Source organism: Labrus bergylta, chromosome 6 (assembly GCF_963930695.1).
Source record: "Labrus bergylta chromosome 6, fLabBer1.1, whole genome shotgun sequence".
NCBI lineage: Eukaryota > Metazoa > Chordata > Actinopteri > Labriformes > Labridae > Labrus > Labrus bergylta.
In genome coordinates this window covers 27,651,620-27,708,942 of record NC_089200.1, presented here as the reverse complement: position 1 = coordinate 27,708,942, position 57,323 = coordinate 27,651,620, and the positions used below count along the sequence as shown (strand labels likewise).

Below are 57,323 nucleotides of genomic sequence, written 5' to 3'. Positions count from 1 at the left end.
GCAGTGGTGGGAGGCAGGGGCAAAGCAAATAATTAAGTAAATAAAAATCAAACGGGCACCACCTGCCAGAAAGTCCTGAAGCATTTATGGTGAAATAGTTCTAAACCCTGGTGTGAAGATCACAATATTTATATCACAACAGTCAAGACTCAATTTGTAACAAAAAAAAACAAAAAGGCAAAAAAATATATAAAAGAGAGGAGTCCACTTGTTTGTGTTGCATAATCTCATGGTTTATTTCTTATATGACAATGTGTTTAGTGTACACAAACATTTGACGCTAAACTCCAACACTCAGAGACACCGACTGAACTACTGCCCATTTAAGACTTTGTAAATGGGTGCAACTTTATAATACACTGTTCACAGCAATCATGTTTATATACAATGCAAAATAATTTCAGCCAGAGAAAAAAAGTACCGGTGCAATTTGATAGTGCAACAACAAAAAAAAGATTACATGTGGAAGCACAGAAATGTAAATGATATTTCTTCAAAGGGATTAGAAAACGTATATGTTGTGAAGGCTCCAGCGCATGACTGTGAAGGTAGATACTGAAATGAAAGTGAAGTTTGTGAGAAATGTAACCGACAGCATCACTCTGTGCAAGATGCAATGCCTAGCAGGGCCCAAATGAACCATCCTCCCCCTACATGTCAGTGGACAGATTACTACAGATATATCTTATAAACTCCATTTGGTTCCCTGATAGTCACTAACCTACAATCATGAAGGAACCAGACTGTGAAACCAGAAGACAAGTCAACACAACCACTCCAGCAGGACAAGTATTTTCAAATATCAATGTTACATTCAGTGTACTTTTTTTGTGACTGTGCCAACAAAACTTTGGTTGGCTCAAATGTGATGCACATTTAAAGGCTCAAAGAAAACAAGAGGAATAATCTCAACATAGAGATCCAATATTACTTTTTACGACTGCATTATAAAGGAAATGAGACAGAAATGAGTGCTTAGACAGTGTCATGTACAGTACAACAGGGTATTCCTTCAATTATTATGCTATAGCTGGATAAAACACAACTGCAGCGCTGCCAGGAAAGCCAGTGACACACTTTGATCAATATATTGATCATTCAACCTGCTGGTCAACAAACTAAAGGACATTTGTTATGGGTAAATACTGGCAGTTGTACACAAATTGGCTGCATGTTTTGTTTTTACTTTCCAATTTCAGGATATATGCAGCATTAATAAATCTATAACATTAAGTTTACTCCTAAATTTGACTGTGCCATTACATAAAATGAATGCAATAAAACCTTTTTCTTTCTCGTGTTTCTATGACAGCGTAAGACTGTGGGATGTTGTTGTTGTACCTGTTTGAGAGAAAAACATCACTACTGTCTTTGAGCATGCTCTCTAGGCTGGTTGACCTGAGGCACACCCGTCATCAAACTCACAACTACAACACAACATCTCACAAGCTTTATAAGTACTGGCTCATTTTCAGACCCAGAGTCAAATTGAATGAAATGCTGCATAAATAAACAGCTTCCATTTTCATCATAGATCAATGAATTGATTTTTTTGTTAAAGAACAGGTGTATAGCCTTTCAACATGAACTTTGAAATGGCCACGGTTTACTCTTTTCAGTTTAAAGCATGACTCTACAGACATTAATCATTGCTTTCTGACAGTCCTGCACTATGTTAATGTACGGCTTCTTAATGTTTTTTGAGTATATGTGCTATGGGAGTACAATATGACAGCTGAGTGCCATATTACAAATAGAAATAAATTGAACCTTTTTGTCTGAGTATGTTGATGATGATGATAAAAAAGCAGGAAGTTGATGAGAAATGATCTGCAGACACTTCCAGAACAGTTTTATAGCAGCATGAAGGATGTTGTTTCAAAGCAACTGGTGCAGCGGCATACTGTACAGTATGACTGAAAAGAGAGGCACTACATTAATTAATGTACATATCATTCAGAAAAACTGTTTATTCTTCTGAAACAGTTGATACTTTTGATCCCTTAACAAGGTAACTTTGTGCAGACCACCTTAGTTTTCTCTACCTAATAATGTACGGGGGCAATGGTTAGGCATCACTATCCTAGTCTGAAGAGGATAGTTTTATTCAAGTAATCTTCAGCACAAAGAAAGTAGCCAATCATAAATCATTACATATTTTAGATAATTAGATTGACTACAAGGGGACTATAGGTTGTGTTATTCAGACATTTATGGAACTCATTAAAAAGTGCAGTGTGCAGAAATTGCACGGTACTACTTTTTTTTTTTTTTTAGAAATATAAACGTCTTTGTAAATAAATACATGCAGAAATAAATAATAAAAGCAGTTAAATATCTAAATATATCACATTTTAAAGGAAAAATCAGGTAGAGATTGAGATTAAATTGACAGGAATTAGGGTGATGATATTTGATTACTTATTGTGTGTGAAAGTAGATACCTTTGGTGCTCCTACAAGTAGCGTAAAACTATATGAAATGGTCAAAAATGCCACGAGAACATGAAGTCTATGATGAGAATGCCATTCCCTTTGCCAGGCTGTGTGTGCTAACGTTTCTAAGAGGCAGAAAACTCAAAGACAGGATTCATGGACCACAAAGAAAAGAGGATTATTCTTAAGAGTTACACTCAACTGTCATTTTTTTTCATCAACTTGCATGTATTTTTTAGCTGTATGCAAACCAGTTTCGACACAGTATATATAGCTGTAGAGTAGAGAAGAGAAGAATCAGCATGTTTGTCTATTTACTGATGTAAATGTAGCAGTTTGATCCTCACTGACATGGCAGCTTTAGGTAAAAAGAAATGACACTGCATTTTTTTTAAGGAATAAATGTATAAGGCTTGATGTGTCACTGACAACAACTACAGTACATTACCATACGCTTTGTAATCTGAGATTAGAAACTGTTGCTACTTTCTCCCTTTTCTTCGTTCACCCAGCTAAGATTAAACTCCGGTACAGTACAGTGACAGAAGAGGTTCGTCAGACTACGAGACTCACACCGCAGCAAAGGCCTGACACGAAATGGTCGCTTTAGGTGCTGAGGACACTAGTGATAAATTGAGGATGTACGGGAGGAACATGGTTGTTTGTGACTGTGTGTGTTTGAGGGGGGATAGGGCTCAGCACAAGGGGAGGGATCAGGACAAGGATCTATGTACATGTTAGTCTTTGTTTCACATCCTCATCTGTCCGGCTCGTCTTCTCGACAGCTTTGACCTGTGAGGGAGAAAATACAATGATTTTTACTGAAGTTGTATTTGCCAGTTGGTGTTAACTTCTAACATTTTAAGTATTTTTTGTTAACCTGATCGTTCCAGCAAGGAGAGGATTAAACGCGTACAGCCAGTCGTGCATCTCTTTGTCATTTGTGGCTTGAAGCAGGATTCCACGATGTTCTGTACACACGGCAAATGTGTTCGGGGTCTGATAAAAGAGCCAAAAAAACATCATTAAAACCATGCCTTTTTATAAGAAAGAGGGACATTTGGAGACAGGGCTGATCAATTACCTTCAGCATTGCCTGCTGGTCCTCACTGTACTCCACCTGGGCCGAGGAGAGATTGAGGATGGCACGCTCCACAGTGTCTCTCTCTGTGTTGTAGATGTAGACGTACGGCCGCCGCACAACTACGTAGCGCTTCACCCAACCGTTTGTGTGGGGCTCCAAGAAATGTATGTAACCCTTCTTTGATACAATGGGGCTGCAAAACAACAAGAGTCCACATATCATCACATGACCATGTTTAAACAGAAAAAGTAACAGATCTATTTTAGGCTGCTGTGGCCGGCTCACCTGACTCTGATCTCCTGAATATCTGGGAAAAATCTGCGGATGCGAGGCTTGGTGTCAGAGGCTCCATTAACGGACTTCTTGGCCTCTTGGTCCTGTTGTTTGTCAGGAGTGGGGCTGACTGCACGAGAGCGAGGCGCAGGTGGTCTGCAGGACAAAAACAAGAGGTCAAATTTAGAACCAACCTGCATCTCATGTAATGAAAGTTATTTGCAGAGATGCAGTTACATTACAATCTTTTCAAGGTAAAAAGGTTGGGAAGACAGCTCTAAAGAATATCCTTTCTCACTATGTAATTTATTCCTAACAAGACAAAAATGCAAAACATACTGTATGTATCATGAATGATATATTGAAGGAAACTTGGAACTAAAGATTGAGATTATAAACTCATAAACAACTCAGAAGTGGAGTTAATTTTGCAACCAGTAGAAAACACCTCCTGCTGTCCCTTAGAAAGAATGCAGGTTTAAGGTACTACAGCACCTTTGGCTGTGATTCAAAAACAAGAAACTCCATCAGTTTATCTTGTTTTTGATTCATATATAACAATAAATATACAGGTATATCTCAGGACCGACCTGAGTTCAGTATTGCTGGAGCAACCATCGACCAGTGAAGGGCATGTTGTGGAGGGTATGATCGTGTTCAGAGCAGAGATTGAAGTGGAGTCTTTTAGCGTTGTGACAGACATCTCTGAGATCTGTAAGACACACAATCAAACACATGTAGTGGGTCAACTGTGAGGAACACATCAACAGACTTGTATCTGAGGTTTTTCAAGTGTAGGCTTCGATTTGATTGTTTGAACCTTGCTTTCACTGGCGCTGACACAAACGTGGCTGTATTCTCGGTTGAAGGAGTGAGTGAGCAGCCGCAAACACTGTGGAAATAAAAAAGCACACATAAGGTCAAATCAGGGATATGATATTAAAATGTAAGGACTATAGTCCAACTTGACATGACAGGGCCACAGAACAGGAATAACTAGGAGACTGTACTCAAGACGGTCAAAGCTGGACTTCAGTATTCAGTAAGCAAAGATGTCTGACCTTGGCGGCGAGCTCTCTCTGCCTCTCAGTGGTGATTTCATTGCAGGAGCTGACCTCTGGGTCGACCTCAGAGGGCTGAGGAGACTCACTCGGCTCCTCAGGGACACAGGTCAGCAGGGCCTCCTGGCCCATGAGCAGTGTTGACTCCAATTTTTCCCTCAGCAGGAGATAATGTTTGGTCTTCTCCACCTGAGGACATTGGGAAACATATCAAAGCCATTGACAACAGGAAATATCCAAGAGGGAAAAAGTAGAGGAATACAGTCCTCCCAAATAAAGTCTGGTTCCCATCATAAATTATGAAGATCTATAGAAATGGCTCTCACCACATTTAACTCTTGAAATCATAATATTTTACAATATATTCTGAAGAAGTGGATTGGGATATCTGGTACTGTATAACTCTGAAATGTTATATGTATCTATTACTGAATAATTGTCTCATTGTGCGGATGAGTGGAGACTGTAAACATTAATGGACGAAGCCTGAGGGGCGTCCATTAATGTGGTTTCTAAAGTCCTTTTTGTCTCTGAGGTGTAACTCAGCTCAGGTGTAAAATCTGACTAATAACAACATTATATAGACCTTTCGATTTTCAGAAAGACATTTTGTGCAGTAAAAGAGAGTAACTCATGCCCCTCACATCTTGAAGAAGGCTGAGTTTCTCCAGCTCCCACTGGTGGTCCAGAATGAGGCTGTCGCTGCGGGGCCTCCACCCGGCCAGGTTCTCCTCCCCACGGACGTAGGCAACTGAGGTGTCCAGCACCCGCCTGCGTCTCCTCTGCATACCTGGGATGAGTAGATGAAGTATTAGAAATATGACAGAGGTGAACTTAATGCTGAATACAAACCTTGTCTTGATTCTCACCTGGGCTTCCTGCATCTGCCAGGTTACATAGGCTGACCTCATAAACTCCAGTTACACGGTTTCTAGAAAAAGAAACATACAAGAAAAAACTGAATAAACAGAGAGAACACGATCGCTACATGATGTCTTTTCATAATTCGGGGTCTGAACTCACCCATCTGCTGCTCTAAGGCTTCCAGTACCAAAGAGGTTTCTGATGGAGCGTGAGGCGGAGAGCTTTGTGTCTCGAGAATAAAACACCATGCAGATATCTTTGGTTATAACTGCAGGCTGGGTGCAGTTCTCCATCTGTGATTGATACAAAAAGAGGGAGTTGTGACAATGATCCCTTAGGCTAATGCACAGACATATCTGAGACAGTCAGCGTTAGTTTTATCTCTCATGAATGCAGGCACAGTACTGTACCTCCAAGTAGGCAGAGAGGGTCAAATAGATCTTCTCCCCATAAGGAGTGACTCGGTTTAGTAGCAGGGAGTTGTGCATGGAGCTATCCCAAGCAGCCTCGAAGCGATAGAAAGTCCTAAAGTTATCAGAGTGAGAGGATACCAAGAAAATGAATAAGCAGTCAAAATTGAAGTATTTTTACCTGAACAACAAATATAAGTAAGAGCTAAATAACATTGTTGACTGAAAGGGAATTCCAGTACCTTCAAACCTGGTCCCTATTTTACAGAGTTTGGGGTCTAGATGAGGGATAGGTACAAATAGTTGGAATTGCTCCAAATAATCAGCCCGCACGTGTTCAACAGCTTTTGGTGGCTGAGAGGAAATTTCTTGGGGTAAAGCACATCCAATAAACAAACATTCACTAAAAGTGTTTTTAGTGAAAGCGTTTTAGCCAACTGACTTAAAGCAATTGTGCTTTTTAATTTCTGACAACACAATGGAAAGGTTTCATAAAGATGGACAATTTTTAAAGTGTCTTTTTTATGACCAGCTCCAAAGCTACCAGACTCCATTCACAAAAATGTTGTGTGAGTTTGGTATTTTAGAGGATTTTTTTTACATGGATCCAAACCAGACATCATTAAATCAAATCTTCACCATTAAATTTGAAATAGTGATTTTACCCTAAAGGACTGGAGGTCTACCACTACATATGTTGTAGTTTTCATTAAAAAGAGATAAGTCTCACAATCACTCAAACTTAATGATTGAGTCTGCTATAGATTGTTCTCAGAGGTAAGATTAATGTCTTCATCAATGGAGTCTGCTGGCTTTAAGGAAAGTGATGTAGCTAACATCTGTTTCTGGTAAACAAAGAGTGAGCTTACAAAAATATTTTTTTTGTAATAATGTGCCTATCAGAGGCAGACACACGCACTTTCAGTGGATGTAACTTGTTTCATGTGTTTGCCCCTACTGTACTACTAAATTTTTGTCGTCACTGGCCATCTTGTAGCAGGTATCTTAAGTGATTACTTGGGCAATTCCAAAATATGATTTTACAAAATAGTAAGTCATTTAAATCCCAAAATATGTCAAATTAGGGTCTACGTTTGAAAATAAAAGAATCCCAGTTTTACATAAAAAATTCAAACAATACCACCTAAAGAAAAACTTCAGAATCCATCATAAACACTGAGAAAATAAAGCCATGATAAAAAGAAACAAAAATAATTAATTACTGAAATTGTACAAGGTTTAAATATTGCACTAAGTATCAAAATCTCAGTTCAACAAAAGTGCAAATGGAATCTTTTTGCATGCAACAGAATGACTGTTTTGATATGCTACTTTGTACACAACACTGCAGAAGAGCTGAGGTGACTTTAAATATAGAAAAATGAGGAGAGGGTGAGACTGATGAGAGAGCCCGATGAAGTGAGGGACAGGACAGTGAAATACCTATGGTCACGTCCCAGGGAAATGCTGTGAGGAAGAAGAAATCGGCAAAGGAATAGAAAGTGAGAGTCAGGAAGTATGTTGTGGTTTTGCTCTTTTGTTGCTGGGATGGGGTTTGTCTTTTTTCACACTGTTATCGCATTATGTAAATACTTTCACCGGTCGTAGAGCTCACCCTTCAGCAACTGAGTCTGTTGAATAACCAGGGTAGTGTTTCTTTCCACTTTATGCCCTCACTCTTCCTACCAATAAAAAAGGTCAAATGACTGCAAATGTACATTCCTTTCTGTTACGCCACTGATTCACTCCATACGTTAATGTACACGGTTTCCAAGAGGTGAAATAATGACACACTGAAATCTGTTATTTTTTCTGGCCACATACCAGTAAAGCCTTGAATGGATGAAAAAGATAATCCAAGCAAGAACCGTACAAGGTAATCGATGTTTCTGTAGCCATGAAAACAGGCTGGGCTCACTCGCCTTGGACTGAGGTGACCTTGTGGGAAAGTGAACAACGTGTTACCCCAAAGAAAGCAAACAATGAACTCTCTGTTAAAGAGAACTTGTTGCTGCTCTGTTTTCAGAAAGGGGATTCAGTCTAGAAATGGCCTGCTTTTAAAGTAATTAGCAAGTGAATTAGCACACTCTCTCACATGCACACACTCACACCTCTCTCCTTGTGGTAGAAAAAATGATTGCTTACACTACAAGGAAGCAATTTCCTCTGAGCACTGCACCGACATGTGCTTCTCTGTGTTTTATTACCTCCTAAAAGTGCCGCAGCCAGGATTGAAGTCATGCTGCTGGCCTGACATGTGAGGAGCCATTTGTTTCTGGTGTTTGGCAGAGTTTCCCCGGGGGTACAAGTGAGATTTAAAAAATATTCACAACATCGCAGCAATTTTGGGCAAAGTGCTACTGCTGAGGTAATGGTTCACTGGATTACATTTTAATAGCTGCATTTGAATCCCGTGCCAAAGCTGGTATTGTAAATGATGTGATCCATATTACAGCGCTTGAGCAATTATGTTCCTGTGAAGATTCTGTGGTGATGTGAAAAACTTTCTGTCTCTTGGGATTAGGGGTAACAAACAAGATCACATCCATGGATTTAAAATATAACTTGACTGTGACGTGACAAGAGAGTATAACTACAAGATCAGTTCTTAATTTACAAGTACAGATAAACTGTGTTTATTGGTGTTGGGATGGTTGATAGTGTGATACCTAGTGACGCTGAAATGGTTTGTCTTTTTGACTTTTTAGGGTTTTTTTGTTGCCTGTTTGTTGTTTTCCTGTTGTTGTATTTCAAAGTGTATTAAGGTTATGATTTTCTACATCTGATCCTTTAGGTGTAGCGTGTGCATTCTTGATGGTCTATGCCCGACAACTAGATAATTAATGATGTCACATTAAACGTTGTGCACATTGCTAAATAAACAATGGATAAAAAATGTAAAGTTTTGTTTTAGCATTTGATGAATACTTTTAGTAAAGACATGCTTATGTCTTTGTATCATTTACACCCTCTCCTTGCAGGTTATGTATTGTACTTCAACCACTTACAATGAATGAGACTTTCCTGCCTTAGAATTTGTATCTTCAAATAAAATAGCAACTTTAAAATGAAGCGAAAAACAAAGAGTATAAAGAGGCTCTCTATTATGTCAACAACATCATAAAATTCAATGTTTCTCCCAAAAGACTAATGTTTGAGAGACCAAATATTGCCTTTACACTTTTAAAAGCTCAAAACAGTTATTCCAGTGGCAACTCCTGCAGTGGAAAAAGAGTGTGATACTGGCCAAACGACACCTCCAGCAGAGACACAGTCAAGGTCAGTCCACGTGAAGCCAAGCGAGCCATGCAGAACCCTGTCCATCATAAACCACAGCCTGATAACAGCTCAAACAAAACCCAGCACAGCAAGAGAACCGCGACATGCAGGACCACATCCCTCACTTCACATGAGGGGGAGGAAAACAAAGAGGCACAGAAGAATGGCTGACAGTGATGGCAGAGTGGGAGAGAAGGGAAATCACTGCAGTCTGAGTGGAAATAAAGAATGGGTGTAGAGGACGTTAGGAGGGTGAAATATGTGTTTGTGTAACTTAAGAGCATGAGAAGAGAGGCAAAATAATATACCTAGGCATGTCCGAATCAAGAAACTGTCTGCAAAAGCAAAAGACAACATTCAGTTAGTGGACAGGGAGGAGAAAAATGTTAGCATCCATTTATATTTCATCATTAGTCACTGCAAGACCGACCAGAAACCACACTGGACCACAACCTGACCCGCTGCTGGGCCTGAAAACCCAATTTTTTGTCCACTTAGGCCTCAAAGGGACAAACATTAAGGGCTTTAAATTTGAGGGTTCAGCACTCTAAGAAAGGCTGGTCAAGCAGGGTGTCTGGACAGTGCTGCAGGGAGCGTTTAATTCCTTTAGGTTGAAACTCAGTAGACTCAGGTCCAGCTGAGGCTGTTGGAGGTTAGGTTGAGCTTTTTGTTGAGGGGTCGGGGAAGCAGAGGGATTAAAGCAATGAGCCAAACACAGGCAGAACCAAAAATCAGAAGTAAAATAGCAACTTATAAACTTTACTTAAATTCTACCTTAATAACATGACAGTTTTGTTCAAAGGACATTTGAATAAATAGTAGTTGTGCCACCATACAGAAGTGACATTTATTTCAAGAGATTTAAATGCATAATAAAATAATAGAGAGTTTATTATGTTTTTTTAAAAATGTAAATCCCTACAGTATTTCATGAACAAATATGTTAACCTCGTAACATAACAGAGGAAGTCACACCTCAAGTTCTCTCTATGAGGCCATGAGGTCTTTAAAGATCTCTACTGCTCTCTACTGGCCGGCTACAGGACTACATAAACATCACACACCAATGTTTTTGAAAGACTCATGAAAGAGCCATACTCATGTTTTTGGGTCAAGCTGTAAAACATATTCATTATTGCGCCACTGGGTGTCGCTGTCCTATTGCTTAAGGCACAGGTACATACTGTAGGTCACTTGTCAAGGTATGGGATGTGTTTGACCTCTGTAGGTGTGATCAGGCTGAACAGAAACACAATTTCAGGGCTTCAAATAAAACATTATTGACACATTTATCAGAAAATTTGCATTGTTACTGACATTATGTGATTCTTAAGTATCAACAATCATTCAAAGGATTGAAAATAGTGAAGATGAAATGTTTTTTTATTTGTCAAAATGTGACAGATATAAAGACTCCAAAAACATTTATATATGTTAAGATATATATGTTAGGGACTTTACTCTATGTGATGTCATACATGTGGCTGGAAAAGTTAAAAAGACATGCATTTAATTTCATACTGGGGTGCTTCAGTAAAGATTAATAGGGTTGTCCATGTGAGATACGCCATAATGAGGGAGCGTTGAGTCTCTAGAACAGGTCAGTGTCGGGGTTAGGAGATTCAATAATGGCAGAGAGGTGAAACAGGTTAGAGGTGAGGTGATAAACAAGGTGAGATGCAACATGTAGGTGTAATGGACAAACAAACTACAAGGCACAGATTATCAACGGGAGGGTCGCACAGCCAGCATGTACAAGTGAATTCATTCAGTAACTACTCGTGATGTAGACTGAGGCTGAAAAAACGTCTTCTACAGGTTCACGTCTCTCTGGATTGTTTATGTGTTGCTACTACTGTATACTCATGCACACACAGCAATAACAATAAAAACACCAAAAACAACAGGTGTAGTCATTCTGACCTTAAGGTTGTCCCTTTTAGGGCATGCTTTTATTTTGACATGTGCAGCTGGTTCACCACGCCATGCATTTTTTAATCTGCTGTGTTCTAGTGCTGGAGTTGTCATAGCAGGTTAGTGTTGTCATCAGAACCAATCAGAAGCATTTAGTGTATCCACAGGGCGACCATTTGTCTTTGATGTCATGCTCAGGGTGTGAAGCTCAAATACTGTTATAATGACGTAGTATTAAACCTTACTACTTCATGGTGTAATAAGACACAATTCATAAAATAACTAAAAAGGCAACAGGACATTGATTTAATGCTGTCATTACATATTGTGACTTAGCTGTCAGTATCTCTTAGGCCTTTGGTTCTTAACTGGTGGGTGGGGACCCGAAAGTGGCTCACAACGCCATTTTCAGTAGGTCTCTGATTTGAAAAGTTGTGACAAAAAGTCAAAGTTGTATGCCATATGGTAAAGTGCGGTCTTATAAAAATGTGTATGTAGGGCTGCACAAGAAATCATTGTTATTGCAATGGGAGCTTTCACAATAAACACATTGCAAAGTTCTGAATGTATCGCAATGAATACGATTTTTATTTCACTGCAAACTGCTTTCTCATTCAGCATGTGTAAATTATACATGCTGACTTCATTTACATGCAGTCAGATGAAACTTAAGCTAGCTATCAGCATTTTGCAAATTAAGTAAAAAATATCTGTTAGTACGAATTTTCATGAAATTCATTCATCTTAGTAACTTCGTGAAATGTATTATTCAAGTCTGCCTACCACGTGTTAACACTCCTACCTTTAGGTGTCTGAAGCTGTAACCGTATATGAGCGAAGCACCTAAGTAGTAGCAGATCTATATATGGAGAGGAGCCAACTATATGTTGTCAGCAACTGTTTGCTAGACAGAGAGTCTACATCTGATACGTATACAAATCAGTGTCATGTCATCTTCATTGTTTTATGGTGATGCACCCAAATAGAAAGGAATTTGTGGGTTGCACCTTTTTTTCAGAATATAAGCAGCACTGTGAACACTGTTACTTAGTCAGCACTTTGTCAGTCAAGTGATTTGGAAGCGTGCTTGTTTGATGAAGTTGTCTGACCTCGGCCGATTAAACGGTGTTATAATCTCCAGTCTGTTTCACGATTTCTTCATTAGATTTATACATTAGAAACAAACCCCACCTAACAATATCTTTATATTAGCAATATTTATTTAAGATTCATGAGAAACATGTTGCAACAGCTATAGCTTTATCTAATATGGATTTATTTGTAAAGAGGCGGTGTTGGTCCTGATGCTATACCTGTTGATAATCGCTGTCATTGGCTATCAAAATATATTGTTTTACTTGATATACTGTATGCTCTGATTTCTCACCATACAGTTACTTTTCAGTTAGTGATCCATCAATATCATTAAGTGATGATTGATAACAATCAGCTTATCTTTGTTATATGTGGAATACAGCAGTATGATATTGTGACAACATTTGAGTTTTCCACCTGAGTGTCACATCAGAGGAACATGGTGGCTGTGTGCACAGGGTTAATAAAATAGATTCAAAATCCAGCAAAGCCGCTACACAAAAAGTCATACCTCTGACCACGAGACCTTTCTAATCTTTAATTCCATATTACATCATATAAATATCATACTAATTCAAAATCCTATGTATTTTCATATCTGTCAATGTCAAAGTAGTGTGATTTCATCAAATGACTATAACAATACGTACCGGTCATCCTGCATGGGCCTGACATACCCAGCAGACAAGATGTTGAGAGAGAGGATATTTGGGTCAATAATCGTCTCATCTGCTTCGGGGGTGTTGCGGAGACGTCCTTTAAAGTCAGAAGTCAGTTAGAACAACTCTAAGGAGATGTAACTGTGAAATGTTTGCAGGTTTCCTGTAGAAGAAAAGCAGACTTACCCACAACAAGCTCACGGATGTCCCTCCACTCCATGTCACCTCCTGACTCATGTACGATGGTGACAGTGATTCTCCTCTGGAGGCCCTGTGGTTGTGAAGAAGAGAGAGGCACCGAAGAAAGAGAGAGGTGTGTTTATGTGAAGTTGTTATACAATATTTGCCAATCCAGTTAAATTCATCTAGTTCATTCAGTTACATTTTAATTCATTTAGAAAGCATAACAAACAACAACAGCTGACCAATGTTCTCCTTATAATTGTGACCTGCCGAGGGGCTACAGATGTAAACTAGCTCGAAGCTAACTCTGGTACAATGCATCAAATTGGCAACATTTCTATTTAATATTGTACATGGTCTCTTTCCAAATAAAAAAGTTAAATAAAATAAAATAGACGAGTCTAAGATAAAGAGTTTGGGGGCTGCAACTGAAAAGGCACAATCTGTTTTGTGCTTCAAAATTCTCCTATATTAAATCTTGGCAGCAGAAAAAAACAGCTCACGGGAACTGAATGACCACGACGAGGAATGTGATTTAAAAATGAAAGATAGATACATCGCAAATAGACCATTTCAGGATTTGTAAGAAAATGATTAAAATACATGCAAAAGCACCTAATGAAGTAGGGTTAGTGTGGGTGAAATGTGCTCCTGTTTTTGTTTCCCAGTCAAAGAACAAACCTCAAAATATTGATTAACTGCAAGCTTCAAGAATATATCTGGATAACACCAACATAAATATAGTTACATTGGTCAGTTTTAGACAAAAGAATGTATAACTCTTTTTAAAATTCAAAATATTTTCTTAACGAGTGATTGACACCGGCGGCCTAGTCGTAATAGTGCCCCTCCGGGAGGGTGGTCTGGGTTCAAACCAGAGCTGTGGCTCTTTTCCAGCATGTCATTCCCCACTCTCTCTTTCCCCGATTTCTGCCTCTGTCCTGTCTCTAAAAAAAGGTATAAAAAGCCTAAAAATAAACCTTTAGAAAGTGAGATTGACATAGTACCTGATGCAGTAGGAATGTGCCATGGCAAGGCATTCCTCCTCTGTGGTCCACCACTGCAGGGATGTAGCTGAAAAGACAGATAAAACAAGCTTAACTGATGTGCCACTGCTAGGTAGAGCTGGAGAGGAGGAATTGTTTTTTTTTAGATAAATCATATCCTAATATTATTTAACAGAGTTAGTCTGAATCATTCCAAACTCCAGCTGAGTGAAAATCAAGACCTAAATGTTTTGACTTGGTTTGACCCAGGATACTCACTCTCCGTTGGCCTCCAGCTCACAGATCTCAAAGAACACCATGAGATCATATTTACAGTGGCAGGGTCCTGCCTGCGGGCGGGTCATAGCTGTCAGCTTGGTTGCAGGTACTGTGTCGGAGTAGATAAAGAGCGTAAGACAGGCAGAGAAGTTAAAGAGGGTAGACTAGTTTCTACTGTAACAGCAGGGAGCAGCTCTAATCCTACAGAGGAAAGAGAGGGGGGTGAAGAATGGAAATCAGTGATGCAGGGGGAAGAAAGGAACCAATCAGGAGTGCCTTTCCTCCAGCAGGTTTATAATCAACTCAGGAGTGCTACCCATAGGAAGAATACCACTAAATTAACTTCTATTTCACCTTATTTTTCTCTGTGGTTTCTCTGTGAACCATCCTGTGAATTAGGAAAGTATATGCACAAACCGCCTGGACACTACTGCATTTTAAAGTTATTAAAGTTGTCTAACTATCTGGTCTGACTATGGATGAACTGATAAATATTTAATCATTTAATGTAGTTACTTCACTAGAATGAGTTCATAGAACAGATAAAGTGTGCATGAAGAATTTATCACACACTGGAGTTAAATCTTTACTTTTTTGAAACAGTAGCCATAGTGATGATGTCCTTAGTTTATAAAATATAAATATTATTTTGGCCATCCTCATCTTGACAAGTGATAATTGTTAGGCCAAGATGGTGGATGTTTATTGCTACACCTCTGACAGGTTACAAAGGTACCTGTTGGTCAGTTGTAGGTAGCTGCATCTTTATTGTTCCACTTTAACATGAGAATAAATCATTTTTAGATTATTGAAGTCTTATCTATCCTTTAGATAAATATATAGAATAATGTGCAGTAGAGTTAGCATTTCCATCCATTGCCATCGAATTTAAGAAAAGCTTGAAGAGGGAACTGTAAGGAGAATCCACCACGCAGGTCATAAGAAAACACACAGAACACAAGAGAGCCAATCCAACCGAATCCTGACACCAAAAAAAAATCCTTTTTATATCAATATGTTGTCTTCAAAACTTCTTCTTACAACTTCTAATATTCAGTCATTTCATGAGCTATGGTAGAAGAACTGCTCTCGTTTCAACCTACTAGCTTAGAGGAGTTCAGTGTTGCATTTTTTCACATAATTTTTTTTGTTGTGAGAGAAACATTAAAAACTAACATAAAAGTAGTTACAGTATTTTGTAAATATTTTGCCAAGGTAGATGCTTGATATAAAAAGGCTTTCAGTCACAGGATTCTCATGGATCTGACATCAATCACCAACCCGGCTTCTGAGCTTTAATAACTGAACAGATAGAGATGGGTGGAGCTGTCAGCTGAGCTCGCTCGTTTGCTTCCAGTAAGAAGGAAGCAGCCAAGCCAGCGGCAGACAGAGCGTGGCCTGACAGCGAGTCCACCAGCGCCCCATTGAACACATCTGGGACCAGGTATCGGATCATCTCCAGAGATTTCTCCCGCTCCGGCGAGGTGTCAGAGTCAGCTGCTCACACCCAACAACATGAAGCTGAGATGACGTGACTTGCAGACAACACAAGTCTAGACAAAGACAATCAGACAAATAGAAATTGTTGCAATTGAAGCAAGGCGTTTATTCACCTGGTTTGGACAGGGGCATCACTCGTGGGAACTGTCTTCTGCAGGGACGGAGTGGACTGGTTAAAGAAATAACAACAAAACGTGTTATTTTATGGAACATGTTGTAACTTACATCTTTGTCTGTGCAGAAAATCAGACCAATCAGAAGATTTTTTTGCCAGGTACCTGATGACATCTTTACAGAGAGGAAGAAACGGTTGTTTCTGGTAGTGGCCGAACACCTCAAACACGATGGGTTGAGTCTTGATGTAGTCAACAAAGGATTTAGTAACTTCCACAGCAATCTATCCAATAAAAACAGTGATAAAGAATTTAGTAACTTAATTTAAACAAGCAAAACTCATCAAAAAAGCATGTGCATCTGATACTTCTTACATTCTGCACATGATAGAAGCCCAGCGGAGGGCCTCTGCCGGTGTTTTTGAGTGGCTCAGTGGAGAAGGCTTCATCGTGGCGGTGGATGAAACTGAAATCAAACCACATTTTAAAACATGCAACTGTGAAAGGAACATGACTTCTATCAGAAGACGCAGGAGTTCAAATTAGCTCACTTGAACTGGCAGAAGATGTCGGCATATTCTGCAGAGATGCTGGAGGCCTGCAGGACGGTCACCCTGAAGGTGAAAACGTTACCAATCTTCAGATGCTCCAGAGCGGCTTCAGATGCCCCATCCAGAGCGGCCTTCAGCGGATTCTCAGGCTCGTCTGCACCGGCTGGGAAGAGCACAAAACAAGAATCATATGTAGTTAAAGTGTAGCTGATTTTAGCACACAACATGAACCACATGTTGATGAGGTTTGGCCGGGATTTGGGGGCAGTGACTTGGGCTCATAAGAGCTGAATATCAACTCTGATCATATTACTTGTTTACAAGTCTCTTAATGGTTTTGGGACTAGCCTTCATTCCTGATTCTCCCTGTTTTTCCTCACCTGTCATGTTCTCTTAGATCCTCTGCAGCCGGTTTTATAACTATATACTATCACATAAATAAAAAGCTCAGACGTTCAAACAATAAAACAATGGAACTCTAACTACATACAAGACAATTTGTGAATGACAGCTAAAATCATTCATTAGACATTACCTTGATTTTGCTAATCTTTCTTATCCCTGTCTTGATTTGCAATTCATTTTATTGCTTGGTATAATTATGCCACATCGGCATCTTTGCATGGAAAAGTGCAGTTTTAATAAAGCTTTGTTATAATTATAAACACAGTTTATGTAGAGCCTCAGCCCTGCAGACTTAGGCCTATTGAAACTACACACACACACACACACACACACACACACACACACACACACACACACACACACACACACACACACACCCAAGCACACTCCCAAACACGTAGTCATGCATCCATTCATACAAAAGATACAATTACCCGCACATGTGTTGTTGTTAACCTCATCAGCTGAGGGACCCATTTCTGAGTTCTGCCCCTCCCCTTCCACAATACGAAGCTCCTCCTGGGAGACCCCAGTACGCGACAGACCTACAGAGCAGGTCTCAGACTGGAACTACAAAAGCAAAGTGCAACACACAAAACAGTCAAAATGTTATTTCAAACAGGTGAATCCTTTATGTATAGGTTTTTTTTCATACCTTTTCATATTGATGATCCTCAAAAGAGATTTTGGCAGTACCGGACTGCCTCACTCCCGAGCCGTAGTCAGGAGCTTCCTCATCAGCTGGAGGGAAACACAGAGCACCTTCACTTCACTCCCTCAAGAAGTCTCACTCAGCCTGTACTCCTGCATGCTATATTCTAAACAAGACTGAGGATCTGAGCCTTACCTGATATGGCCTGCACCGCCACACGGAGGAAGCCCTTCACTTCTCCCTTCTCGCTGACGATGGCCACGCGGTGGACCAGAGGAACCGGGTACAGCAGGTTGCTCAGATACACAAAAGCCCTGAGCAGGAAGCAGAGAAAAGACAGAAAGGGATAAATTGAAGAAAATTATGAAAAACCCCTAGGGAGACACTTTGATAAAACTGGACTGGACGGTGACTGGACAACAGAACACAGAGCTGCAAAGCAACCAAACAGAAGCTGGGACTGCTCTTGCGATGGCCATGGCTGCCCTTTACTATCGCTTCCTGACCATCTACAAATCAAAAATGTCAAGACAGTTATGGGTCACATGCAGAATTCCTTAAACTTTGCATTGAGAGCTTGGTGAGGCTAAGGAGCATGAGTGTAAGGGTCAACTTAAATACTGGAAACCAGCCTCCTACTAAGCTGGGCAGCAGACTCTTCCTCATGAGCATTCATTAAATTCTTGAAATGCAGTTTTTTATGCAGTGTTTAAAGATTGTTATCTACTGCGCTATAGCTTCTTAAAAGTGCCTCAATATGAAAACGCCACACTACATATCAAATGTGAGGAGCCAGAATTAGAAGTCAAGGCACTTTGCATTAAATTTTAAAATACTTCAGAGGTAGTGCCAAAGATGAACTTTTAGAATAGTCGTGTGGGTTCAACTGCACTAGAAATGTTCTTCCTTCTTTTTTTTCTAGCTATAATATTGGATCTTGCAGGCAAGGGTCACGTTTCCCATGAGCCAATAGGGGTAGACATTTAAGGGTGGAGTATTAAAAAAAGATTGGTGAGGTGCAAATAAGGCATGCTCCAGACAAAAAGGTGAACTTAAAATGCTGTTAACATCTCGACTCAAAGGAATCCAAAGCAAATGAAACAGAAATCATCAAACGGAACAAGGCCCAGCTTGAATAGAAAACTGCCAACAGCTCCATAAAGTGTATGCTACACAAAAACAACAAATGACATCTGAAATCAAAAATCAAAGTTCACCTCCTGGGAGGAAGTAATCATTTGTGCAAAGGAGGGGGCACGAGTTCAGCATCAGACGTATTCCAGTAAAAAAAAAAAAAAAATTGACAAAAAAGGTCAAAATGAAAAGACTTGTGCTCTGGCATGCCTAAAAGAGACAGCTGCAGTAGAAACCAGCTCTTTCATCTTGAGATTTTGAGTCTTCCTTCAACACCACTTTGCTTTTCATCAGACTCTTCTGTGCTTTAAAGGTTTCACAGCGTGGTGATAACTTTCCGCTGTGGGTTCCTGTGTTATGCAAATCGGACCTGAATAAACTCCCTGAGACATGTCAGTGCCTTTGCTCGTGAATGATCGCCTTGAAAAGCTGCTAGTTTGCATTTAGCCACACAAAAAGTGAGACACACACCTCAAGCAGCCGTTGAGCATCAACTTTGCTTGGATTTCCATGGAAACAAGTGATATGAACTGAACCACCTTGGGCTGATAAGAAGCAACTTTAGATGTGAGATTTTAATAAGCAATAGAGGCATTTAGTCCGAGTTTGAGTGAAGCAAAAAAATTATAATAATAAAGTATACAACAGTCAGAGTTGTTGAGATAAATAAGGAAGCAAAAGATAAACCTTTGGGCTCAGAAATGTCTACTCCAGAGTCAACTCAAAATCATGTTTTTCAATAAATCTGTGAAGTGGGGCAATATAGTGACAGAAAAAAACAATCAAAACTACACTGTCCAGATAACTTGTACTGAGCATGCAGGAAATGTTTAAGGGGGGACGGTAATCTATTAAATGTCAGCGTTATTTAAACACATTTTGGGTAGGAAACAACTAACAAAAATCAGTTTCTTAAAGGCCCCAGTAGATTGCTTTCGCCTGCAGCCTTGACAGGAGCTGTAATGGCTGAAGAGCACTTTGATCGGAGTACATCTGAAGAAATAGCTTGTTTTGTTTTTTCACACTAAGGGGCTCAGGTTGCTAATGTTTATTTCTAAAAAATTACACAAATGGTCCTTCCGGAAATACATTTCTTTAAAGGGAAAATTCTTGTTCAGCATTTAACAGCAGTTAGCTTCACTGCTTTCTTCAAAGACACCAAACTCCATTAAAAAAAAGTTCATTTTAATACATAGAGCAGGACAGTTTCTGTGTGAAGCTGCTCCCATGTGTCTGTTTTTGTTTTTTTGTATTTATTGTGTTGGATCAGCGTTACGTTTTTCAGGTACCAAAGTCACACAATAACAGAAGTAACAATCAAATTGACAACATAAGCAATGTAATGTATCGTGTCTCACCTGTAGCCATTGCACTATGGACTAATATGTGATGTGTGTGTGTTATATGTGTGCGTGTGTTCTTTTGCTGTGCTCTCATGTATATGCTAACTGTTTACACACTGATGCTTTTTCACAAATTAAGTTCTTAACGATAAATACACTTATTTGAGTTATGTCATAACTGCCATGTTTTGCCAGGTTAAAAAAACATGTTTTGTTTTTTTATGGAGTCTGGTGGATTTGAACAGAGCACTTAGTCCCCTTTGTAGTTCAATAAACAGAAAAGGTCTATACTTAGTAGGAATCCCATCTGTAAAGTTTTTAGACACAATCTGTCTATGACTCAAACAAACCTACTTTGGGTACATGTGTCAGATAAAAGGATTACCTAACAGCCTCTTTGCAGCTGCCAGCTTAAATTAACTACTTCTATCCATCAGTCATTTAAAACCCTAAAGAATTAAAAATCAAGTCCCAATTGAAGCAATCAGAATTTTGCTTGAGAAGATAAAGACGATAAATAAATTAAATTCCCTCGATTCAAAAGTTACAGGTTAGTTTGGTGTCCAAATCTCCACTGAAGCTGTCCGACTGTACGGCCCCCACCACGTGTGGATAGTGCTGACTTCTGTTTAAAAGTACAAGGGGGAAAAAAACAGACTACTTTGGACAAAACATTGTGGTTGCCACAAATGAAACACAAGATATTCTTCAACCATCTTCAATCTAATATGCGTTTTCAATGTGGACATGCAAGCCCAGTCTTCAACAGCGGACTTTGTGAGAGTACCCTTGAAGTGTGTCATTAATGTGTTTTCAGAAATGAATTGGCCTTTGCTGATGTCTGTCGAGGGAAACAGACCCCCGCATCTCAGCGTGAAAGAGCTAGTTTCCTCCACCAGCATGCTCCCTGAAACCTCACCAACCTTCCCACTACACTGAATATAGGTGTGCGGTCGTAAAAGGGATCCTGGCCTTCGCTGGAGCCTCGGCAGAGCTCTCCCTCATCATCATCATCATCATCAACATCATCCTCATCATCATCTGCCCCGAGCTCCAAGCACGGGTCCTCCAAAAAGATATCATCGTCCAGGTCCTCCAACTCTTCCAACTCCTCCGCCTCCCCTCGACCCTCGCGCTGAGCTTCGGCCAGCTCAGTTATTTCAGAGTTGGAGAGGGACGAGGGTGGGGTGGGGTCACTCATGCGCTCGCTCATGCATGTGTTGAAAAGAGGGTTTCTGGTGCAGCCAGAGACACGGGAACCAGGTTAGTACAGATAGAGAGAAAGCACACACTTGATCAAACAGGACCACAGAAGGAAACCTGCCTCCCTTCAAACCAGGATCTGCCTTTAGAGCCAGTTTTTACATGTATGCTGTCCAATGTTTAGCGCAGCAGACATGTACGAAAGAGGCACACAGAACAGATGGGAGAGGGTGAAACCAGCTACAGTGGTTGTTACAAGTGTTTGACCCCATTTGATGAGAATGTCTGTACAGTACTGAGTGTGCCAGATCATGGAGTAGATGACTGAGACCCTGAAGAAAAAAAAGATTGTTTCCTAAGAGGAAAGTCACTTCCAGTTACTTCAGAAGCGAGTTCTGGTAAGGCTAATATTCTTTGGTCTTATGTTCACATGTATGGGTAATTATAAATCCAGAGTTTGTCTTATCAGAAAAATATGAGAAATATTTAAGAATCTATCACATTGAAAATAAAAATCCCACACACTACTCTTGCTCGGCATCACCATTTTACAGTATTAGAAAAAGTCACAATGTTTCGGTCCCTATGAACATTTGTCAAGAACAAGAGTAGTGGGCAGGATTTTTTCTTTTCAAAGAAATAAATAAGAGAAAAATAAAGAAGGATGTTGTTACATTAAGTCATACTAAAATTCAGCATGAAACATTTAAAATTATATCTATCCGCTGCTTTTAGACTACAAGCAATGTAAAAAATGTGCGATTACATTTTTGAAACATCTGGTAGTTTTTAAGCCCTCCATCTCTTCTCCACTGGTATGTCGTGGTACAAATACACAAACCAGCTACATCCAACTTCAGCTTATTGCTGATACATTATTTATCTGAGGAATAACATTTCATTAAGTTTGGGGCTTTTGGCCTCACACTGATGCTTTTGGCCACACACTGTAAGCCTGGTGTACTTATTGAGTATATAAATAGAAAGTCAGAATGAGCTGACAAACAACATATTTCAGGGAGACATTTTGCAGATTACTGCTTGATCATTTTTGCTTGTCTTGCAGGAGATTAATGACATTAAAGTCCTGATATGCTGAAAGTTATGTAACTGGGCCATGTGACTGTGTGTGCGACCCATCTGCAAGGAGAGAAAATGACAGCGAGAGAGAGAGCGAGAGAGTTTGGCAGAGAGACTGGGAGGCTGTGTGCCAACGTGGGAGAAAAAGAAACAGCAGGCTTTGAGTAGGAGGACTGAAGAAACATCGATCTCAAATGTTCCACAGCTGATTTTTCCCATTAAAACAGACAGGTCTCGCATCAACAAGCCATTGATTGTCAAATCCTTCCTTTGTGTAAAACCTTTAAGACCATATTCAGAGGGGAAAAAAGCATGTGTTTGCAGTTTAACTCTTTTGCAAATCTCTTCAAAATTGACGGCTTACTTGGTAAAAGATTTGGCACTGAACATTTAAAAGCTGTCGGTCCTTCATACAAAGAAATGTTTCATATTAGTTGGAAAGGAGAGATGGTTAGTAACAGTCACAGTCTGGGCACAACAGACTTAAGTATATCATGACAGAGACACAGTGATGAAGTCAAGACAACTCATTACTTCATGCTGGTTTTCATCACTTCGCTACATGGACAACATGTGGCAGCTATGGCCAACAGCCTCCCATTATCTTTAATGAGAAAGTACTCTGGACATCTGCTGTCTGGCTTCTGTCGACCTTTACATGTCTTCAGTTTGAATTCATTCCTGTACTGTACATACACGGTACGTATAGGGGCCACTGCTGCCCAGCATTTACCTGCCAACCAGACGGAACCAGGGGAAGCGGTCGTAGAAGGGGTCTCCTCCGGTCATCACATTTTCAGAGTCTTCAGTCGTGTTGTGCGGCACATCAGCCGCACGATCATACATGTCTCTCATGAGATCGAGCCTCTGCCTGCAAGAAGACGCAACCACAGAGTTAGTGTCCTAAAAGAGGATACAATTGAGGTTAAGGATGACTCTTCTGTCAGTCAATGCTGTACTTTTGGTAATATTTAGCCCTCAGACAGATGATATGTTGTCCTAATGTGTGCACTCTCTGTTACAATCTGCCAATGGTGCTCTGCTGATCACGGAGGTTGATCAGGCTTTGCTATTTGATTCCTAACACAAATAACTGTCTACCTACTGAAAAGCCCAGCTTCACCTTCTTCTACTTCTGTAAACTTTTTTTTTTCCAAGACATTTGGAAATGTTTTCAGTACTGTTTTATTAGCTTGATGTAATCTCAGTTACGGTCTTGAATTTATTTTTTCTGTCCTCTTTTATATCCATTTTATCTGCTTTGTCTTGTTCATTTTTCAAAGCACTCTGACACTTTATGGAGAGAAAGTGCTGTATATACAAGAAGTTATTATTCTGTCACTATCATCAAAGCTAAGGGGCTAAGCTCAGCCGTCATCACGTCTTAGTACAGTCAAACTGATTCCACAATTGCATAATATTGGTGTCCCAGTCTGTGAGTGACCATTGCGTTTCAGCGTTGCAAAAGCACAGATGGAGCTCCACATAGACACAGAGTCAGACATGCACACACACAGCGCTGCACTCCGTCTTGCCTCTGTTACTACCTCCAAAGACGGTACAGAGGGGGGGACTATTCACCCCCCCTGTTATGCCAACGCAACATTCAGATTGAAGGCAAAGCATCACAGGGGTGTAAATATGGCTGCTTGACTAACTAGGGCTAAACATTTGTCTGAAAGATTATCATTAATTAGAGGCCTCTGACTTTGTTGCATGTTGATGTACCTCAGTTTTTCTAATGTCCAGTAGTGGGTGGCTCCATTTTTCTGATCCTGCACCTCCACAGCCACAATGGTGCGTGGGAAGTGTCGTACGTCTCTGTCTTTAGTGGCCTCTGGAGGCAGCAGGTCTGGAGGCAGGGGGGAGTACAGAGTGTCTGTGAGCAGGATGAACTGGAACTGGACCTGAAGGGACACAAAGCGTAGGTTAAAGAACAGAACAGTCAAAGAAACACATCAATCTTGAGATATAATGGAATAGTAATCGTAAAAGGAAACATGGTGTACCTTTTTCTTTAGTTCTACGCTGATGGCGTTGGCCTCCTTGAGGAATATGGCGTTTCCCCACAACAGATCACGCAGAGAGGTGAACTGATAGCTCCGCCACTTGCGGAAACTCCACACAGCCAGCTCTCTCTCCTTCTCTGTCCATTGCACTGTGGGAAATAAAGGATAAAACGTTATTGTTTGTTTAGGGTTTCTTTGTTTACCCCCTAAATATTAATGTTCAGTATATGTGTTTTTTAATTAGTTTACCTTCCTCTTCTGGCTCTTCCTCTTCTTCAGGGACGTCTGGGTAGTAACGGTCCACTTGCTTCTGAAGAGCCTCCAGCTTGCTCTCATAATCCTTAACAATTAATCATTGAAGAACTAAGTTAACGCTTGTGGACATAACCCATTAAAAGCTGTAAAGAAATGGATTTCAATTAAGAAACTGTTCGGTGGATAGAAAACGTGTCGAGTCAGCGCACATTCAGAAAAACGGAGTATAATTGGTGGCACTTACTTTTCTAAATTTGATTTCTGTATACTCAATAAAGTAAGTGTAATATATAAAACAGAAAAAACATACAAACCTACATAAAGATTCAAAATCTAGTTTCCTGTGGCTTCTAAGCAAAAGATAATGTAAACAACCCAAAGCTACACATCACTGTACCAGTCTTTGCTGCTCCAGAAGGTTGTTGGTCTCCTCTCTTTCTTTGCGATACTGCTCCTCCAGCTCCTGCAGCCTGACGACACAAACACAAGGAAGGTGAAGGACAACCCCAAAGGAAACTTTGTTTTTTTCACCGTCAGTATCTGGAGCAGCATGGCACTTACTGTGCACTTTACTGCGGGCTTGAAAAACTTGAGAGCTTTTAAAATTGGAATTGCCCGTAGAGTAGAGTAATTATCTTTTCCTTCTTGGGCTAACCCATCTGTTGTTCCTCTGTTAAATAAAGAGACAAAATCTGATTCCTACTACCCCACCTTTCTTCTCAAAGTTAAGTTGGATTGCTCTCTAATAACACTAATAGCTACCTATTGATTTTCACTACAGACTGTAAAAAAGATGGACGGCATGACAACTCCATAAAAGTGAGGCCAAAACATTTGGAGCTCCCCCTACTGACTGGCTGCAGTATAGTGCCTCTCCATGTTAAAAGATGAGACATGAGTCAAACTATATCATTTTTCTCAGACATGGTTTCTGTCATTATATTTTGTTCTTGTCATGCTGTTGTATGTTGAGTGTGCATTTGTTGAGTTGTTTCATTTTAATAAGTTACTGTTGGAACAAAAATGGGAATAAAGCCATGACACAGCTCTGTTGACAAATGTTGCTCCAGCAGCGCTTTTTGTAATTGGATAAATCAGAGAGGATGCGAGGTAATGTCACAAACACTAGAGTCATTGCACTTTCTATGAGCAGGAGTGTCTGCTCCAAACCAACAAAATAATCTGCTCTACTGAAGACTGTGTCGACCTGAGGGGTCTTTGTTAAGTCTGTTTTGGTTATAGGAGGGGGCGGGACATTAATACCGCGGCTCCACCAGCTGATCCCTTCTGTGTATTTTCTGCATCAAAATGCGTGACATCTGGCTTCATGTACAGTCTATGGTTTTTGAAGAAAACATTACAACACCCAATCATAGGGTTTATTTTAAATTGGGTTTATTATTTAAATTGGGTTTATTTTACCTGAGAGTGTTAAAGCATGTTTTGTACAGAGCATCATAATAGATACGTCTGCATCAATAGAGCACCTTAAAGTCCTTGGTTGGGGCTCTTATAGCTGTTCCAGAGTGAAGGCTCATTCTAAAGCTGACTGAGCACCTTTTGAAATCAAGGCCCTCAACTTCAGAATGGCTGCTCCGAGGAGATAAGGGAATCTGTGACCTCTTAAACAATTTTCCAAGAACCCATTTCTAAAGAACTACTTTTATCTGATATTGTTTTATTAATTGTATTCTTTGGTCTTGACCTTTCATCTGCCTTTTGTCTTCTTGCTTTAACTTCATATTTTTAATCCCCTAATATCTTTTTGCTTTTATTGGTTCTTATTGTTTTAGTTTCTGTTTTTATTTGTCATCTTATTTGTCATTTTATTTATCCTGCTTTGTGATTTGTTTTTAAAGCACTTAGTGAACTCCATTTTAGAGGCTCAATAAAAAATAGTTATTATAACCATAAAGTACCTCTGCTCCATTTCCTGTTTCATGTCAATGCCCTGTTTGTCCAGCAGCTCCCTCTGAGCGAAGGCCCAGTCCACGGGCTCAGAGGGAGTTTCTGCACACGGGGTCCTCTCCCTCTCCGCCCTCGCCTGCACTGGGTGGTTAAACCTGAACACATGGCTCTTACCCAGGATGATGCGATTTCCTTTAAAGGAATAAACCAAAATTATCGTCATCAGACTGTGTGCATCTCAAACGACTGATGTTGGAGTTTACATTACCTTTATAATATATACATTTCTTCCTGTCCCAGAGACAGTTAGAGTCTATATACCTGACTCAAGAAAATTGTTTTTAAAGATTAAATATTTGAAAGTAAACTTCAAAACAACAGAACAAGTTTTCCTCCATTAAACATGAAGATGTGAACCAGTAGGCGGGCGATGACATCATTCACTTTGATCAGAGTTTACTGCTTCATGGTCTTTACAGCTCTTCTTGGTTGTCGTAATATTGTTTTTCACTGTTGTCTTTGCCTTGCAGAAACATCCTTAAACTTGCTGTAGTGACATTTAAGGTCACATATTTACACTTATATAACAAGAAAGGAGATTTTCACAGAGTAACTAAGCTTACAGACCTGATTTGAGGATGGTGGGCTCTGTCACCCTCTTTCCATTCACATAAGTCTCTGCTCCTTCACAGGGCTCGAGGACGACTGCTGCTTGGCAACAGAAAACACGGTTTGAGGATTAACTTATTGTCTGTCAATATTAAACTCTAATGCACACAGCAACAAGCCTGTGGAGCAAAATAAAGCACCCACTTTCTCCCATAGGACCTGTAGCGCTAGTGAAAGTGCAGTGCTCGTCTTTGATGAAGTGGCCGCTGAGGACGATGTCCTGACGACTGCTGGCATCCAAACGACCCACCCTGGAAAAAAAGAGATGATATGGTGTAAGAAGTGCATTTACGTAGGTACATTTAGAACCTGAAAAATCTTTATAATCATTCACTAAAAATAACTCTTCTATTATAAGATCATAAAATATCTGACCTGGTAATCCCGTCTTTAATGTAGTAGAGCAGGCACTCAGACATCAGAGGATCCTCATTCAGGTTCACAAGATGAGGTGTCTGACACAGAGCAAGGAGTAGTTTACTAACTGCAGATGTTTTTGCATGAATTTAACATAAATAGTTCTTCAACCATATGTTATTTACAGTATAACATATGCATACACTGCACATCAAAGAGCTGGAAAGAAATCTCGCACAGTAAGAAACATCAAACAATCAGCAGCAGATAAAACCATGCAGCTCCACAGCGTGAGTGTTTAATGAAGTCTCAGTCAGATGTTACAGGCTGCAGGCATACAGTCATAAATTACTGAAACGGGGGCGCTACCATTATCTTTCCCCCATGTTTACACCCAATGCCGCCTTCGGGGAGTATTTGAAGTGAGTAATGAAGTAGATTTAAGATAACAGTAAATGAAAAAGGAAAAACCCTTGACTGATCTGCCTGCTGTTGAAGAGAGACTCAGAGCACTCGGAGAGGGAAACGGCTTTTTAACACTTCACAGCTACAAACCTCGTTGGGGGAAAACAGACCAACTGTGTCGATAAACACAGGCTGGGGCTTTCTAGGGCTATCGGAGGGCTTTTGGGGGGTAAATAAACAAGCATTTTTTAAGAATAATTTTAATGTTAAGTACAAGACTTAATATGAGTTGTGGAGTTGTTGTTTTCTTACCTTCTTGGGAGAGAAAACACCAAGTGTCCCACCATCTTCTCGCATTGCCACACCCATTTCTGCAAGCAAGGCCTCTCTGTAAATGAAAGTCAAAGTCAGTAAACCAGAGCATGTTTTTTGCTTTACCTATCAATATCATAGAGATCATATAGAGGGATTGTCTTGTTTCTTCAAAAGTCCATACTACATAAAATATTCTACAAGGATATTGTCATGTCATGTCGTAGGTCTCTTCATTAACGGCATTTAGTCTGTTAAAACTTGAGACTTGAGGCCAAAACATGAAGACTTTTCTTTTTAAGGTCTAAATGACCATTCCATGAAAACTGAGTTTTTTTAATATGTTTCAGTATTGAGTGTGTCTTGTTCTCTTCGCTGTATTTGTCTGTTTTTAAACCATTTTCTTGATCTTTATGATATTCTTTCCAGAATTATTGATTTGCTTTGTTTGGTACATTGATAGAAGGACATTTTCTTCAGATTTAAAAAAAAATGAAATAAAAGAAAATCTCAAAAGAAAATTGTACATCTCACCTTTCCATTCTAATCGCCTCCGTTCGACGAAGTTTCTCCTCCCAGGTCTCATTGAGTTCAGCAATGATTTTCTCTGTTTCCTATATTTTCAGAAAGACAACAGCGATTCAGTCAAACTGTGATTTCAAGAACGTGTCTGAGGGATACAGGGAGGGAACATTCCCAAGAAAAAAGCAACAGTGATATGATCCTATTAAAAAGCATGTAGGATATATTCTAGTTTAATCCTCTGTGCCATAATCCTACATTGTAATCGAAAAACAAATAAATCATCCATATTCTTTTTCTTTGGACACGCTGAAGCATTTAACACTTAAACTATACATATATTATAGCATATATGTATTGAAAGGCTAGTCATACTATACTATACTACCATACTATATACTGATATTTTCATTGATCTGAGAAGGTAGTAGCTTGGTTTAAACACTAATGTAATCCAGTTTTGCTCTGTCTTTTTGAACAGTAAAGACTTTCATGAAATATGAAAGCAAAGGTCCCTTATTTGTAGGTGATGTCTGAATAAGCTAAACCAAAAATTAAGCAGCTATGACAGCTTTTTTTTAAAGTTAAAAATAAATGGAAAGGTAGTAACCCTATCTAAACAGTACAGCTCTCTGTGTCACTTAATTAGACATCAGCAGACCTTTCTTGACTGGTCTTCAAATGAGAAGAAAACAAGATAACAACCTTTATTTCCTGGGAAAAGTAATTACAGTAACTTCATATTGAGCCTTATGTGTATATTCATAATTGTAAATATCGTTTTAACTTAAATAACTGCGCTGTACATAGCTTATTATCTTATCTCACTTGGTACTTATTTATTATTTTATTGCTTATTTTATTATCTCTATTCTATTTTATTTTTACATCTTATATTATTTCTATATTTCCTACTGCTGTTTTGTGTTTAAGAGAAAATGTAACAACTGAATTTCCCCCTGGGATTAATAAAGTATTTCTGATTCTGATAACTGAAGGGGGTAAAAATTGTGGGTGCTCACAGTGTTAAATGAACCAAGCTGTAAATACTCCACCAGGCACATGCCTGAAAACAGGCCACTATTTACCCCTGTTAAGTAAGGTTTGTTAATCACTGTAATGAACCAGAGCTGTAGAAACCAATCAAACTTCTTATAAAAGTAAAACTATCCAGGGAAGGAACCTGAGCAACATTGCATTTTTTATTCCTCATTTCTCTGCCTGGACTTTCTGTCTTCCATCTACTATTAATTCTCTAGAACAGGCACAGCATTATTGAAAATCCTTGGAGATGTATGACCTCAGAGGAAACAAATGACTCAGTCTGGAGGAGTCAGATAGTATTGACAAACAGATTTGTCAACACAGGCAAAACAACTGAATATCGCTAGCCTTTCAGTTTAACTGAGCCGAGGATTATGGGCACAAAACAGCATATGGTTTGTGAATAAGCAGCTGATGAGCCAGAGAATATCTGATATATAATGCTGTACATGGATGTTGTGTATTCAGAGTGTGGGCTTGGAGATTAAGTGCGTGGTAATGTTATCCTGCGTTCACCTTCAGCCTCTCGATGGCCTCCTCGCTGCCTGGGCTGAACATGATGCGGTCATGCAGACTGGCGATGGATCCGGCTCGGCTGGACAAGGCTGAGAGAGACGGAGAGGGACTCATGCCCGTCATGGCGTTGGTCACTGTGGAGAGATCATCCCTTTGATTCACTGCTTGTCCTTTTTTGTTATTGTTCTTGTAATCGGATAGGTCTGTCGGACGGGACGGAGGGAGCAGAGGATGTGTGTATGTGTTTGGAGGAAGTGGGAGTTGGGAAATCGATAAAATTGAAGAAATAAAATAGAGAAATGTGAACCAATAAGGAAGAGAAGAGAGAGTAGAAAAGGAAGAGAAGAAAGGTGGCCTGAAACAACTCCCATAAAACACAAAGAGATATATTTACTAGTTCACAAGCGAGGGCAGCACCAGCAGAAAGCCACGCGCACAAAACTTAAAATATGCAACAAGGAGATCATTGAGCCATGTCAAAAGAAAATGCAGCTAAAATACAAAAAATGACAAGCTTAGCATCAAATTCAGGAACATTCAAAAGCAAGAACGTTTAAAATAAGCATTTACAAACTCTTTATCTGCCATTTCATAAAGAAAGCCATTTTGCAATAAGGAATCCAGTCATGCACATTTAACCCAATCAGTCTTCATATGGAACTAGAGGGGGGGGGGGGCGCTCACATAATGAAAAAGATAATTAGTCATTTGAAAAAGTGTCAGACTTCCTGCAGAGAACATTAGGAAGCCAGAACGTAATTATGACTATTATCTAAAAGCATAAAGATGCAATCAATGCTCTGTGTCATTCCCTTTTGTTAGCGATAAAAAAGCCCCCCCACCCCCAAAAAGCGCAATGGATGTTGACTTCTTTGGCAGTTCATTCCTTATTCTCATTGGATGATTTGGAAACACGATGTGTCCAAATTAAATGATCAAAATAGTCTACAAGCAAACCCTGATTCTACCTCAACTTCCCTGTGCTGTGTTGAGTGTTTCCTCTCAGCTCTGTTGTGGCCTTCATAGATTGTACACACTAAAATATATCAACCCTGCAGCTGCTGCTTTGGCAACACAGAGCAATAAATTGGGAAAGTGTATCACATCCATCCATCTGGACAGACTGTTCCCTGCCAAGACGGATCACACAATATTGACTTCCCAGTGTAGTTAATAAAGTCACGTATTATAGAAATACAGTGAAAAGTTATATGAATCCAATAATATGAACCTGAGTATACTCTCTGTTTGAGAAAAGGCTGCATTGTCATTTTATGTTTTTTTCTATTGTGGAGGCAAACAGGAGACTCTGCCAGGGGAACAGTAAAGGTAAAGTTTCATAACATATTTCATTATGATGAATGATTCGCTCGGCATTGCTCTGTATTGCTTTTTGCTTCATGAATGATTAAGCTCAGTCCAGCCAATGCAACAGCCACTGTACACAGCCATACTCAAATGTATACAGCAGCATGACACACGTCAAGGCATGAAAATCTTTCAAGGTAATTTTTCAGCTTCCATCTGTTTTCTTTTTGGTCCTCAACTTTTATACAAATAGTCACAGACAGAAGTTTATAAGTTTTGTATGTTAGTCTGACATCAGCCAAGTTTCAAGATCATCTATGAAACAATATCCACGCTCACTACCACACACTAAAACCCATCAGTCAAAAAAAACCCAACAATTTGGCAACCAACTACCCCATTCGGAGACGGGTTTGCGTGTCTGATTTCTGCACAGGCAAACTGGCCAGGTAAGCATAATGTTTCCCCGATAGAGTTCTGTCTAATCCTGCCTTCCTGTGAGATGATTAGATTGAATCTGTTGCCTCAAAGTTGACCTCAGGACTTTCGGCCCAGACCCTGCTGCTTGTGTCTAAATTGAGTTTTTTAGTCTAAACTGTGATGACCCCTCCACACCACTAGGTGTTCCCGTTTTGCCGGTTCTTCTTTATGATGTAGGTTCCAGTCAAGGTGGGGTTGCTATCAGGGGATGAGCTACACCTGGGCCCGGTGTAGTCCTCATCCATATAATTCCTCCTCATCAGACAGACGCTCTCTGTTCTGTTATTCTCCCACCCTGTGTGAACATCATGGAGCAGCTGATTCTTTTGTTTCAGTCACTGTTTAATTTGGTGTTATTTTGATATATCTCGATCGGCTCCACCACCCCTGCGACCCCTAACAGGAAAAGCAGTATAGATAATAGATGGATGGATGATATATCTCATCTTCAACTCCCATTTGTTTTTACAGCCTAAGAGCCAGGCTTAATAAAAAGGTATTGCTTTTCCTTAACAGAAGTGTTGGTGACATATCCTTAACAACGCTGACAATAATGAAGCCACATACTTTTTTAGGCTAAGATACAAAAGGATTCACTATTAGGGAAGGATTAAATATTAAGTCAACAGTCTGCTGGATGAAAGTCTGTGTTTAAAATATTTACTTTTCTAGTCAATCACAGCAATGGAGGGCAGGATTGGGCAGAGCTCTATCAGGAAACATAAAAACTAAGAAGCTAACTCAACATGAGCTTCTGTAAAAGTAGGATAGCATGACCATGTAAAAAATCGAATTATGAAATAAAGAGACGTATAAATATAAGCAGAGCTGGACTAAACCCCTCCCAACAGGATAGAGGAAATCACTTTAACAAAGTCTGTATCATTTATTTCATTATTGCTCTATTGGTTAATGGCTCTTGTTTTTGTAATCATTCCTACATTGCTAAAATGTCTCTCACATTTTGAAAACTAAATGTTGGCAGGTATGTAATGTGTTCTAGTGCAAAGCGCCTGAAACATTCTGATCACTTCTCAAACATTTGTTGATGCTGCACAGAAGAAAACAAGCGAACAGAAAAGCTACTTTACACTGTCACAGAAAGCACTGCTGATGCTAAGCTGCTGCCACAAGAGCAAGAGCAAAAGCCAGAAAACACACATTTCAAACCCTCGATCTCAGCATCAGACGCTCGATACTCTGCGAGAAGAATGGAAAAAGAGTGACAGAGACGGATTAGAAAGAGAATAAAAGGAGAGCCAACACCTTGAGAAAAATATTAATATTCATTTCAAATGTCCCTATTATTTCATTAACACCTTAACAAACAGAAACAGAGCGTTTCATTTTAATGTCCAACAGCTGATTATGTGTTTAGTAAGGAAGCCGTGAGAGGCAGTTTAGGAAAAAAAAGATTTCTAGTGTTCGTTTTAAATCTTGATGATAATTGTTTTATTTTTCTACCAGTGACATGTCTCAAGCTAAATGTATTTATAATTTTACATCTGTGACTGGATGGAGGAAACTTCTTTAAGTTGATGTTTTTTTAATCTGTGATAAAAAGGGAAAATTGTAATCTTAATAAATGTATACAATAAAAACATTTTCTGCTTAAAAAAAATGGGCTTGACAGGTAAACACATTTCCTCCAATCTTTTCTTAAGTCACAACTACAGAAATCAAACACATTAGATTAGATTTATTATTATTTAGTAAGTGCTTGACCTTATTTTCCTTAAATGACTCTCAGGACTTTGGTACTTTAGCCACAACAATTCAACTTCCAGATGTAAAAATACATATGTCTTATCTACAGGGAGTATTATTCTTCCTTAAATGTAAACCTAAAGCAGACCCTGTGTGTCTGGTAAACACCCTTTATTTAAACCCAACACCTCCAATTTGTTACACAGACCTTTAATCCTATGCTAATGTTAGCTAGCTTAGCATGTAAGCTCAAAGACTTAAAGCTCCTTTGAGAAACGTTTGGTCTTTGTCGTTTGTAATGCCCCCTTTGGACTGAGTGTGGCCTTTTATGGCAGCATTTACAGGCATTAAAAATGATAATATAGAAGTAATAAATCTTGTCACTCATGGTCTCTCTTACCTCTGGATGTCTAAGAGACAGATCAGTATTATTTTCAGTCTGTTTCATAACCAGCTCAGAACTCCTCAAAGTCCTGCTCACACTATTTCTAGCTCTAAATGTTTGTGTGGTTCCCAACATGAGAGTAAACTGGACTTTGCTAATTCTCATCTCACTGCAGTTTAAGAAAATATGTATCTGATTATCTCTATTCACATCTTTCAATTGATTTCTCTTCATTGGGTCGCTATCTGCTTTGTGTTTTTATCTGAAGGCACATAAACACACACAATGTTTGTGAGCACATGGAGAGATAAAGTGTGCTGTTTTTTGAGGGGAACTGTGTGGGCTGACAGTGTGTCATTGAGAACAGTGTGCACACTCACACAAAAACCATTACAAACGTTATAAACTGTCTTGTAGAGATAGCACTAATGGTCGCATAAATCCAATAAATGACCCCTTACTCTCAATGATGTCACCCAGGCCCTGGGCGTAGAGGAGATCTTTCAGACGTGACACCTCCTCCTTCAGCTCGCGCACTAATCGGTTGTTGGGATCCTCATTGATCACGGCGTTACAGCGGATCTGTTTGGCTCTGTCTGCATACCTGTGAGGGTAAAGGAAGAATCACTGAGCAGGTTAACTCGGGTGAGAGAGGGGTGACAAAAAAGGCAAATAAATATTCACACAACCACAGTATTCTGCAGCACGGCACCGCAGCTCATGAAGGGTGTTTGAAGTGTGAATCTGATGCAAGTCCCTGAGGGGAGTGTGTATTATGCAACACTTTGTCTCATTAGCGTCCTTCAGAGCGACATTCAGCAGCTGTGTGGGAGGAAAAGACGGCAGAGCGGCAGAAAATCTGTTTTATGTTCTCTACCTGAGTGTGCTGAGGGTCTCGTCGTAGTTGATGTCTGCTGGACTCAGGGCAGCTACCATTGCAGTGCGAGAATTCCCCCCTGAAGACAAACACATTTAGGTCTCAGTTTGTTCAGGATTAATGAAGTATTGAAGAAACATGAGCTAGTAAAACAAATAAACATCGTGTTCATACCCAGATTTTCTCTGAGGAGCCAGGTCAAAACTGAATCTCTGTAGGGGATATGGTTTTCTACTTTCTTCTTCTTTTTATTCTGTTTACCAAATTCAAAACAGAACATTTAAATCACTGTACTTATTGCATTAAAGTTCAAAATATATATATAAATATGTTTTCAAACAGGTTACCTTATTCGACCCAGAGTCCTGAAATGAAACAGACAGTAAAATGAATATCCTGCATGACATGGGCTTTATTTTACAATGTACAAAAATGCAGATTATGATACATACCACTTCTGCCAACGCAGAGATGACTTTCCCCAGTGTGGTTAGAGATTTGTTGATATTCGCTCCTTCCTGTCGCAGAGCAAGAATAAGAATAACTTGAAAATCAACATACTTATATAATATACAGTAGTTTTAAAATAGATTTACTGTAAAACTCCAAATAAAAGCCCATCCCAATTTAAGCTCTAATCCTTTTTACTAGCCTGGTGTTGCTGCACAATTTGACAAAGAAAGGCAGGTCTCTTGGGGTGCAGGTGGCACAGTGGGTAGTGTGTGTGCCCCATGTATGGAGGCTATAGTCTTCCAAGCGGGCGGCCCAGGTTCAAATCCAACCTGTGGCTCCTTTCCCTCATGTCTTTCCCCACTCTCTCTCTCCCTGATTTCCAACTCTATCCACTGTCCTATCTCTCCAATAAAGGCACAACTGCCCCCCCCCCCCCAAAAAAAAAGAAAGACAGGTCTCAATTAGAGGCCCTGATGCATTTAGTGTTGATTAGTTTGATCCAAAATAAAAGCAGAAAGACACAAACATAAAGATGAACTTCCACTGTTAAAAAATACAAAATAATGCTAGAATGTGTTCCAGCTGTGCAGCAGGATGTCATACTGTCATATATTTAATTTAATTGTTGTATTAGTATTCTAATTTTGGACGCAGTTAAATATATTTTATTACGTCAGTCTATACAATCAGATAAGACAGAAGTTATTTGTAAATGTCTTTCTGAAGAATGTCATTCTGATGTTGTTATATTAAGATTTATTTTTTGAGGTTTTGCCTTTATTCGATAGGACAGTGGATGGAGCAGGAACCTGAGGAGAGAGAGTGGGGAATGACATGAGAGAAAGGAGCCACAGGTTGGACTTGAACTCCGGCCCGCCTGCTTGGAGGGGGTATATAGGTACCGTATATGGGGCATGACCTAATCGCTAGGCCATCTGCGCCCCCTTCCTTCTGTTGTTTAAGTAACACACGTTACTGCGTTGTTTTCTTTTTGTTGTGTGTTCTGTTTTTTCCCCATACCATGTAATATGGCCATGAGCTGTGTAAATAGATGAAGACTGAGAATGAAAATCTCACCTTAAGCCTGGTGCCTTTTGCTCCAGTCGAATCTGCCCTCTCACTGCCCGCCAAATCCACCAAACTTATCTTGCTGACCTGAAACAAAAAATTAAGTCAATACATGAATTAGCAAAAGCAACTCAAACCAATCTATGTATAAAGAATATCTAAAAAGCCAATGTGCTGTACGATCAGGGCGGCAGTAAAATTGAAATAAAGTCACTGTAAAATACAAAGAGCACCCGCATACACAATAATAGAGAAATGCTAACTCAAATGAAATATATACAGATATGAGAATAACACAGATAAAGAAGAGATAAAACCATAAACAGAGTCAGAGGACTACTGCACGATATAGAATAATAGGAAGATAAACAACAACTCGTCATTTTCCAAGATCAGGCTTCTTTTTAAAATGTCTTTAAGATTTTACATTTTTATCAGTGTTAGATAAAACTTTCCGGCTCAAAAAATATACAAGGAACACAGTTTGGCACTGGAACACCTGGGCAACAATAAAAGTTTGATTGTGTGTTAGATACTGTTTTCAGTTCGGTTTGTGATAGCTGCATTTCTTACCCTCAAGTATTATTATCACTGCGCGGCCGAACGATCTTGGTAAAAATTATACTTGTTTTTTTGAATTTTTTGACTTGTGTATCAGCATGTTTATGTTTAAAAAAAAGTACCAACTGCATGTGTCGAAAGTAAATATGTAGAATATATATGCATTTAAATCTTTTGCTTTGCACAATGTCTCATGGAGCACTTTTTCAAAAAGCATATCAGCAGAGGCAGCAGGATTAATTAAGGTGAACGCCATCTTGGAAAGGACGGCTCATAAGTCACAGTCTCCATCTTCAGACATGCTCCATTTATTTAACAGTGAAGTAAGCACTCAGAATGTAAGTTGTTCTAATAGGTTCTCAGTTTTTAGTTTTCGACCAGCGTAACACTACAAGGCATATTACATTCAAAAGAGTGAAAAACACCGACGTGTAAAACATTTATCTGGAACCTATTACATGTAAAGAGTATCCTTCCTAACACTGCTAATAATAACAGATTGACCTTCAAGCAAACATTGATTTCCAATTAAGACAAGATTGAAATCATTGTAATCAATCCACTCATAGATGAGCAGAGATACCAGATCAATATTGAATTAGTTTACTCAGTGGTAGATAAAAGTCTACCTTCTCAGTGGTGTTATCAGTCTCAGCATCGAGGCGTTTCTGAGTGAATATGATGTTAAAGACGGCATGCGAGCGACTGCTGGTCTCATTCATGTTGGTAGCAGCCACAGTCCTGCAAAGACAGATTACATTCATATTTAGTTCTTGCTTCAACTCTTTTGTTTTCGCCACAAAACTGCAAAGAAGATGAGGATGATAGAGACAGAGCGTCATGAAGTCCCACCAACACCTGATGTAAAAATGATGCATCACTCCTTATCGACTATGTGCTATTGTGCCTGTCATCAGATAAACAAAACACAATGAACACTAACAACAGCGTAAACAAAACAGAACTAAGTTTTCCTAAACATCCAAACAGTTTAACGGAGCCTATATAAAGAAAACAAAGTGGATACAGGCAATGAGGAAGCTGTAGGATCATGGCGCTTCATTATTTAGCCAAACACTCTCTAGAGGTTAAAGCTAAGCTATGTCAGGCCTGGGCTGTTATTTGTGAGTTTAAAGGATGATCTTCTGAGGCAATTAAAAAAGACAACAATGTTGTTAATATGTTCATGTTAATTTGAGGATCGATGAGTGTCCTGTGCACAGCCGTGCTACTCATCTGGTGTGCAGCTAAAACACAGACTACTCAGACTGTCAATCAAACAAACTACTTTGACCTTGAAAGCTGTATAGTGATGTCAATATGAAGAAAAGAATGTCAGATTATTAAGAGGGATAACTTTCCCAACAAAAGCAAAGTAAGGAAAAAGGGACACTAAGACTGAGTTTGTCGACATGATTTTTCCCCTTAGTCGAGATAAGATACTAACATAATAACCTGACATGACACAATCTATTGGGTTCAGTTGGCTAAAGGATTTCCAGTTTGTTTTTAAGCTTTTGTAGTTTTCGATCCTTGAAATAACTGAGAAAGTATTGTTTAAAACGTATTGAAGTGTTAAAAAGTTTGACAGCCCTAGAGTGATAAGGTCTAGTGAACAGACAACTCCACTACCTGGCCTTGTTGCCCGAGTCCATCAGGTCCTGGATGTCGTTGTAGGAGGTGACAGCGAGCTTTGACAGATCCTCCACGTAAGGTCCCATCAGAGGATGTTCTCGAACACGCAGGTTCCCTTTGTTTTTAGGGTTCAGCAAGTCCCGCACACGCTCACAATAGATTTCCATGTAGCTAACCTGTTGAGATATAAAATATCAGAAAGAACAGTTAAAGCATGTGTCAGGTTCAGGTTTACGATACATTTCGGTTACCTGTGTTTGAATAAGTTGCATTAGAAGTACTGAAAGTACTGTATAAAATACATCTCCTGTTGTATTTTCTGTACATGGTCCTGAACTGAAAATGTAATAAACTAAACTGTGCAGATTATGCTTACCTCAACAGAGTAAGACATGCTGTTGTCTGTGTTGTCAATAATCTTGGTGAAAAGATCTTCACAGAGCTGCAAGGAGAAAAATATTTTAGGCACTATTACAAAGTATAATCAAAACGATTCATGAGTTGAAATGAGTCTGTACCAGGGGGATGATTCCTTGCTGATCCTTGACATCCTGCTTCCCCATCATGGTGTAGGACTTTCCAGCGCCTGTCTGACCATAAGCAAATATGCAGACATTGTAGCCCTCGAAGGCGTGCAGCAGCATCTCCTCACCGATGTCCTTATACACCAGCATCTGAGAGGCATAGTTGGCATCCTCGGGCTGCGGAGAGAGCGCAACAATCAGGAACTTAAATCTTAAAAATCCTCTTAAAACAAGCAACAAAATGAAAATGTGAGTGTGTTGTTGTTGTTGTTGTGTTGTACTGTTGGGGTGCAGAAGGAGCTACCGTGGTGTGGGACCAGTAGGAGTAATCAAAGTTGAAGCTCTTGTTGTCTTTGGCCTGCTTGGGGTTGATGATGGCTGAAAGACAGAACAAGAAACACGGGTCAGAGGGAGAGTGAGAGCCGCCATGTGAAACTGTATCTGAGCTGTGTGAGTGTCACGTTGTGCTGATAGAGACAGGAAGGCCTCAGTGGCACCCGTACTCATCTTTAGTGTTTGGTCCTTTAGCAATAAAGCACAACATTAGACTTTGGATGTTTCAGGAAAAGAAACCAACAAAACATTTTTTGAGATGAAAACAGAATGCAAAGACAGTATTTCCCCCATTGTCGATGGACAGAGAGATATACATTATTCTGGTACATCAGTTGCCTTTGGTGTAAAAGCTTAAAAATGCAATTAATCCTGAAGTTAAACTACGTGAGGATTGTCTTTTTTTAAAAACTCTTTCATTGTTTAGTGTCAGAGGTTTTAAAGTCCTCTCTACATGTTCGCTCCTTCTTTTTAAAAACAAACCAACATTAAAAAATATAATTTTATACAAAGCAAAAAGAAATTACTGATAACTAGACGCTGCATCAATCCTTACACATAGTTATTCAATCAGTCACCAACGAAATCTGATCAGTGTGCACACTACAAATAAGTTCTTACTGAGGCGCCGGATAGCCCAGTGGTTATGTTGCCAACCCCATGTACTAAGTTAAAGTGACCGTCACAGCGGCTGTGGGTTCTGACCTCGGGCCTTTGCTGCAATCCCCCTCTCTCTCCTCCCAACATCTGTCTCTCTTCAGCTGTCCAATCCAATAGACTGTAAATATTAACGTACAAAACCTGAGGGACGTTGAATGTTTGTATTTATGAGGACTTATAACATATCAAAAGCTGTTGACTGCACTTTCTATGTTTCAATGCATATTTCAGCACCATGGAGAGAAAACGTGAAGATTTGATTTTACGATGAAACATTAAAAATATATCTCTAAACAAACATAGTTGTGCACATAGTTAAAAAGACTGATGTTATGTAAATTAGATTACAATACGTCGTCCTAGAACTTAAGTAGTTCTCTGAGGCTGTAATAGTTGTTACACACTCCAAGACAAAACTGTAATTCCCAATTTCTCAAGTAAAGTTTGGTCTGATGGTGGTGCCAGATTAAAAGACCATATTGCTACCTTTTAGGTCTCTCTGTCTTTGAGTGGCCATTTTAGATCAGCTCTTCAGCTGAGCTCAGCCACAGCTCTTCAGGCTCATCTTACAACATCGTGACACAACCACCAGTCCAGAGCTGCTCTTACACCGGCTCAGATTTCCTTTGTTAGCCACCAGAAGAATCTAACTTCTACAAATGTTGTCAATTCATTCCAGGCTGTGAGAAAAGTACTGATAAGAGTTCAAAGCCTCTGTGTGTTCTAAGTGTAATGTGTTTGTGTTGAAGTGGAGTGTTTCATCTTTGTATTTTAATAATCTAGTCTGGTAGATTTAAGGATGATTCACCGATGACTCATTCACAATGAAAAAGTTGTGAATGTCACTTCTAAGTAAAAGGTTGAACAGTTTGACTGTTTATTAAACACCTGACTTTCTGATGTAAATTAAGCAGCAACCTCTGGTGTTTAAAAATTATGCCAATGCCGGAGTGCAAAATCCTGCATTTGCTCAAGATGTCTGTTTGAGGCTGGCTGCAGAAGCACCAGTAGTCACCCATTAAAAAAGGCCAGTATTTATTTACTGCAGAAATAAACATGTTTACAGCCTGGTACAAAAAAAACACATTGGTCTGATTAGTTATTGTCATCATGGGCACACACTGTATGTGCTTGTTTAAATAAAGAATGTTATTTTATGAACAATACGTGGTATCCATAGTTAGGCACGTAGATGGGCTGATTGTCCGGGCGGGCACGATATAACAGTTTGTCAAGAGGCCTAAAACCTGCCTCAGCTTTAGCTCTCAGCCTGTTGTAAGGTTGCCTGAAAGTTATGTTGAGACATCATCTCCAGCATTGCGGCCGCCACCAATGAGCCTACAGAGCCCCCTGCAGTAACAGATGGGTGATCATTCTGTGTGCTAACTCTTTACTCGTGCACAATATCAGGTATACATGACTGTAAATGTGTTCCTTTTTGGCTCACATATCATAGTCCAGCATTGAAATCAATGTTTTCTTCCTGAGAAAAATCGAGCATCTGTTTTTGTGCCCACCTAGGAACAATATCTCTGCTGTGGTCTGATGACATAAGAAGACTGAGATGCTTCCTCTCTGTTCCCAAAGCTCCAGACACCATTTCTCTACTAATGCAGAGCGGTCGATAGGAGGAAGAGGCCTCGAGCTAAGTACTCTCTTAAGTCAGCGTACACACACAGTTATTTCCTCTCTACATGGCTACTATGTTTCCAGCTATGAAATATAGGCCAGTGTGGCTGCCTTGGGTTTCCGGTTTCAGGCCCATTCCTCATCATGACAAAAAGATGAGACCTTGTTGACTGTGTGTGTCTGCCAGGTAGCAACACGAGAGACAGATGCTCTCTTTCATATTCATCCAAGTAGTCTATTCTGTGATTATGATCATCTTTAAAAACTTGAGGTTTCTACAGAATCCCTTTTATTTATCAGATAAAAATGTTTCAGTGCAACGCTTCCTGCCACAAATGGTCCTCAGTAATGTGTCGTGATATCGGGCACAATCATCAATCGTTTGTCCGCACTCAGTTTTAGCTGTATCATTTCATTCAGACTAATGCAGTTGCTGCATCTGTATCTCCTAATGCAAGATACAGATAGACCTATTATAACTTTGTTCACCAACTATTTCACACTGCAGAGAGAGCATAAATAAAAGTCTGAAATATCAAATATGTGTTTCAGGTGTAGCATGGAGGAATGATGGTTTCGTCATAACACCTATAACACCGTGTCACAACTTCAAATGTCTCGGAATAACTTCTGCCAGCTTCTGGACCTCTAAAACTGTAAAACCATGATTTTTTAGAAATTGCACTGCATTGCCAGGAAGTGTGCAGCAATGACTTGGAAATCTGATTCCCATCATCTCATAGCTAGATGGTACACTGAAATAAATACCCAGATACCACTTGGGGAAAAAAAAGATCACTTTGAGAAATGACGACCACGCCTTTTTCAATATCTGGCAACCCTTGAGAAATACTCAAGTAAATAGTAATTAAATACTTACTAAAGTCTTTGATATCGAGATGTTATCAGAAATGATCACCGTAAATCATTTGAACAAGTCAGGATTGTTTACACATTGTCCCTCCTTCCTTTTTTTATTTCCTTTTGAGTGGAGCACTTTTTAATATTGTTTGTATTTGTGTGGGACAGGGTGAGTTCAGAGCCATCTGTTTGTGAGTCCTTGTATGTTTTCAGTATATGTTGTATAATATAAAATATTGAAATACAAATACATTCATTTCAAACTAAATTGTAACCAATAGCTGATAGGTTGAACTTCAACTCACTGCATCAAGATGGTGTGAAAACATGGTTTTTACACCCAGGCCTCCCTCTAACTGATAAAAATAAATGCGTACTGAGTGAGAAAGCATTGCTTGATCACATTCAATAATTTTTCTTATTTAAATAATTTAGATACAGAAAATTCAGACTTTTGCAATGTGGTTATCGGACGCTTGTATTGTGATAATGTTTCTATTAACTGCACAGCAACTCTTTAAAAAAGCTGGATTTTCTAGGAAAAAAGGGCCATCAAATAAGCTGATTTTAAATAAAGGACATATGGATTACCTTACAAAGTCTCAAAAACGGGAATACACTGAGATCAGACCATTAAGCAGAAGCCAAGAGCCTGTAGGATGCCATCCTCGCTGCTTACTCATCCCTTATTGCCGTATGATTCATACAATCCCCCCGAACACCATCATGGAGTCCAGCACCGGAAAGAGACACACATCACACTCAGACAGGCTAATTAGTTTGGCAGTGATTGGCAATATATATGAGTGTTATACTGAGACGAGAGGCAGAGCTGCCAGCTCCTGTGACGCTGTCTGTGGTCACAGCTGCCGTGTCAGAGTAACCTGCACCTGAGGACAGCTTTAGCAGCTTTATCACACAGAGCACGTCTATTCATCTTCATCATGCTCTCCTTTATTGCTTTTCTCCTTTTTTTATGACGGAAACTCTTGAAGATGAGGCCACCATTTGGGAGTCTTGTCGTTGAGGGAAAACATAAAAACAGTTCATTTAAATTCTGGCTGTGTGCTTCAAACCACGTCACCAGAAGTGTTTAAAAGTAGAAGCACGCATCCCCCTTATCTAAGCTTTAATGAATTCACATGACCTCTGATAGTGAGCTCAAGTACACCACTGATAATCCCATTATTATTTGAAGTACACAAATCACATCTCTGAAAGAAAAAAAAAACAGACTATTTTTGGACATGTTGCAGACTTGGTGTAATTTCCGATTTAAGAGGGCCATCTTCTTAAAATGTGATTTTTAATACCTGAATATGTGGCTGTACAAGAAATTAAAATACATCCAAGCAATTAGACACCATTATACTAATTGAGTGAATGAAAACATGAGTAGGAAGAAATGCAAAGTCCAGCCTAAGTAGCATTAATTTAGTTTCATTACTAAAAGGTTTTACACTGAATAGAACAAAATTTTATATATTTCATTTATCCCTTTCCAGAGCAAAGGAGGTTTCTGATTCCTATCCTTTTCTGTGTGTAGTTTGCATGTTGACCCTGTGGATGCGTTGGTACTCCTGCCTTCTCCCACAGACCAAAGACAGGCTCGTTAGGTTAATTCATTGGTCACTCTAAATTGCCCGTAGGTGTGAATGTGAGTGTGACCGCTTGTTTGTCTCTGTTAGTCAGCCCTGTGATTGACTGGTGACCAGTTTCTTTCCCAATGACAGCTGGGATTGGCTCCAAACCCCACCTGCAACCCCGAACAGGACAAGAGATATAGATAATGGATTGATGGATGGAAATCAATCAGCATTTCCAAAACCCAAGAGGATATCCGGAAATGTTGTGTTTTGGCTTCATCCTTAAGACGTTCAGATTGATGTCAGAGATGAGTTTAGAAACCAGATGATTGTCACATTTAAGGGGCTGCTAGAAGAGACTTATAATTTAAAATCATTTTAAAAATGTAATGGTTGATTGATAATTGATTTATCATTTTAGCTCTAGTGAGATAAACACATGTGCCTGTTGTAGAACTACTCTACTGGTGCCTTTTTAGGTGATTACATACTCTACTTTTAGTTATCATGCATCACATTCTCAAACATCCATTTATATTCTGAGTTTGTCTTTGCCCTCACTGCTGGGTCTTTCTATCTGTGACTGAGATGTTGGTCGGGCTGTCACGGGTGACCTGCCCCAGTCAATAGGAGAGGATATGTGGCTGCGTCAGCAGGTCTGGCAGAGGGGATGTGATGTGAACTCACTGACAGAGACTGGAGGAGAGCCATGTTGATGCTATATTCAGACACAGCACAGGGCGTAGGTGGTTTGTCGTCTTATTTAAAAATCCCTCACTTTTATCCAGGGTTTAGAGGCATGAACTCATTCAACTTTCACTAAAATGTACTAATTTTGACAGAATTTTTTTTATAGTTTTGGGAACTACCACAACAATGAGAAATTGCCATTTTGGTAGGCTGTCAACATTTACCTATCAGATAAAGCCTACAGTTCTAATGGTTGAGGTAAAAGCAGCGATTTTAGAGTAGCACAATGTATTTAAGTTGTTTGCTGCAATGTAAACTTCAATTGTTCCACTGAGTTTCTCCCCCCACAGAGAGGCCTATTTACCCTGCAAGTCCGTCCCCTGCATCTTAATCAAGGTCAGCATGGGAGGGAAGATCTCTTGAAAACCAGCATACTGCCATTCTGCTGCTTTGTGGGAACGGGGCTATTGACCCACACAAGGGTGTCAGAGAGCACAAAGCAGAGAAAGAGACGCCCATAAAAAACCCCAAGGCTCCTTTTTCTTCCTCCTTTCCACAGCCCCAGACTACAAAAAGACAAGGGGGCATTTATACCCGGCCTCTGTTCCCCCTCCAGACACTGCAACCAATGAGGCTTTTTCATGACATCAGCATGCTCACATCCTCCAGTCCACATCCAGAACTATTGACTTGGTTTGGAAGAAAACAATCTGCTCTGCTGAAAGACTTGCAGACTCGTTGAAAGCAGCTTAGTGTTCTGTGCAGGACCGACCAACAAGACGCTTTCTAACACTGCTCAAATAATGTAAAATCTGTTTATTCTCTGGATTGATCAAACAGAACCTGAATTAAGCTCTGATTAAAATCTGTTCATGGTAAATATGCAAGGCATGTTCAAATAAATATTCATCTGCAATCCTTTATTTATCCTGTGTTTCCCTTCAGTTAAAACTTTCTGTTGACACATTTGAAGCCTTTAGAAGTGAGTAACAAGTGAACTCAAGTCCAAATTTTACTGCAGCCAGGTTTGAGAAGATCAGTAAAACCAAAATGTTTTACCCACACAAAAACTCTGATCAAACTGTGATAAATGAGTAGTTAAAATCAGTACAACACCTCCCTATCTTGTTATAGAAGAACTATCTTTTTACACAGCCTGATGATTTTGTTAACTGGTATAAGAGCCATATACAGTTATTACGAAACTCATATTTTGGGCTCTCCCAGGGGGTTTAAAAAACAATAATGAAGTTAAGAATATTGCCGTGGATAAGCAGAAACTGTCTCCACAAGCATGAAATGAGGAATTGTCAAACACCACACTCATTATCAAGGCAGCAAGGAAGTTCTCAAAGAGTAATTCTGTTTTTCAACATTGGCTTTATTCTACATAATAAAAAAGATACAAAAAAGTTTTAGAATAAGACTTTAGCCGACAGCTGTCAAACATGCTGTAATGGCTGCATCTTAATGGAGGTGTCCACTAGAGGAGCTTTTTTATACATTACCACTGATAGGCTCAGATTGTGATGCTTAGAGTCTGTCAGAAGAGACAGATAGATATAAATAACAGTGCATGTGTAATAAATAAAGTAGTAGTAGTAGTAAGTATATTTTCATGACAACACTTGATAAGGCTGGTGACTACATTACATAAAGAGGTAATTATGTATTGCCTTTATCTGTATGATTTATAAACCTATAGTGACACAGAATATACATGTTGGTTTCCCAAAATTAAATTACAGAGAAAGGCAAACAACTCCTTGTGTAGTACATTTTAGATCCATTTGTTATCCAGAAACAGTTGTTACATCGCTCCCTCTAAAGCCTACAGACTCCATAACTCCTTAACTTTATAAGAACGCTGATGGCGGCTTTATGCTGAAACACATCTGTTGTTGATCTGTACGCTGCTCTACACAGAGTACAAATATTTAAAGGATATGAGTTTGTTGTTGACTTTTCTTGAGTTTTGAAACACTTTAGTTTTACCTTAAAATACACCGGATATTCACGTCTATTGCTGCCTTGGCCCTCGATTGCTTTTTGTGTGTGTGTTGTGTGACTTTGTTGTTTTCTTGTTGGCTAGAGTTAACACCTTGTACCTGTAACTCACATTAAAAGTCTCCTAGTTTACGAGGTAAAATTTCTGTTTTGTCTTCAGTCTGCTGGTTTTAAAAATAGTAAAGTAACAGCTGTTGCTGGTTTCAAAAGAACATCTTAATACTAAAAGGTTTATCTTTACAACCTGGGCCAGTCAGTGGTTAGAAAAAAGAACTTTGAGACTACATGCTTATATCTCACGTATTTTCTCTGAAGTTTATGCTGCAGCCATTACAGTCCTTCTTGCTGCTGGCTGTAACAATCCATTGAAGCTACATATATGAACATTTTTTTTCTATTAAGTCCCCATGTGTATATAAACAGGGTTTAAAAACACCAGTATGACCCTATAAAATAAATATCTAAGATAGATAACGTGCCTTATCAAAAACAGCAAACAGGCTTTACGTGCTCAGAAATCTAATTCACAGATTAAATCAAACAGGACGTCTCCAAGGACGTTCAGTGGTATCCACACTGTAAATATATTTGCTGTGGATTAAAAAGCCTCTGATCTAAATTTACACTGCTGCAGGAGACTCTGCTGACAGTGAAATACTCATTGTCCATTGCCGTAGAGAGAAATGTAGGAAATCGGTGCAAAGGCAGTGATACCACTGCAACTGTAGGTGGGAACAAAATGGAGTTACGTTCAGCGTGAAATGCTTCAGGGAATTATCTAAAAACAGAACATGCCTGTGAGATTTCTTAAGATCTTAGGAGCTGAGTAGAGCAGGGAACGACAAATCACACGATCAAAATATGACAGCCCAAAAAAAGCCGCCCGGCTTGTTGTCTAGTCACCCATGACATGAGGAAGGAGGAGGGAGCGGGCTAAATTAGGCCAAACGGTAAATATTTCAGGAAGCCTCATCCATTATTAACAAACGGCTTTACCTTGCTTAGCAGACGACATATCGAGTGTCTTTCCAGTCTCCTCTGGACTAGAGTCCTCACTCTGCACTGAATAACCCGCGGAATGTGGGCCGCTATGAACTACATGATGGAATCATACAACACAAACCAATACAGGAAACTTTTCAGAAGTACATACTCGATTATGTTTTCATGTTGGAAAACACCCTGCACAACTTTTCAATAGTACTCATTGCATGTTGGCATTGGAGGCAAAATTGTAAAGGCAGATTAATTATGGATGTTTGTTAAGCAGCCATTGTTAATCTGGATTAATCCAGAGACATACATAAATAACAGTCTTTGCCCTAAATAACTACAAGGTCAGATTTCCTGGAGATTATGTCAACTATAGGATGATTTTGAAGAGATTTGCTGAGCAGCTGATTTCATTTTTAAAACTCCTCTGCTGCTGGCTGTATTAAATTACTTTAAAGGATCATCCCTTCAGTAATAAGACAATCTTACATTTTCTCTTTTGGTACATTTAAGTCTTAAGCAGTATCTCAATTTCCTATTTCTGAAATTAAATCAAGTTTTAAATGAACTACCTGCTCCCATCAATAGGTCTTTTTTCTCAGAGGAGTTGTGCAGAGTCCGCTCTGATACCAGGCAGGTTAGACGTCAAGGTTGTTAGCATTGGTTAGAAAAGCTTCAACTGTGCTGCTTGATAAATCACAGTTTTATCGTCAACGTGATATAAACATGTAGAATAATCTCATGGCAAAACCTCCTGAAATTAAATGAATTCAAAAACACATTTTAGGAACACAATCCATACCTTTTCACTCAGCGAGGGAACCAATCAGATGGAGCCCTGCATACATTTGCAATGTACTCATCTTTTTCGGCCAATCAGAGGAAGCCACCGCTAGTCCTCGTCAACTACCCTCAGATGAACTGGTATCAATCACAAAAAAACTCTTACTCTTATTTATTGACATTAAAGACAACAAACACTTTTCAATAATAAGCCAACATCTCAGCTGCTACCCTCAATACCATTTAATGATTTGGACCGCTGCACACTGCGTCTTTTCTTATCTCAGTTTGGTGGTGACTGTGAGGTTATAGCAGGATGTAGAAAAGGCAAATAAGATTTACTAAATGAAGACCTTGTGGTGAAGAACCTAAGCAGACATGTACTGTATCAATGCTTTTTAATCACCCCTTTTTCCTGCAAGTAATTTCAAGTTATTTTATCGAGATCTGGATTGATTTTTCTCATGTTGAAATAACAAACAAACAGGATACATTTCTGGTGATCAAGACAACAAAGCAAGAGGCAGGTCACCTCAACCTCATTGAGATTAAGAATCTCATTTTCAAGTGTCCAGATCCCGACATGCTATGCTGTCAATCCCCCCCCCCCCCCCCCCCCCCCTCTTATAATGTCAGTTTAACATATATCTAAATATTTTTTTGTGCTTTTACAACTCCAGGGACACACACTTAAGAAATCCTGAGCTCAAAAAAACAAGTAGAAATAACTTTTTGTAAAAGTCATGTGCATGTTGAGTTTTTTTAAAGACCTTTGTTGCCTTTGTTTGATAGAGGAAGCTAAAGATTGGCAGTCAGTCTGGTAAAAGAGAGAGAGGAAGACATGCTGCAAGGGGCAGGCTCTGGCTTGAAGCCCCTTCTTCATGATGAGGCCTCGAAAACTCTACCAGGTGAGCTGTTTAAGGATATTATCCAACATCACAGACTTTCACAGTTGAAGCTAGAATCTGGCTTGATGCCCTTTAACCTTTACCAGCCACTCTCTACTGTGTTGATAACCATACAGTGTGCAGTGATTGTAAACCCATCCTTGATTTTAAAATAATAACAAGAAAACAGAGAAAGCAGTTCCAGGACACATAACACAAATACTGCAGGTGAATTATTTTGATCACTTACTGGTGGTGTTTCCAGTCATCTGAATGATGCACTTGCTCTCTTTTCCGATCTCCCTTGAATTGAAGGGGCGGACACGCACCGCCACCTTCACAGAGGCCCCTGCCATGGTGCTGTCTTCCTAGCACCTCTGGGTGCCTTCTTTAGGTCTGTAGAGGGGAGCACATAGTGAATCCAAATTAATATAATGTGTCAGTTCATATGAAAGAGTCAATGCCATCGTTTTGGGCATTTCAACACATGTTTACATTTCTGTTAAGGGCTGAATGTAACACCTCATGGTTGACGTGATCTGTACAATAGAGTAGGGCAGGGATGTGTAGCTGTAACATGAAAAGACCATGCATGGTCAGCTACAGCCAGGAGAGAGAAGGATAATGAAGCTCGCAGTGACAAAAGAAGTGCAGCAGCAGCAGCAGCTAAATGTCAGGCTGTTTCCCTGGCTCACAAAGGCACTGAAACCAGCCACAAATCCAGAGTCTGGCTCCATTTAGCAGCTCATCATGCTGTTTCCTGACAGACCACATATTAACATTAAATCACTTTGTGTGTGTGTTTAGTGTGTCTGTGTCTGTGTGTGTTCGTGTGTGTGTGTCTGTGTGTGTGTGTGTGTGTGTGTGTGGTTGTGTGTGTGTGTGTGTGTGTGTGTGTGTGTGTGTGTGTGTGTGTGTGTGTGTGTTTAGTGTGTGGTGGCATTGTTGATGCATCAAGAGCAACCATGACTCATCGTAAATGTAGATCAAATTACATCCATTTAATGCTTTTATCAATAACCTTTAACAATGAGCAATATGATACAATTAGGTTTTCATTGCATCCCTAAGGTTTGACTGTAAATATTGAAGTCATAATTTATAGCATATTAATAAGGGAAAGTGGCATTTCTTTAAAAAACAATTACGTAGATGTATAGGGGAAATGTTTGCATCAATATTCCGAGTATATGTTCCTATAGTTAGTGACTCTATAGTGACTCAGATGTTCGTCATCATGATTGAATGATGTAAATTTGCTGTGTCATCCCGCTTCCTGGAACAACCTCTATATCTGACACCTGAACGGATTCAATTGTAAAATGTCATTTTAATGGAATGATGGATTGTGTTGTTTTAGGAGCAGTCATACTTGAGACTGAGGGCAAATCAGGACACAATAATACAAAATAATGGTAAAAAAAAAAATAAAAAAAATCACTGTTGTTTTGATATCTGAGGATGAAATTCACAGTGCTTAAACCCTATAGCATGTTTTCCCAGTGAAAATCCTTTGCCAAACAAAAATTCATTTTATTCTAATAAAAAATGAAAATATTGAATAAGTTTTCCCACTATCTACATCTATGTCCATAATCTTCTCATATGATGCTCAGTCCATTCAGCTGATGATGGTGCTCAGCTGGGCGGACACCATTTTCCCGGTGACAAAGGCTAATGTAATTAACCATGCCTGTCTGTGTATGAGTATGACGACAATTTCATACAATTAAACCCTCTCCAGCAGCCTTAAACATGATTTAAATTGCAGGTTATCAACGTGGCAGCAAAGCTATAAAAGATAGGTCAGCACTGGCTAAAGGGCCTTGTGTTGTTTGTCTAAAACTGACATTAAATGACTTTAATAATGAAATGAAATGAAATACTAATTTTCCGAGTGTATTGCGTAACAGTTCGTCAATTAGCAGGTGTAGCAATACGTTTCGTGGTTCACCTTACGCCCAATGACAGGACATGTATTCCTGTCGCCTCCCTCACTCATTTAAAATATATTTTTCAAAACAATATAGGGAGTAAAATAATATGACAGTAAAGATAATATGTTGCAGAGCAGCTTCAATGTCATTCAGTCTCTACAGGAGTCTCTTTCCGACGCTGACAGCCTCTTCAATGGCCGCACCCTATGCCCATCTCTTCCCTGGAGATTTAACACTAGGTAAATAAAGACCGCCTCATTAAAACTGCATTACCGGCGGTGACAATGGAAAAAGAAGAGAAAAAACAAGTAGACCTACCTCCGCAGGGTCAAAAAAACGTCTTCCTCCTGTGCTGAGACCGTGTTTGTCGTGCTTATCTTGGTTTTAATATCCTTCCACCTCCTCTGGTCTCCTCCGGGTCTGGCACTGCCCCCAGCTAACAGCCTCTCCTCCCCATGAAAACTGGGAGAGCAGAGGACGACCGTGTCTTTCACCCAGCGACCCTCCCGCCCTCTCTGCCCTGCCTTGCTTTATACGTGGCCGGTCGGTTTTTAGTGATGCTCGCCCGCTTCTTCTTACTCCAAGAGCTGTCAAAATGGCTCTGTTGTCTCCCTGTCTGTGGTAAGGAGGATGCTCGAGCTCCACTGAGCCGGTGACATCATCACCGAGGGAGGTAACAGCATCAATGCAGTAGTGGGAAGAGAGAAAAGAGAGAGAGAGAGAGAGAGAGGGAGGGAGGGAGGGAGGGGTGTGAAAGGAGACGAGGGGGAAACAGGGTGAAACACACAAGATTAGTATCCCTTTAGAACTTCTCTTGTAAATGATACTGTGTCCAAAAAAGAAGACTTAAGATTGATGCAAACATTTATTTCTAAAGAAATAAAACAGCCATGTTTGTAGGCAGGGTTGTCTAATATGCATTAGCAGGAGAAAAAACACGGATTTGTCATGAATAGGGTTTAGTAGGTCAATCCGGGGACATCAAGCTGAGAGGAGACAAACATACACAAAGCAGCCGCTCTGCCATGGTGATTGTGGGAAAATGTTTGTTCAGCATAGCTCACAATCTAGCATCCCAGAGTGGAGAAGAAGAAATATAATCATGTTCTTCTGAAAAAAATGTCCTTCCTGTAAGTCTCTTACTAAAAAGATTGGGTAGTCTGCATTGCAGGTTTTAGCCTCTGATTTCTGCAGCAAGCACCTCAAGCAAAATGGCCTTTTCACCAGTGTTTTTATCCTTAATGATGGGTTGGTTCTTTTTAATTGTCCCACCATGCTCAATAACAAAAACCCTTGAACTGAAGCAAATAAATGGAACTGAGCCATCTTCAAAATAAGAATTTACACCTGTTCTTTTCATACTATGACAAATAGCTTAGACTCTTAGCCTTATGACACTGCATTGCGTTTTTTGTTGAGTCACTGGCAGCTCATTCTGATGTGATAAGGATTGTCTTCTGGAAATAACACCAATGAAAAAAAATGATCAGTAGATTATTTATATATTTGAACTTCAATAATTTTGAAAATAACACTTCAGTATCTTATACTAAGTATGTAGAGGTACTTGTGTTTTTGCAGAAGACTTTTTGACATTAAAGCTGCCTGTGAGTATTTCTTAGCTGGCTTTGAAATAGATTAAAATAAACACTGATGTCCACATGTGACCTGCAAAACAGCATCAGCAACAAGATTGACCATTTACATACAATAATATATATTTCCTGTAACTGCTGCAGTGGGGATATAAGATAAGCTGATTTACAGCATGCAAATGAAAGAACCTTTAAAAAACACCATATGAGTTTTAAACTCATATGGTGTTTAAGTTTAAAAAAAGAGAAAAAAAGGGATGAGATTTCTTGTCAAAAAATACAAGAACAATGCATATACAGGACAGCATCAGCACAAAGGTTAAGATGTGCTTTTGTCCACAGGCTGCGCTAAAATAAACGCCAACAAAAGGTTCCTGAGCTTTAAAGGTCACTTATTATCCTTCTTTCCAAAACTTGAAATAAGTCCCAGAGCTCCCCAAAACATGTCTGTGAAGTTTCCTGTTATGAATCCACTCTGATTCTGTCTTTGATCACGCTCATAAACCCCTCTATTTCAGCCCTGCTCATGACCAGGCTGTTTATGTGTCTGTAGCTTTAAATACAGATGAGCTGTTTCTGACCACGCCCCTCACCGGTTCTCGTTCCATGTCCAATTTGTTGACAGTGACAAGGCAGATTTCAAGGGCAGAACAAACACTTAGCCGTGGGAGTGTCAACCACCTGGGGGAGGGGTTACTGCCCTTGTGATGTCATGAAGGGAAAACCTCCAAACGGCCTGTTTGAGCACACATTTTCTGAAAATTGGAGCAGGCAAAAGAGAAAGAGGATTGACTTTTCTCATCATTGGGTGGTTTGTAGACAGACTAGGGAGACACATATAAGTGTTAGAAAAACATGGTGAAGTGCATTTTGCATAGTATGTAACCTTTGAAGCAAATTTATGAATACTTAAAATTATGTAAATTCTGAATTAATTTGAGCTTCTTCAGTCCCAGGGTCCGGTTCACATAGCCATCTATATGTCTGTAAAAATAGGCCAATTTAGCTGTGAATATTAAGATTCTCACCAAAGTTTGGAAAGGAAGCTTTCATTGAACAATCACACTGTGTGTATTTTACAGGCATTTATAAATTCAAAACAAATTATTATAACCCTTTTTTAAATTCAGACTTTTTTATTTTTTCATGTCTGGTAAAAACTGAAGAGGGAGGTAAGGGATGTGTTGTGCTCATGATCTCCGTACCTGACATTGGAGTTAGACTGGTGAAAATGCACATTTGGGGGAGTGCCTGTAGCCATTAGTTAGTTCATGCGGCCTATGAACTGAGACTAGAGTCTTCCAAGGTGATGGCCTGGGTTTGATTCCAACCTGTGGCTCCATTCCCAAATGTCATTCCCTACTCTCTCGCTCCCCCTGATTTCTCACTCTATCCACTGTCCTGTTTCTCTAAGAAAGGCGTAAAAAGCTCCAAAATAAACCTATGACTTCTTGTTTTAAAATGTTCTTGTCTTTGAATACAGTTGTAAAAATACAGAGTCAATTTAGCTTAATTAAAAACGATACAGCTTTCAAAGGTTCAAATCTGAAATATAAAGCGTGGGGGGATTTTTTTTCTCCTATTGGATAAATTGGATAAACTTTTAATACATCCTCTCTTAAATCAGAAGGAAAAACATCAGTATTCCTATTTAAGCCCTAGATACAATGCCAGGAGAAAGGTCTCTATAGTGAAGCTCTTAAAGAGTCATTGAGCTGATTGAAGAGATGAGACTGCGGGCCTTACAATGTCATTGTGTCCTTGTGAATGACTTGACCTGCACACTAAAGGACACTAATGGCTAGGTGGCTATAGAGGTTGTTGGTGCTCAATCAATACATGTTCTTTTCACTTTTATGTTTTCAACATAAACAGGTCTGTGTAGTGAAACATGCATACAATCTGAATTCTGTAAACGGTGGTAAATGTCACTCTTAGCTCATTCTCTTTGTATACCTATTAGTTTAAATCAATTTTCCCTGAACATATGAATGGCTCTTGGGTTTTATGCCATGCTAAGTCCATTGCTCATGAGGCTTAGCAGCAATAAAGGGCAGTGAACAGGAACTCGCTATCTGGTTGTAGGATACTTTGGCCCGCTCAGGTTTCAGCCTGAGTGAAACACAATGCAATTGTGACCATGCTCTTTGCACAGGCCTACTGTTCCTACTCTCCTCTCTTTTCCTCTCTCTACTTGCTTGATCTCTCTTGGGTCCTTTCTTTCTCCTCCATTTCTCTCTGATGCAACGTCTTTATTTAATTCATCAGCATTAAGATTTCAAGGTCTAATCCGTGCACAGAAAGATTATATCTTGCTTTAAAGTGCAGCCATGATGCACCACGTATGAAGCATATAAAGGGAGTGTGAATCACTACAGATTAAAAACAATGATGTCACCTGCATGAATCACCACATGCTACATGATGTGCCCCACATAAACTTGTTTGCCCTCTAAAGTGAAGTAGGCCAAGCTAAAGGCTCCGTTTTATAAGTGAGCGTTGAAAGGACATGTCTTTAGATTATTTAGGAGGACCAGAATCGTCAGCTGAAGGAAGAAGGAGGAGGAGTCTTGGTATTGTGTCTGTTCGGCCCTCTAGTTCTGCTCTGCTCTGTCTAAATTCAGTGGCACAGGAGCCTGAATAATTTATAGGTTGTGTGAGCTGTTGCCTCGAGCCGGGTGTGACAGACTTGTTTTCTTAAAGAGACTCTCTTGGTGTGTTTCCATCAGAGCACAGAGAACAAACTCCCACCCTAACCATGTACAACATGGAAACAACAGAGAATAATAATGTCATATTTTGAATTATTAATATGAGGACATTGACTGAATTACAAAATCATTCCTCCTCTTATGGTGAGATTAAATACATCGTCATCCTTTTTTATTACAGAGTCCTGTCCAACATACTTAGAGAATAAAGTCAGACGGAATAAAGCAAATAAAAAATAAAAACCTAACACAAGTTGGATAATGCAATTTATATGTCTCTTGATAGCTTCGCCTACTATAATACTGGACAAGTCACAAATGCACAACACTTACCCTATTATCGGGCAGCTGGAGATCAGTTGGTGGAGTCGGTCGTCTCTCAACCGAGAGATCAGGGGTTCAATCCCCAGCACCTGCAGCCACACTTCCATGTGTCCTTGGGTAAGACACTTACCCATTAATGTGTTTGAATAGTATTAGTTACTTCTGGTCAATTTACGTATCAACCTCTGCCATCAGTGTGTGAATGGGTAGGTGTGATCTGTGGTGTAAAAGTGTTTTGAGTAGCCAGAAGACTAGAAAGGCATATACAAGCTCAATCCCATTTACCATGATTTGTTGATTTTGGGTCCTTTAGGGTATCATTTGCATATCCAAAAGTATTTTTAGTGGTTGAAAAAGAACTCATACCAAAAATATAAATGTAATGAAGGACATCAAAGAATCACAATACATTCAGGAGTATGTGACTTGTTTTTACAACATATACGTTGTATTGTAGACCAAGTTTGTCATTATACATTTTTCTTAGAGAGTGTTAACATTAAGTTTTACAAGAAAAGGTAACCACCAAAGTATACCTGCAGTATAAAGTATTCATGAAAGATACAAAAACTGGATTATTCATTCTGCAGAAGGGTCGACATACATATAATTGAGGTATATTATTGTTGCATAAATGTTTCAGCTTAACTGTAATGTTGCTAGATCTGGATCTTTTCAAATTGAGTACACTTACTTAATCTTTTGTTTTACTTTTTTTTACTCAGTTTCAAGCATCTCCTTGTTGTGATATGTGTTTTACATATTATTTACATATTTATGTATGTATGTATGTATGTATGTATGTATGTATAGTATGTGAACATATGAT

At 39.5% G+C, this 57,323-nt stretch overlaps 1 protein-coding gene across 12 annotated transcripts; it reads right to left on the bottom strand.

Moving 5' to 3' along the window:
• Nucleotides 1-208: 208 nt before the first annotated feature.
• Nucleotides 209-52,461, bottom strand: kif1aa (kinesin family member 1Aa). 12 transcript variants are annotated; one of them, XM_065956088.1, is made up of 51 exons: nucleotides 52,183-52,461; nucleotides 50,178-50,323; nucleotides 39,803-39,876; nucleotides 39,493-39,675; nucleotides 39,351-39,416; nucleotides 38,972-39,150; nucleotides 37,969-38,080; nucleotides 36,788-36,865; nucleotides 35,710-35,775; nucleotides 35,605-35,622; nucleotides 35,432-35,510; nucleotides 35,258-35,336; nucleotides 34,842-34,984; nucleotides 33,450-33,488; nucleotides 30,501-30,703; nucleotides 28,953-29,032; nucleotides 28,419-28,494; nucleotides 27,720-27,799; nucleotides 27,489-27,595; nucleotides 27,303-27,383; nucleotides 26,687-26,867; nucleotides 25,165-25,237; nucleotides 24,762-24,852; nucleotides 24,513-24,661; nucleotides 24,232-24,410; nucleotides 23,237-23,374; nucleotides 21,144-21,455; nucleotides 17,939-18,057; nucleotides 17,747-17,853; nucleotides 17,532-17,661; nucleotides 16,687-16,849; nucleotides 16,511-16,601; nucleotides 16,301-16,419; nucleotides 16,136-16,191; nucleotides 14,523-14,631; nucleotides 14,265-14,331; nucleotides 13,261-13,345; nucleotides 13,066-13,171; nucleotides 9,715-9,741; nucleotides 7,571-7,594; nucleotides 6,128-6,242; nucleotides 5,877-6,010; nucleotides 5,723-5,784; nucleotides 5,498-5,643; nucleotides 4,854-5,042; nucleotides 4,613-4,684; nucleotides 4,383-4,504; nucleotides 3,805-3,948; nucleotides 3,520-3,712; nucleotides 3,316-3,434; nucleotides 209-3,227 (listed from the first exon to the last, which is right to left on the bottom strand). In XM_065956088.1, exons 2-51 carry the CDS (start codon nucleotides 50,281-50,283, stop codon nucleotides 3,185-3,187), a joined length of 5,514 nt encoding a protein of 1,837 aa, XP_065812160.1. In that variant the 5' UTR covers nucleotides 50,284-50,323; nucleotides 52,183-52,461; the 3' UTR covers nucleotides 209-3,184. The 12 variants fall into 12 exon arrangements, with proteins under 12 accessions (XP_065812160.1, XP_065812164.1, XP_065812162.1 ...); XM_065956092.1 differs by having other exon boundaries at nucleotides 30,501-30,634; nucleotides 52,183-52,460; XM_065956090.1 differs by lacking the exon at nucleotides 9,715-9,741.
• Between the last annotated feature and the right edge of the window lie 4,862 nt (nucleotides 52,462-57,323).

What these genes read in the sequence shown, in the direction of transcription:
- kif1aa (XM_065956088.1), bottom strand. Translation starts at nt 50,283, where the DNA reads ATGGCAGGGGCCTCTGTGAAGGTGGCGGTGCGTGTCCGCCCCTTCAAT. An exon ending in CAAAAGGCACCAGGCTTAAG is followed by an intron (nt 35,776 to 36,787) that starts GTGAGATTTTCA and finishes GCTCTGCGACAG; the next exon opens with GAAGGAGCGAATATCAACAA. An exon ending in TCAGCGCCAGTGAAAGCAAG is followed by an intron (nt 4,505 to 4,612) that starts GTTCAAACAATC and finishes TGTGTCTTACAG; the next exon opens with ATCTCAGAGATGTCTGTCAC.